General features: G+C 49.2%; 2 protein-coding genes across 2 annotated transcripts; both read right to left on the minus strand.

Moving 5' to 3' along the window:
* Positions 1-1,787: 1,787 nt before the first annotated feature.
* Positions 1,788-17,194, minus strand: RGS19 (regulator of G protein signaling 19). Its single transcript, XM_065414486.1, has 5 exons — positions 17,086-17,194; positions 16,474-16,610; positions 9,321-9,395; positions 5,983-6,217; positions 1,788-2,048 (listed from the first exon to the last, which is right to left on the minus strand). The coding sequence occupies exons 1-5, from the start codon at positions 17,113-17,115 to the stop codon at positions 1,860-1,862; spliced, it is 666 nt and encodes a 221-aa protein (XP_065270558.1). The 5' UTR covers positions 17,116-17,194; the 3' UTR covers positions 1,788-1,859.
* A 43,719-nt stretch (positions 17,195-60,913) lies between these two features.
* Positions 60,914-68,461, minus strand: LKAAEAR1 (LKAAEAR motif containing 1). Its single transcript, XM_065413911.1, has 4 exons — positions 68,414-68,461; positions 66,612-66,944; positions 63,371-63,493; positions 60,914-60,976 (listed from the first exon to the last, which is right to left on the minus strand). Exons 2-4 carry the CDS (start codon positions 66,924-66,926, stop codon positions 60,914-60,916), a joined length of 501 nt encoding a protein of 166 aa, XP_065269983.1. The 5' UTR covers positions 66,927-66,944; positions 68,414-68,461.
* Positions 68,462-71,097: the final 2,636 nt, after the last annotated feature.

Below are 71,097 nucleotides of genomic sequence, written 5' to 3' on the forward strand. Positions count from 1 at the left end.
CCGCCTCAGGCCCCAAGCAGAGGGGCCACGCAGAGCCAGGATGGGGGAAGGAGAAGGGAGGGAGAAGAGATCCAAGCCCAAAGGAGAAGCCAGTTGAATCTAGTTCCATTAGGCCGTGCTGGCTTCTTGGGGGCTAGGACATCTCAGCTCCCTCCTGTCCATTTCTCATCTCCTTTTCACTAGGGGTGAAAGTAACTTAAAGGACTTACTGGTACCCTGGAGTCCTGAGTGGGGCGTGGCCTCAACCGGAAGAGGCGGGGCCTTTAAATCACCCCCAGAGCTACTAGCTGCAGAGGCGGCTGGGAGCCCCGGGGTGATTTAAAGGGCCCGGGGCTCTGGCTGCCGCTACCGCAGTGGAGCTCCGGGCCCTTTAAATCGCTGATGGAGTCCTACCCCGGGCTCCGGCAGCAGGGCTCGGGTGGCGCTTTAAGGGGGCGGGGTTCCCCACAGCGGCAGGAGCCTCGGGCCCTTGAAATCACCACCCGAGCCCGGCTCTTGCCAGTACGCCGTACCGGCCCACTTTCACCTCTGCTTTTTCCCCACTCTCCCTCCGCAGTGCACCATTCTTCTCCTGTAGCTTGAGCCCAGGCCCCCGGGGGATTAGAGGAAAAGGGGTGGGGCTTCCCCACATCATTTTCTGTATCCCCAATAGAGCCGCTCGGCCCCTGGAATTCCCGTGCCCTGGGAAAATACAAAATTAAAAAAAAAAATTTGTTCTGAATGGGAACAAAAATTCAACCATTTAAAATTTCCGGAAAACTTTGAACCTTGGACATTTTGTTCTGCAAAGACTGAGCCGACATTCCGCCGGGCCGTTTCCCCAGGCTCCCGAGCGGCCCTGAGGGCTGGCGAGCACTGGTTTCCATTGGGGGCTGAAAACCAGGCGCCCCCACTGGTTGGGAAACCAGCGTGTTGGGTAGCGACCCCAGGAGGCGGCTTGGCGGGCCAGGTGGCCTGCTCTGCTCCCAGGGTCTGGAGGCAGCCCCAGGAACAAGTCATAAACACTACTAGGTCGGTGGGGAGGACAGGGGCGAGGGAGACAGGGACGGACACAGAGCTCCTGCTGCCTCTCAGGACATTACAGCTCAATCCTCGCAGTTCCCTGCCCAGCTCAGGTTCCTGCAGGCTGATTCAGGTGCTAATATCGAATGGTTGTAAACAGAGGGCAGGGTACTTTGCCTGGCCCCAGTCACGGGTCGAACCCTCGGGCCAATTAACAGGCAGAGCAATGTAAACCTGACCCTTGGCCGTGTTTACACAGACACGCGAGCTTTGTGAAATCCACACACCCCGTCAAGCCAACAAAAAGCATTTAAAATAAAAACGTCAAAAAGACGGCCGGGAGATTCCGAGAGACAGGACCCGGCCGTGACCCTGGGCGCGGCCGGGAGGGGATAAAGTGACCTCTTCAAAAGGGGAGAGGGAGCAGAGTTCAGCCACTTGGGGCTCCCCTTCCCCCCAACAATCCCCCACTCCCCCCCGCTTGCTCCCGACGGGAATTCAGTAGTAAGAGTGAGGCCTGAGTTTGACGATCGAACGGCAGCGCCAGCCCGGTCCGATTCAGCAGCGCCCACAGGTGGCACCGGCGGCGGTGGGGGAGCAGCAGGGGGGATGTGGTGCGGGGTTCAGGGGTGACAGTGTTTTCCAGTGGCCGGGGAACCTGGCTGATGTTCATTGCTAAAGCTAAAAAGTGGAGGTGGATGGTGAGGGGGCATGTGAGGGGAGCGGGAGCTCCGGCCCCCTGGTCCCAGAGACCTCCCCACCTGCTCCAGACAGAGCCAGAGCTCGGGGACCCCCCCGACACCGGTGTACAAAAAGAACTGTTTGTGGCGTTGCCACGGGCCGAGGGTGGCAGGCGCTTAGGACTCCGAGGACGACCGCGAGACGCTCTGCTGCAGCGCTTTGTATATGGCAGAGTTCAGGAAGCGGGGATAGGAGTCTCTGTGCATGAGGGTGTAGATCTGTAGCTGCGCGTCGTCGAAGGTGTGCGTCGAGGGCTCCTGCATCTTCTTGTTGATGACTTCGCGCACCCGGGAATCCAGGCTCACCTGAGGAGGAGGAGGGGAGGAGACAAGGCTGTTAGGGGAGGGGAGGGGCAGCGCTGGGGTCCTGCACCCAGAGCGGCAAAGCCCAGCCTCACTCCCCCCCTTCTGCCAGACTCCCCTGCACCTTGCAGGCCCAGGCTTGCAATGGGCACATGAGGCCATGCGGTTTTCAGAACAGCCCCCCTTCCCCCCGGCCCGCACAGGCCAGCCTTGGCTGAGAAGGAGAAGGTGCTTTCCCCAGATGAGGCCATGGGCTGCACTACTGGAGCCAATGGGGCCTCATCCTGGGCTGCACCCGCGCCACGGCCCTCCTGGGCTCCGGGGACAAGGCTGTGCCGGCCGAAGAGGAGGGTAAGATGGCCGGATGATGGGCAGACTCGAGCCCTGGGATCACCCCGCTGATGGGATCGGCCCCTGCCGAGGTCAGGGCTGAACTGGACCTGACCCTTCGGCCTCAGCCCAAATCTGTGATCACAGAGTCGGGTGGATGAAGTGCAGCAGGGGTGGCCAAGAGGATGGGACAAAGGGAGCAGGAAAGAACTGGGCCCGCGGCTGCATTTGCCAGGCCTGGCTCCTCTGCCTGCTGGGAGAGCGTGCTGGGAAAAGCCCTGCTCTCCCCAGAGGCGGAGCCTTCCCCTTGGCCAGCAGAGTTAGCAGCTCCGAGCCCCTCAGCCAGCCCGGGCCAGCCACAGGCTCTGAAATGCAGTGTAGATGTACCGCAAGTGACTAGCGCCCGATGTGGGCAGTGAGCGCGATGGGGCCGGTAACAAGTGGATTCCTGCCCCGTGGCTCTGGGAGCAGCTGTGTGATGATCCAAGGGGCCCACAGGCCTCTGGAAAACCAGCTGGGGGGGAAGCAGAGCAGAGATGCCACAAAACCCTCCGGTCACCCTCACATCCCTCCTGCAACTCCTGAGGGGAGTAGGTGGCTTTTGTAGTTTTCTGGTGCCCACTTGAGGTTTAAGCCAGTAATGCACCCCATCTCCCATCCATTCACTCAGCATGTTTCTCTCCACCTCAAGAAGGTCACAAGCTAATGCCTGACACAGCCACGCTGTATTCAGTATTGTCTCTGGGCAAGTTCCACATGCCCCTAGATACAGGGCTTCTGCTTTATTGGGCAACGGCCCCAGTATCTGAGTACCCCAAGTCAGGCATACCCGAGATCTGTCCTTTACCTTTACTCTCCGGCTTTATAATACATAGAAGATCAGGGTTGGAAGGGACCTCAGGAGGTCATCTAGTCCAACCCCCTGCTCAAAGCAGGACCAATCCCCAGACAGATTTTTGCCTCAGATCCCTAAGTGGCCTCCTCAAGGATTGAACTCACAACCCTGGGTTTAGCAGGCCAATGCTCAAACCACTCAGCTAGCCCTCCCCCCAGCTGTCTCCCTGACCCAAGGAACAAAGGCTTGAATTACACCTACATTCCACGGTACCCGCTATGCACATGAGATGGCTGCAGGGTTTTGAGTGACAAATGTCTCATGTGCCCTGACCTTTAAAAACCAACACCAAGAGCAAACACGGGGCGGGCTGAAGAGTGAAGACGATGATCTGGGCCAAGCCCAGCTCCAGCAGGGAGTGTTTTAGAGGTAGGAGGTGTCTAATGGCCAGAAACACAAGGTGTGGACCTAGTGATAACAGCATGATCGCCAACTGGGGCTGGGACTAAGGGCGGGGTGGGGGAAGGCGGAGTAACTCTGCTACATGATAGTTTTACCCTAAACGAGTGAGGAGATCTACTGATAACTGATTTAAAATTGATACTTCACATTCGACCAGCGCTTTGAAAACAGGCACCCGTTAGTGCTCAGCCCGCCTCTGCCTTAGGGTGGTGCTCTTGGCATCCCCATTTTATCGCCAGCCACATTTTACCGGTGGGGAAGATGGAGACCAATGTCCTCCAATCTGGCCACCCAGTGGGAGGCCTCAGAGGGCCTGATCCTGCAGTCTCTTAAGCACAAGTGCTAGCAGGATGGGGGGCTAAGTCCACATTTAGGCCGCTAATTAAGAGGCCCAGTTTTCAGGGGTGCAAGCCTGCAACTCCCCCTGACATCAAAGCTCACTGCAGCTATCCATAGATTCCAAGGCCAGAGGGGACCATTGTGATCATCCGGGTTTGACCTCCTGTATCATACAGGCCAGAGAACTGCCCCAAAACAATTCCTGGAGCAGAGCTTTTAGAAACCCAGCCAATCTTGATTAAACAGTTGCCAGTGATGGAGAATCCACCACCACTCTTGGTAAATTGTTCCAGTGGTTAATTACTCTCACTGTTAAAAAGTTAAGTCTTATTTCCACTCTGAATGTGTCTTGTTTCAACGTCCAGCCATTGGATCGTATTGTACCTTTCTGGAGCTGAAGGTGCTTAGCACCTCTGAATTATCAGGCGTCCGCATTAGATGCCCAGACGTGGACTTAGTCTTTACTTTAAGCATCAAGTTTAAAAAAATAATGGCTTAAGTGACCTACCTAAAATCCCAGAGGAAATCAGTGTCAAAGGCAGGCTGATAAAATGGAGATTCCTGGCTCCCAGTCCAATCCCCAGAACATTTTAACAGATTCATGGATTGCAAGGCCAGAAGCAACTCTCCAGTCATCTAGAGCAGTGGTTCTCAAACTTGGGCCACCGCTTGTTCAGGGAAAGCCCCTGGCGGGCCGAGCCGGTTTGTTTACCTGCCGCGTCCTCAGGTTCGGCCGATCGCAGCTCCCAGTGGCCGCGGTTCACTGCTCCAGGCCAATGGGGGCTGCAGGAAGCAGCGCGGGAGGAGGGATGTGCTGGCCACCGCTTCCCGCAGCCCCCATTGGCCTGAGGCGGCGAACCGCGGCCAGTGGGAGCCGCGATCGGCTGAACCTGCGGATGCGGCAGGTAAACAAACCTGCCTGGCCCGCCAGGGGCTTTCCCTGAACAAGCAGCGACCCCAGTTTGAGAACCACTGATCTAGGGTATGTCTACACTGCAATTAAAAACCCGGGGCTGGCCCATGCCTGCTGATTCAGGCTCGCAGGGCTTGGACTATGGGGCTGTTTTATTGGTGTAGATGTTTCGGGCTGGAGCCAGAGCTCTAGGACCCTCCCACCTCGCAGGGTCCCAGAGCCTAGTTCCCACCTCAGCCCAAACATCTACACCACTATGAGTCCGAGTCCCACAAGCCTGAGTCAGCTAGCATGGGCCAGCCACAGGTGTCCAACTGCAGTGTAGACACACCCCTAGTCTGACCGCCTGTATAACACCGGCCATAGAACTTCCCTGGAACAATTCCTGTGTGAACTAGCACAGAGCTTTCAGAAAAAGATCCAATCTTGATTTAAAAATGGCCAGTGATGGGAAATCCACAAGGATTAATTCCCCCCCTTTTAAAAATCTACACTTTATTTCCAGTCTGAATCTGTCTGGCTGCAACTTCCAGCCATTGGCTCTTGCTATACCGTTGTTTGCCAGAGTGGAGAGCCCACTCTCAAGTATTTGTTCCCCATGTAGGTGCTTCTAGCCTGACAGTGATCAGCCCTTAACCTTCTCTTTGTAATGCCATCATGAGCCTAGTCAGGGAGGAAGGATTTCAAACAACTTCCATCCTTTTGGGTGCATTCACTCCCCATCAGGTGAGTCCCCGTTCCAGCTCCTGCCGGAGGCCAACGGGTCCTGAACGGATTTCAGCAGGGGCACTGCTCCAGCAATGGCCGAGGTTGTTCTGTTCTGAGCTGTGAATGGAGAACCAGCCCTTTTTTTTTTGGCCTGTCAGCACCTTTGCCCCGCAGTGGGGCCAGCCAAGGCTGAATGACGTGAGCGTGTGGACTCGCTTTCCCTCACTGCCTCGACAGGGAAGCCCGCCCCAGTTGGAGCATGGCTACCAAGCAGCCTGGAGTTCCCAAGAGCACAGGGGTTCGGGAATCGCCTGTCTGGCCTGCCAGCATGCGGGGAGGGGGCCCAGTACCTCTTTGGGCGAGAGGATGGAGATGTAGTCCTCGTAGATCATCCTGGCCTTCTCGTCGATGGTGTGCTTGTTGCACTCGTTTTTGAGTTCCTCACATGCTAACCAAAAGAGCATGTTTTCCTCGCTGTACTCAGTCCGTAAGAATTCCCGGAACACGTTCCTGCCCGCTGGGTTCTTCATCAGCTTGTCGAACGACTGGGCCCAGCCCTGCACTTCGTCGGGAGTTGGCTTGAGACTGGTTGGGCCCCGGCGTCACCAAAACCAAAGGGGAGTCACGAGAAAGAAAGAAAGGGACAGGAGGGAACAAAACAGGATTATTGTGAGCCTGAGCCACCTGCCTGCTCCGAGCCAACACCCTCTGGTACGCAGCCATGGCAGGCCGGGAGAGGCTCGACAGAGTTTAGAAACTCTCACCCTGTGACCCATCTACCAGCTGCTCCTCTGCACCTGTTAGAAAACCTGCCCACAGCTCTCCCTCAACCTCTCTCTCTTCCAAATGCATCTGGACTATAGAATTTAGGAACCATACTGCAATTGTCGCATTGAATTCTCCAGCTTGATCAGCTCTTCAATCTGCCTAGCATTCTGGGCTTGACTGACACGAGAAGCACTGTGGAAAAGAAAGGGTATTATAGAGTAAGGCACTCTGGCCAGGTCCTCACACGTATTTAGGCTCCCAACTTCCACTGATTTCAATGATTTTCCTAAATACTTTGTAGGAGCTGGACCTTGATGAGTCTAACACTTTCCTGCAATAGTGCTATAACGTACTATTAACACTAGTTGCACCTTTGGTAGCTTTCCTGAAATGGTCACACCGGGGTTTTTCTGTTTGTTTAATTGGCCATTTGACCGGTCGAGAGGCTGTTCTTGATCTCAACTGAATTTCACAGTTTGAGACGCACCATTTTGCTGCCGGGCAGCAACTTCACAGCATTCCAGCAAGCAGTCAAAAAGGGAACGAAGAACGATCACAACCCCCTCTCCCCTTATTTTATCGTTGCAACAAAAGGATTTTGAAGAGAGCACATCTCATCTCCTGGCCCTGCGCGCTACTCTGTTTGTAAGCTCTGGAGAGAAAAAAAAAATCAGCGCAGCTTCTGCAGAATGTCAGTTTAGCACCAAAACGGAAAGCTGCATTTCTTGTTGGTTTCCTTTTCGGACTGCAAGATGGACGTCTTTGGAGTGAATCCCCTATGTGTGTGTGACTGCCAGCCCAGCACATTTGAGCTGTAACCACAGCGCCCCTTCTGTTCTACTCCCTATCTCCCCGGACAGCCTTTACAGTGGTGGGCTTAGGAATTTGTTTTGGAGACATGGAAACAATCAAAACCTCAGAGCTCGAGAAAAGAAGCGGGTCTACGATATCACCACGTGTTCCTCGCCACCTTCTAAACGGCAGCGCAAGAAAGCCACTTGGCAGGAATGTATGTTATAGTTTATTATTACTGTTTCCATTGCATCAGCCCCTCGGGTTCCCCAGTCACGGGCCAGGACCCCACTGTGCTCGGTGCTGTACAAACCCAGGACTGGAGCACACTGAGCGACTACCAGACGCACGTTTAGCAAATTCCTAATTTTAGCTCCCAGATTTCACTTATTAGTTCAAGTCATTGGACTATCTCCAGGAGCTCGGGCTGTTCTTCCAGCAGCAGCAAGGCAATGTACTGAGATGGCAGGATTTAGACTGAATAATGCCCGGCTCTCTCATGCTGCCTGGAGGAAGCTCTGGGGTTTTCATGTAAACTCCACAGCCAAGCATGCTGCAAAGGGATGCCTGCCCCTCTAGACAGGTCTGATTCCTGGCCTTGGGCGGGGGGAGATAGAGAGAAGCCGGCGCCGGCCGACAGCAGGTCCATGCCTCACCCACCCGCTGGGGTTCCCGAGGCAAACGGAGCCTCATTTTGCCAACAGAACGGAGCAGTCCCTTGACTAATTATAAAATCCTTATATGGCAAAGGCTCCCACAGCAGCCGGGCCTGCCACCCCCCTTCAGCCTTGGTATTCCGCGACCTTACGGCCCGAGGTATATTTAGATCACTGCTGGCTACGTTTAGCTGTCAGTTTCAGTGTGGGAAAAACAGGCCTGGAACAGCAGGAGGGTACCACTGCTGTGAGTGTGCCAATCTAGAGGGGAGGGGCACAGCCAGGGCCTACGTAAGCTGGTACCTTCGCCCTTATAACCTCTCCTCCCATGATAACAGGACTCCTGTAGCAGGGAAAGTATTAGCTAGTGCTTGAAATGCAGGCCTGGGAACCAGGAGGAATGGGGTCTGATTCCTGCCTCTGCCATCCACTTGGCTTGTGGCCATAGGCAACAATCCCTGACAGGCCACTTAGCCTCTCTCTGTGCCTCAGTTTCTCCTGTTAACGGGGGATGATCACCAGCAGCAGCACAGGTGTGTGTAAAGCACCAAGATTCTCGGGCAGTAGGTGCTAGAAAAGGATTCTTACTTCATCAGGAGGGGCTGGGCAAAGCCCAAGCAGCGAGTGGTGCTGGTGTCTGAGGCTGGGAGGTGGGGCCAGGGAGCAGAACCACGCTGGCCTCGCCAATCATTATTCCTTCCCCCACTTTTTCAATTTTTGTTCATAAACTGCCCCTCTGAGCCACCCCTCTCAAGCCCTGACACCTGAGCTGCACGCTGCCAGGGAATGGGGGTGCGCCTTGCCATGGGACGGTTCAGTCCATTGCAGCTGGCAGCCTCTTCAGACCGGACTGACTGCACAGTGGCAACAGGAAAGCTTAAAACAAAACAAAACAGAACAATGGGGGGGGGGCAAATAGCCCAGCCAGTGCAAGAGAGACGGCCCACGACACGCAGCAAACATGGGGCGAGGGGCGCACACCAACGGCTGGGGAGGAAATAATACTTTCCGCCTGCTGCCTGCGGCACATCCCCCAGCTCGGCATTTAAACACTCCTCGGCACCTTCAAACGGGAATGAATTCAGTCTCATGAGCACCTTCACAAGTTAAGGACATATTACAATGTCCCCCTTTGGGGGAAACCGAGGCACAGAAAGGAGAAGCTGTGTGTGACCCAGGAGAAAGTTGCAAGCCACTGGCAGGGCAGGGAACAGAACCCCGGAGTCCTGACTCCCTGTTCCCAGGTCTAGCCGCGATGCAGTGGTGCAGATCAGCATGATGTGTGTGCGTGCCAGTGCGAAGGCAGCGTGTGTGATGCATCAGGGGATGGGGCAGAGTCAGGATCCAACACACTCTGCCGGCTCCTCAGCAGACTGGCTAGACAGCAGAAGGGCCTATCTGGCAGCCCGACCTATAGCTGCAGGCAGCCGCCAGCCCACTAGCCATTCACAGAAAGGGTCGGAGTCACTCACCAAGCTTCACAGTTTGGAATGGTCTCCAGTTTGGTGTCTCGAGACGCCCGCCACGCTCGTTCCCGATCTTCGTTCCTAACAAGGAGACGGAAAGGTAGTAAACGGCGCTCAGAGGGAACAGCCGCCCGCTGAGGCCCCTGCGCTGCACCTTTCCACAACGGCACTACAGACCCAGGCTTGATGCGAGCAGTGCACCCAGACAGATCCACCCTGTGCATCTGGCGGCTCCTAGGGTCAGGCTGGCCTTTTAAAACGATCCTGAACGCTCACTCTCTGCTGGAGCCTGGTGCAACTGATCGGGTCTCTCGCTGTCTCTGGATCTTTTGCATAGGCCTGGTCTACACTACGACTTTAATTCGGATTTAGCTGCTTTAATTCGAATTAGCGCTTGACCCGTCCACACAACGAAGCCATTTAATTTGAATTAAAGAGCCCTTTAATTCGATTTCTGTACTCCTCCTCGACGAGAGGAGTAGCGTCAAAATCGGTATTGTTAATCCGAATTAAGGTTAGTGTGGCCGCAATTCGATGTTATTGGCAATTAGATGTTATTGGCTACCCACAATGCAATGCTCTGGAAATCGATGCTACTACGGTAGCTTGGACGCACACCACCGAATTAATGGTGCCTAGTGTGGCCGAATACATTCGAATTTATAAAATCGGTTTCCTAAATTCGAATTATATAAATTCGGATTAATCCTGTAGTGTAGACATACCCATAGATGCTGCAGCCCTTTGTCAGTTCACATCCTTGTCCGGTCACTACCTGGCTTTGAAGAATACTCAAATCCTCAGGAGCCCCCTTGATTAGCCTGTAAACAGTTTACCTTCCAACCACACTTATTTGCTTGTCAACAAAGCCCAGGGGGAAAAGGCCACTTCATACCAACAATGTGACTCAGCCTCAATTAGTTCAGGCTGCTGAATCGCCTCGTTTTGTTACACATGCGGAGCCCTCCAGAGGCAGCAGCTACCTGACCTGTCCCTGTCTGCTTCCTCCCCCAGCTCCCGCAATGCATCAGAGCCCTAAGCTGCCCCCACCTCAGCCTCTACCCTCGACGGGATTTCACGATGGGGTCCCGTGGAGAAAGGCGAGTGCACGTCCCCTGCTTCCACCACTTCCAGCCAGGCACAGGTGACTGCGGGCTGCAAGAAGTCTCTGTTTTGGGGGAGTTGCAGAGCCATATCGGTCTCTGCTCCCCTCCCCCAATACTGAAACATCAACCGCTGCTGCGTCATCTACTGGGCCAGGTTAATTCCGAATGCCGTTACCCACTGCTGTGTGAGACAGCTGCTACGGGGCAAAGTCAGCCCCTGCCCCTCTCTCCTGCCAGCTGCCCACGATCACTTTGCTCTCTGCCAGCCATGAGCATGGCAGCTCCACAAACCGAAACACTTCTGGTTGGTTTGGTTTTGTAAAAGGCTAAAAAACTTCAGCGCTCTTACTGGGCTCTTCCCTCCCTGCTTCAAAGTCATGCGCCAACAGCCCTGGGTGTCCTGGTGTGTTTTTAACTGAGAAGACCCTTTGAGATGCCTGGTTCCTATTGTTATCAGGTCCCCATTCCGCTAGGCGCTACAGACACACATAGTGAGAGATGGTCCCTGCCCCAGAGAACTTACAGCTTGACCAGATGAGACAGAGGCCCAGAGACCTGCCCTCGTTCACACAGCCCCCGAGCGATCAGACCCCACTGTCTCCCCAACTCTAAAATCCAAGCCTCGGAGATACAGGATAGCGCTGAATTACTGCTCTCACGGGCGAGAGCAGTATAAATGCTAAGACAGAGACATGCAGTATTGTTGTAGCCGTGTTGGTCCCAGGATATTAGAGAGACAAAGTGGGTGAGGGAATAGCTTTGACTGCACCGAACTCCTGTTGGTGAGACACAAACTTTTGGGCTACCCAGAGCTCTTCTTGACCTGAAGTTCCCTCGCCAACAGATGGAAAATTCGAAGTGGCAATTACTGAAACCAGCCAGTAGAGGGCACTGCTGCCCCAGGCCAAAAACAACAGAGGAAACACGAACCCAGCAGGAACCACTTACAATAATCACGAAAAAATGAATCCATGAGATTCTAGGCTGGCTCAGTTCTGAAGTCAGTGGCTCAGGCAAAGGGAACAGTGATGGGATTTCAGATTAATCTAGTTCCTGGAAGCCCCAAGCGCACCGAGAGCGGGGTAACCTCTGACGGCAGCCATTTAATACATGCACTGAGATACTCAGATCCCACGGTGATGGGAGAGGGTATATCACCCTAGACAGAGTCAGAGAGAGAAGCAAACGCCTGCATCAATGTCTGACAGCTGCAGCAGGGAAAGCCAAGCTTGGATTTTATGCTTTCTCAGAACCCCAAATTTTCACTGGAGCGAGCCAAATTGGTCTGAGTGAGAAAGGGGGTACAGTACCATGGGGGCTGTAGGTACTGAGATGCCTTTCAAAGGCCTACTCCCTAGATCTGGTGCTGAGAAGTCCTGGCTGCCCTCCATCAATGGGGGTGGGATAAGCACTCACACCTCGAGCACCCCCAGCTGGCGGAAGTCTGGAGCAGCAGCAGCAGCAGCTCAGGTTCTCCTAGCCCTTCGAGCTTGTAGGAAAGACAACAACTTCCATCAGGAAACGACAACAGGACGGACAAAAATCACCTCCTTAGCTGAGCTGGGCGAATGAAACTGGAGCAGAATTGAGTCTGTCTGCACGGGGATCCTTCAGAATGGCCTCGAAAACAGGAGGCTGGCTCATAAAAAGGAGCTTCTTGTGCAGGTTTCATGGTAATGCTTTGCACTTCCAGAGCTCTAAGGACAGCAGCTCACATTGATGAATTAACTCTTAAAACTCCCTGGGAGTTAGTTCAGGCGGATCATCTCCATTTTACAGATGGAGAAACTGAGGCACAAATGTTCTCTGGCTTGCCCTAGATGACATAGGAAGCTGAGCTAGGACTGAAACCTGGACTCCTGACTCCTAGTTCTGCACTTGAACCGCTGCACCCTTTTACTTCTCCATAGGACCATCAGCTTCCTCACAATAAAATGAACACGACCCAAATCTGGATACCTTGGAAGCCCCACCCTGGCAACAGCCATATGAAGAGAAGCTTAAAGCTACGGCCATGAGATGTACTGATGCAAAGCGCTATGCAACAGCTAGGAGAGTGTAGGTCCTACCGATACCAAGTTCCACTGGCTGGGAATTTGCAGGCCAGTCTTTGCCCCTGAGAGCTGCAAGGGACCTGCTCTATGGAAGCAACTGCCCGTGGAAAGCATGCCGCTGACATGGCCAGGAGCACGGCCTCGTTCCCCTGGGAGGTTTTGCTCCAAGGGGTTGGTTTGGGTTTTTCTGAAAGCCCCCAAGTGAAACCCTTGTCTCCCCTCTCTCGCCAGGAAGGGTGCTGTGCAATCGGAAAGCAGCACGCAGGCAGGCAACTTCCCTTGGGCCTCTTGAATTTCACATGCGTGGAAAACCACAACAGGAGCTGCACTTCCTGTTTGCGACATTGTCCCTTCTCTGCTCTTACCAGATTAAGACAGAAACTTCTTCCTTTGCAAGGCAAAGTCTGCACAGCAGGGTGGGGCTCAGAAAACAACCAGGGCAACCTCTCACTTCCTCCAGGGCCCCTTTCTAGAAGGGCACCGAGGCGGCGTGAGAGCCAGGCTGGGCTCTGGCAGCTCTGCTATGGGGGTGGCTGTCAGCTGGTTTACAGCCGCCTGCTCTCCTACGTACTGCTCAGGCCCGTACTGTCTGCAGCCCGGTGCTCCCGCCCCCCCCGGGACATTCACAGCTTAGCATGGCAGAGGTTCGCTCCCCACTCTGCTTTTAAGTTATTTTGTACTGGGTTGGTTTTTTTTGATACATCACAAATGGTTGGTGCTTCAAAGCGCTCGTCCCATCGGAGGAGTTGCCGAGGGCTTTACAGACCTTCATTAATTCTCACAACCCCTCAGCGAGGTAGTTCAGGGCCACGCTTCCTACTTCTGAAATGTAACCACTTCTGGGGTGGAGCTTAGCTGTTGCGTAGGTACCCTGCAGCTGTTTAGGACAGGTGGCGAAGGAAAACGTGCAGGGGAAATTCAAAGCAGCAAAATGTGATCAGCCCAAGTGGACTCTGACCATTAACCCCCTTCCTTTTAGAGACGGTGCCACAGGGTCTCATCCGGACGATAGCACCCCGCACCTCTACACTACGCAGGAGCGCTGCTTTGGTACTGACTCAGAGGGGAGAGTGCCACCTACTGAGTCACCGATACCATCTCCTGCACTGACTACATTTTCCTTAGAAGTCCCCCATGCGAGCATGGTCACAGCCCAGTCCTGCTTAGCTTGCAAAGTCTGAAAAGGCCACGGCAGATAGTTTCTGTGGCTGGAGGAAGCATACGCTGTGCTGTTGTTGTTTTCAACTGGGAAGTTTATTGCAAGAAAAAACTATTCGCTGTATGAATCAACAAGGCCAAAAGTGCCAGGGGCTAAAGCAAGGGTCTGTGTAGCGAGTTTGGGCTGTCTCAGCATGGTTACCCAGGTGTGTGCATACACACATGTACACTGGGGGCGGGGCTTGAGCAGGGATTTCCAGCAGAAGGTAACAACTGGACAGCAGTAGTCACATTGCCTCTGCAACCCTGGGGGTGAGGTGTGGGGACAGCTACTCCGCAAAGACCCCTTTGCGGGTCCACCCACTGTCAGTCTGCCTGGATCAACAGGTCTGGTTTCCGCCTGCAGGAAGCCGCACAGACGGGAGAGAGCCGCTGCGATGGATCTGGGGACTCTCCCTTGTGTGGAAGGTGGCTTTGTTGGAGAACTGTAGTTCACTCTCCACCCCTAGCTGGGCCGAGGGGGACCGGGCACAGTACAGGAACAGCAAGGCCCAGAAGGGAGACAGTACGTGAGATAGCACCTCATGTCTGCCTGTATGGGAAGGAGCTGATACAACCCATCGTAGGTTTTTTTTTTTTTTAATTAATGGAGATATCCTATCTCCTAGGACTGGAAGGGACCTTGAAAGGTCATCGAGTCCAGCCCCCTGCCTTCACTAGCAGGACCAAGTACTGATTTTGCCCCAGATGCCTAAGTGGCCCCCTCAAGGATTGAACTCACAACGCTGGGTTTAGCAGGCCAATGCTCAAACCACTGAGCTATCCCTCCCCCCTTACTCAGTATCTTGCATAGCCAAGACATCCCTAGGCCAAAGCAGGCCAGACTCATCCCTGGAATTAGCCGCCAGCTCCGCTGATCTCGCAGCAGCGGCGATTTTGCTCTGATGAGCTGGGGAGTAACAGTGCAGAGTCTGGGTAGCCATCCAAGGTCAGAAGCCGTCGGAAGAGAGAACGTTGGCCAAATCACATGAGACAGAGCCTCAAACAGCGCAATGGGATCTAGGAATCCCGGCGGACATGGACAGGAGACATGGTGAGGGGCAAGCTTTCGAAGGAGGCACAGGGGGTAACCGTACAGCCAAGTGCCCATTTGCACACACAAGTTCCCAGGCAACCATTGTGCAGTGGGTATTTGTGGGATCCTCCTTCGTGAGAGAGGCTGGGCTTCCAAAGGTCACAGATGCCCCCCCCATTAATCTCCCTCCCCCCGGTCATACAGTGCACAGAACAAATGTGTCCAGCCCACCGGAATGGTTTCCTGCACCCCACCAGCCTCCTCGGGAGAGGGACCGATTCTGGGCCTGCCGTTCAGCGGGCAAATGCTGTTTGACACTGAAAACTAGGGGCATCTTGCTTGGGCAGGGACACTGTACCACTGAACCGTGCAGCAGCTGCTGCCAGCTGCTCTTACAGATGTGTTTACATGGTTTTAAGCAGCTCCCTGCACGACAATGACAGAGATTCTAACCAGGAAGAATCATTATTTCCCCCCTGACCTGGCTAAATAAAATCAAATCACCTGCGTTGGGCATCCTAATCCTGAGCAGGTTGTGTGCAGACATGGGAATAACCAGACCACAAGACTGCCCACCTGCTGGGCTCAGAAATCCAGGCCTGGGTATTTAGTGCGACTGGCACCAGAGAAGCAAATACACCACCTCATGAATCTGTGCTGGTACGAGCCAGGCAGGGGCTCCCTCCCTCCGAATCAGGAGAAGATTGGGGACTATTTTAGGTCCATTTGAAATAGATTATCGGCCCTAGATCTGGGGGACCGAGAGTCTTATCACCTGCATGGGATTTCTGTGCCCCCCTGAAACAGGCACCAGGTTTTGGCCCCAAAGTGTTACTCACACTTCTCCGTGCTGTGCAGTCTGGTAGGGGCAGCACAGTCCGTTGTGGATTTAACAAGTTGCCAAAGAGCGATTAATAGGCCAGGCCTCAAGGATTCCCCGGAGCGCAAGTCGCGTTACACTCCGTTCATTTCAGAAAACTCGCCCCTTTCCTCCATTTACTACGTTCAGAATCTCAGGACAAAAATCGACAAATGCCTTGCGTGAAGGAGAGTGAAAACACACGCACGCACAGTGTGCTCCATGGGGCTCAGATCAACCCGCAGCACAAACACTGGGGCCATCTGCTCAAAATGGTGTTTACAGTCAGTTTTTAAACACTGCACCAATTAGCCTTCAACTATAAACCAAGCGCAAATACACAAATGTCCTGGATGCTTCAGCCCGGCGGGTGGGGGAGGCCGTTCCCACACATGCCCCACAAGCTTCTAGTGGCAGATTAAGAAAAGGCAGCTCTGCATTTTCGGAGGCCTCGACCAACATCACACCCAGCCGGAAGAGCCTGCAGACATCTCCCCCAAAGGGGTGCTCTGGGCTCAGCGCGGTGGGGCATTGGCAGAGCTGTGCAGAGGAAGCTAGCGCTGCTATGCTAGCTTGGCTGTATTGTCATGGGCCAGGAGCGCACTGCACAGACACAGACCACAAGATGGTCCCTGTCTCAGAGATCTTACAATCTAAGCAAAGGACAAAATCACAGACGAAGGGGCCCCCCCATGAACAATACACCTGGCATTTGAGCAACATGGAGCTGATGGGGGAGATTTTGGAACACGACCCACATGGGGATCCAACAATGGTGCCAGAATGGTGGCACAGGTGCCACTCTCCCCACAGGGCCTCGTCCCCGAGACACAGGCAGCAGCGGGTGAGAGGGATGGGGAGGGGGCTTCTTTAGCTCCTCTGGTACTGAGCAGGGCGCAGGACGTACCACGAGCAGCTGCAGCAGCAGCACCAGCAGAAGCAGCAGGCATTGGGGCGGTGGTTGCCAGCTGGTTGCACCGTCGTCGGAGAGGTCTCATGCCGGGACATCGAAAGGGGTCTCTCTGTGGACTCAGGTCCCGTGTACTGAAAGGGAAGAGCACGGAGAGGATAAACGAGCCGTAGGGCCTTACGAACCCCTCCCAGCTCAACTCCCCCACACTTCCTGGAACCCAGATCCCCCCTCTGCTTTGCGCTGGTCGCCAGCAGCACCGCGGAGCTCAGACACCCTCTGGACAGAATGACGAACCTTCAGGTAACAACCAGGCACCTGTACAACCTGGGCAGTTAGCAGCTGGGCTAGAGAGGAAAACGCCTCTTACTCCAGAGGGGTGGGGCGAGGGCGTGGGCTCTTTCTGCCTCCAGAATGCAAAGCACAGACAGGAATCTGGCTGCACAGAACGCCACGCCTTGGGCGGTAGTTCCTGCATTTGCCCTGCTACCTGCTCAATGGCTCACTGGGATTTCTTTAAGGCTCTCCCCTGGCCAGCCAGTCCAAGGATTTTCCTTTACGATGGTTATTTCATCTCCGGTCCCCCAACAGGTCAGATCTCCAGCTCACCTGCTTCCCAGCTTCATACACAGTCGGCATGGGCAGCTTGTATGTTCCCTGCTGGCCCACCTCTGCTCGCCTGTCCTCCCAGGTGACGGTGACTGTCGACACGCCCCCCTAGGGCCTTTGCAGCCTACTGGATGGAGCCTATGAGAACAGAGAAGCATTCCTTAAGCTAAATCCACCTGCAGGCCAAAACAGGGACCCCCCTCTCCTGCAGGCTGGGGACATTTAGGCAGGAAAGAGCCACTGAGAAGGGAGGTGCTCAAAGTTAGCAAGGGCTCGTCTCCAGCACTGGAGCCAACGGAGCACTCCTGACAGCGGTAGAGGGGCAAGAAAATAAAGGATGCAAGGAAGGAAACAAAATGTGAGAGGGAAAGTGCTGCTCCTTTAGGAGTGTCTGTCCAAGCAGCCCCTTCTGCAGTGCTCATTGCTAATGCTTCACTACGCCCTGTGCTGTGCTCCCCAGCTCCGAGCGCCATTGCAGCATTAGAGGAGCCTGCCCACACTAGGTTCTGCCAGTGATTCATGTGCTCCGGTGGGAGCCATACAGTAGATGAGGCCCTGGGGTCGTCCAGCCCTGCCCTGCCTACTCGACAGCTCCCACTGGCCGTAATTTTTTGTTAGATTCCTCTAGCGTAGATACAGCCTTAGAGAACTGGATAAGGCAAGAGCCGAGCTTCTGCCTGTATGAACTACTATGGCCCGGCCTGTTACAGGCCCCTTGGTAATGATCCAGGAGGAACATGGATTTGATTAACAGCGACACACCCTGTCCTAGGCTGCCCAAACCTGGGGAGGTTCTAACCCCTCCTCAGCCAGAGGGACAAGTGAGGGTAGGAATGGCCAATGCGGATGGATGGGTAGGAGCTACCCTGGAAAGTGTCTTGTCTTGCTATGGACAGGATGGAGAGAAACAGAGCTGAAGACACCTGTGCCCTACAGTTACCCAGAACCACGGGCAGGTGGAGAGTGCTATGGGAAGACCAGCTTTGCAGTTGAACCAGTTTGCACCTCTGCTCGCATGGGAAGAGACCGGGTACGGTTCAAGCTCCCCCAGCGCCATCTTCATAGTAGAGAGTTGAGTTTTACTAGGGGAGTGCGGGGCCCGGGACATAGGCGCTGGGTTTCTAATCTGCTGGGGGGTGCTCACCCCTGGCCCCGCCCTCGCTCCACCCCTTCCCCCAAGGCCCCACCTCCACCCCGCCTCTTCCCCACCCAGTTCCGCCCCCTCCCCGAGCACGCGGCGCGGTAGGCGCTGGGAGGGAGGGGGAGGCGCTGATTGGTGGGGTGCGCTGGCAGGCAGGAGGCGCTGGGGAGAAGGGGAGGTTCTGGTAGGGGGGCTCCTCCTCGCCCACCCTGTTTGCCAGTGGTTCACCTCCTCACCCCGCTCGCCCGCCCGCCTCACCTCTCAGCCCGCGAGGCCCGGGGTAGTCGCCCCGATTCGCTGTACCCAAGGGACAGCTCTGGCCTCTGGTACCCCAAATGTCTGCACAGCATTTCACCAAGCAGGGCGGCAGGCCCTGGTGCACAGTCACCTCACTAAGTGAAACACAGCCCCTAGGACATGCTCAGAAATACCTCCCACAAAGTGTTGGCCTTCCCGGCCCTGGCTTTGTTGAGAGAAGGATTTCTGGCTGGGAAATCTCTGACTTCCACCTGGAAGGCAGATCAAACAAATCCCCCAAACATCACATGAAACCCTTCCTTATCTATGAGGCCTCTTGTTCGGAGGCGAGAGCCTCACGCAGGGGAAACAGGCATGTTATACCAAATATTATGATCGAAGGCTCTGCTTGGAATTCTGTTGTGCAATTCCATGCTCTCCGCAGCCACGGAATTTACTGCCTCCCCGGGCGAGCTCCACCGTGACATTAAAACACAGCTGCATCTACCTCCCTCCTGGGAAGCCCTGTACGTGTAAGGGGAGTCGAGAGACTCAGGAGTCAGAGGCAAGTCCAGTGATGCAGGACAGGACTGCGCTGGAGAGGCCGAGGGAGAGTTAGATGGGGCCATCTGAGCACAGGGAGATGGGGAAAGGAAGTTTTCTTACAAAGCTGGGCTCAACAGTTTTCAGTTGCTAAGAGGCGCGAGTCGGCAGAACAGGTACAGAGAAGCGTTTCGAACTGCTGCTCTAAAGGCCGGAGGGGCTCGAAGACACAATGCACTCATGCGGTGAGGGAGGCAAACACACCTCCTCTTCCACCAGAGCCGCGGCAGAATCACAGCAGAAAGAATGGTGCCAGACAGCAAAGTGGTTCATTGATCTGGGCTGCGCAAACCAGAGGGCCCGCCCGAGCCCCCGGCATGGCAAAGAACTCTCAGACCGTCTGGAAGACATTTCACTGACAGGAGGAAAGGACGCCCCTGGCAGAACAGAAGACAATTACCAGGCCGTGACACACAGTTCTAGACGGATGGCGACGGAGGCATGTTTATACTACTCAGCCGCTCCTCGAGGTGCTGCCCACCCACTTACCAAACCTTGCGAGCGTCGGTACTTTTATACCCCCACTGATCCCCTCACAATCTCTGACATACGTATTTATCCTCAAAACATCCCTGGGAGGTAGACGGTGCTGTTATCCCCATTTTACTGCTGGAGTGGATGGAGCAGCTCACACCAGACCTAGGTAACGGTGCGATAAGCAGCTGCCCTGCATCCCCAAGAGGCCTGAGTTCTGCAGGTATCCATCCAATCCTCCCTCTTTAAAATCTACCAGAGACCCCATCGGAGAGGCGGGGAGAAGCCACAATGCACTGACAGCACCCAGCTCCATGAGCGCGCAATAACCGACTGGGATGGCAAACTGTTTGGGGCGGGGAGTGCCTCTTTACTGCGTGTTTGTACAATGCCCAGCACCATGGGGCCATGATGGGGGTCTCTAAGCGCTAATGCAATACAAATCATAAACAAGAACCATGCCTGCATAAGGTTAGCTCCTCGATGAAGAGAACAGCCGGGTCAAAGGGAGCTGAAGCAAGACTGAAGTGGGTCCAGCCATGACATCAACCTCTCCCCTCCATTTATCAAAGTAACTCCAAGTTGGCGCAGGAAGAACGGTGAGAAGCAGCTTCAGCGTGGCAGGGAACTATGCTCCGTCCTCTCAGATGGGAATCTAGCCCCAATGATTCACGCACTGAGCATCTCCTTACTGGAGTCAATGTATCTCAGGCTGATGATGGGGCAACGGAAACTTCAGTTTGCGAAGAATTTTGCAGCCCACTTCTTTCGCAGGAAAAGCCACAGAGAACACACTTTCCATAGGCTCCCAGGTCATTTCTGGGCTCAGTCCAATCCCCTGGGCCAGGGTGGATAAAAATTGAGGATTTTTTTTTGGAGGAGCAGCGGGGGAATCAGATTTTTTTTCTGTTATTTAAATTATAAGAAGTTTTTCTTTTTAAAAATAAACCTGCTTAAAATGCAATTTGAATTGAATACAAAATGTGTTAAGGCCTAAACTTATTATGATCTTTTAAAACAAATAAAAAATATGCTGAATCCGAGTCTCTAGCAAAAACTTTGAGTTAAAGGCTGCTTTTCTATATAAAGAAAGAATCTGGGGGAAACATCCAGCTTTTGAGGTCAAGCTTTATAAATATGGCACACTAGGTCATGGACTGTATTAAGGGCTTGTTTTGTTTAATAAAAATAAATTGTATATGCTGTTTTGTGTGTTTAATTAAATTTCAGTTACCATCCTAATGCAACTTGATACAAATCATGAACAAAAAATTAATTATCTAGTAAAAAAGCAATATATCCTTCACCCTGTTCTGACATACTAAAAAGGTACAGTTAATAAGAATCTGAAAATATTAAGCTAAGTAACTGCATAAATAAATGTATATAGCTATAATAGCAGATCCTCCTAGGGAGCAAAAAGATGTACCAAATCTAGTGTAAAGGCTCGCTATTTAGCAGTAAATCAACATGTTTTAATGGTTATATCAATGAATGAGAATGCATCTTTCTTTAGAAAATTACAGAAGTACAAATGGAAAAACGTGAAATCAAGGCTTTCAATTTGGGGATTTAAACCATGTTTAAATCAATCCAACCTACTCTGGGGCTGGAATCTTTCCAGGCAAAATTTACCCGACACCTTCTAGCCAGGTAGCCTTGCTGAACTGTCACGGCAGCCCTGCCTCAACTCAAAGACTATTATCTTACAATGCTACATTTATCCCTCCTTCCCCACAGCATCGTTCAAAGGCTGCATGGCAATCCCATCCCATCCTCTATAGTCAATCCTGAACGGTAACACTGGTTAAACCAGCTGTTCAATGCTTATTTCGGATGTTGTTGCTTTTACTTTAACTTTGCATCATGGTATACCTCTACCCTGATATAACACAACCCGATAGAACACGAATTCGGATATAACGCGGTAAAGCAGCGCTCTGGGGGGGCGGGGTTGCGCACTCCGGCAGATCAAAGCAAGTTCGATATAATGCGGTTTCACCTATAACGCGGTAAGATTTTTTGGCTCCCGAGGACAGCGTTATATCGGGGTAGAGGTGTACCTCATTTTAGGGCCATGTTCCATCCAGTCTCATGTCTTCCACAACTTTCCAACTGAAAAGTTTTCGGCACAACTAGGCTCCAAAATTTAAGCTTTAATTAAAATTAAACACCATGATTGCAAAAAGAATCTTCATAATGTAAACCAAATGGGACCCAATTCAGCCATGCCTGGCTGCCTGCATTTGCAAATAAGACAGCCTGAAACCATAGTTCCAAGAGCTGTAAACCATCCCTGTTCACTCTGGATCATAACGACAACAATTAATATGTCACAATAATGAATTTTTTCACTGCTGATCATTTTAGCAGAAACATCCCGCTAGCGTTCTTAGCCATCATTTTTGGATGCAGCAGTGGATACTGGGACAGTGAGGAGGGTGGTTGCTGTCAAGGATGAGGAACTAAGAGTTGATGCCCTTCACCAAAATTACACATCACTTCTGCCACTGCCCATTACATGAAGGTAAAAGCAAAAACCTCTCCCCAAAATTAAAACCCTCAACTGTGCTCCTTGGTGCTCAAACCAGCAGATTCGCTGGGCACCAATGCCCCATGTTTTCACCACCCGTGTGTCGAAGCCTCCAATTCCCCACCCCTCTGATAACTCCTACAACACAGTTCTGTGCTGCCCGTACAAAATCCGCAGCACAGTAAACTGAACGCTGGGAGGCAGCAGAAAATAGTTTGGTTTGGTTAGTCAATTTCCTACTCAATAACCACACTTTTTAAAACGTTTGGTGCTTGCCACAAACCTGTCAGGCTGCTGCATAATTCAGCACTAGGATGCCACCGAGATCAGGAACCATTGTGCTAGGAGCTGTACAAACATAGAGCAAGAGACAGTTCCTGCCCCAAAGACCTTACAGTCTGACAAGCTAGGACAAAGGGTGGGATGAGAAACAGGAGCAGAGAGCCAAAGTTACTTGCCCATATCACACGACAGAGTAGTGATAAAGCTGGGAATAGAATCCAGATCTCCTGACTCCCAGCCCAGTGCACGCTATGCACTAGTCTATGTTGTCTCTCTACATTCCCTTCCCTCTATTTCACACAGGGCTGCCTGCAGGATTTAGAAAGGATTGGACGAGAAATTGTCTCATTGCTGATGACTGTGGACCATGTGGAAAGGCAGGAAGACGACTGCAAGAATGGGAGGTGGAGAGTGAGCTCGGTGGCGTGTCCATTCTTTTGCACTTTGAGAGACACCCCGTTATAACGAGAATTGTTTGTGAATTGGGATGTTACATGAGGCCATTTTTTCAGACCTGTCACTGTTATGGTGCTTTACAGCACCCGTCTGTCTCTGTACAGCCGGCTGCACTGGGCTGTTACCCTGTGTACATTTTTTAGCAGGGCGTTAATATGGAGTGTAATTTGTGCGTTCGCGCACATCTAGACAAATTGCACGAGGCACTCGGTACGCCCCAGGAAACACAACGCAGCAATCCTCCTTTACAAGGGTCAGTCACAAATTTTGTTTTATTTGATTTTTAGCTGCAATATTTATACATTTCTCTCCCGGCCCTTTGAAGAAATTCCACTGTCCAATACATCTCACTGGAGCTGAAAGGGAGCGTCTCTATTTCTCTCCTCAAATGTACCTATTTTTAGATTTCAAATGCTGGCAGAGTGCCTGTGACCTTGTTAACCTGCTTTGCAGCAATCTCGGCTTCTCTTTAAGGGGGCTTTGCACTCAGGCAACCTTTGAAAGCCGCTCTCTTTTTGGTTTGCTGGTCGACTGAACCTTTCCCATTGCGATGGGGGCTGTTTCATTTTACAGTGAACTCGAGCGGCAAACACCTAAATCCAAGCAGCAACCCAGCCTCAGTCACTCGCTAAGCTTTACCAAAAACAGCTCCCGGACCCTACTCTTGAAACCTGATTGTTCCAAGGAAAAGGAAGCTGCTAACCACGAACAAATGGAAATAGGGTATGGCCTTATAGACAACCTTGCTCAGCTCTCCTGTCCTTGTACATGCAATAACTAAGCCAAAGCTTCAATACGATGTAGAAAAGTAATTATCCACTAATACAAATCGTTGCTTCCCAACAGGGTAGCAGCTCCCAGCAGGAATGCAGCGCTCAGACCCTCTAATTACAGCCAAACGGGATGATGTGCAGGAACAGAGTAAACACAAGGAAACCCGGCTAGCCCAAGTACTTGGAAAGCTTCCCCTTTAATCCTAAAAAAGGCATAGTCCGCTACGCATCTGCCCAGCTCCACTCCTCAATGGGCCCAGAGTGCGTGGGTGCGTCAGAGAGCAGGGCATAGAGAGGAGAGCACCGTGGCTGGAGAGCATGTGAAGAGGAAAGCTGCTGGGAAAAAGAAGACAGAGGGGAAGATAGCATTCGATCCTTCTGGGCTGTGCTCTCCTCTCAACCTCCTGGGCTAACTCAAGCCAATGGCTTTTAGCGTAGGCCTCTGTTTACACTTGCAATAACCGAAGCTACCAATGAATTGAACGCTGGGCAATCACATACCATCTCTTCATCAGCTCCCCCTTCTCAGATTTGGGGCTCTCCAGAGATCCCTCTTCTCGGGCTCGTGAATGAGACGAACCACGTAGAACCAGAGAGGCCGAGAGGGAAGCAGAGTGTGTGTGTGGGTGGGTGGGGGTGGGGCTGTAGAAACCCTGCATTGGTTAACCAGAACCTGAGCCCAAGGGCGGTGAACATAAATGATGATCAGACCTGGCTGGGGAGGAGCACCGGGCAGTGGGCAGGAAAGCTGAGGCGAGCCAGGGGAGAAGCAGCTGGGAGTTTCCTCTCTTGGGGGAAAGGCAGAGAGAAGCCTGCGCCTAAGGGGCGTTTGAACTGAAGCCTGAGGGAAGCTGTGCTGGCAGTTCCTCAAGGGACTAGAGAGAGCAGGTCAGGCTCCTGCACGAGGCCCGGAGGGAGGGTCTGGGAGAAGCAGGGAGAGACTCAGCCCAGGCACAAGGGGAGACCCTGCGGGGAGCCGAGCAGGGGTAGCACTCCCCGGTGGAAGGGCCAGGGGTGGAATGCTGCCGGGGACTGGCTCACAGGAGCCCTCAGGTGGGGGATGGATATGGCTGGTAGGAAGAGGGGGTCAAGGGAGGCAGCAGCAAGGAATCTGGCGGTGCAGACCATAGCTGGTCAGTAAAGGGTCTTTGGCCTCCCAGCGTAGTGGGAGGGCCGGGTTCCCTGGCCCGCCATGGGGGAATGTGGCATGAACTCTTCTGATATAAGGGACAAGGACTTTTGAAGGCCCTGGGATGAGAGGCTGTAAGGACCACAGGGCCCAGAGTCAGGAACAAAACCCTGATGGAAGGACTCTGGACTTTGTTACCCTGGAAGCAGTCGGATTAGAACGTGTGTTGGCTAAAAAGGTCGAGTCGCAACAAGAGACAGACTAATGCTGGACCGCCATGAGCATTGGCAGGGGGCGCTAGAGACGGAAGAGCTGCCACGCTCCACCCAGCCATGAGGGAGCACGCCTACGGTGAGTGCAACTCTTCCACTAGGAGGTCCATACTTTTAGAACTCACATACATTTAGTATGATTAGTACTGCAGTGGCCACACAGGAACCCTATTACGGCCCATTGTGCTAGGCGCTGTACAAACCCAGAACAAAAAGGTGGCCCCTGCCCCAAGGAGTTTACAACCCAGGTAGAAGCGAAGAGACGATAGATGGATACAGACAGAGGGAGGGAGTACAAAGAAACATAGAGACAACACTGGTCAGCACGATTGGGTCTGGGCATATCAGTGGTCTAATGGCAAGCGAGCGTTTTCCGGAGGATAAGCTTTGTCTTTGCTGATATCCGAACAGGTACATGGGCTAGTGCAGTAAAACGAGGATCAGCTCAGGCCAGTTCTAAACCCGTCGGATTGTAGGACTCAAAACTGAGCTTTCCTGACTAGACGACATGGGGTGGAGAAGGGCCTGGGGATACTGAGAAACAATGATGCTGAGGAGAGCCAAGAGGAAAGTGTCTTAGAGACACTGAAAAGCATTAGGGACTTTTTTAGCAGGAGAGTCATGGTATATTTAACCCCTTCTGTGCTGCACGAAGTACAACTACAGCCTACAAACATGTGATTCTATTGCCTGCTGGATGGCTCCGTCTAGCAGGGCTGGTCAAAAGATTTCAACGTTTTTTCACCAACAAAGGCGTAGGGTTTGGTGGGGAGTTTTGGACTAGCTTTACTCTCGCGTGCCGACAGGGTGGGCTGTTGGCAAAACATTCACATGCAAGACCCCCACGTTCCTAGAAAGTCAAAGCAGGTGCAGGAGCAAACGGGTCAGTTTGTAACAGAGTAATCCGCAAGGGAGCACAAATCTTTGGGAACCCCTCCGTGGGCATCGGGGAGCCCATACGCTCGTACAACGAGGCAGGTGTACAGAGCTCGCTTGGAGGCCCTGTGCAATGCTCACACCCATGCAAGACTCTTTCCAGACCTGTGTCACACTGTGCTGCACATGGAGGGCAGAAGATGACTATTTGCTTTCGTTAGGCGGCTCAGAAGAAACCCCTCAAGCCACCTGCGGAGGCAGCACTGACTTGCTCTCAGCGGAGCCCTGCTACAGTCCCACCTGGGGCAGAAGAATAATGGCCGCTGGGAATGGCATGGGACATAAAGATAGGGGGAAATTTGGGGATGAAGAAGGCTTGGAGGAGGAAAAAAGTGCACTACCCATGTCAGGTCACATAGTAACAAACCAGATTCCCTCCTGTCCCCATCACATGGAATTTGGAAGGGTAGGAGTGTGGCATCTGGAATCCCATGGAGCAGGCTGCAATGTCGATCGGTGTACCCTAGTGTATAGCCCCTGACTGGTGGGGGGTCGGAGGGGAAGGGAGGGATCTTGCTTTGCAATGCAGCTGGAGCGTTAACTCCTCTCACAGCAATTGCCGGCACATATTTTACAGGGTGTTTATGGACGTATTACACAGAGCTGGCAAAAGGCACAATATTAAGCAGTGCATAGAGACACTAGTGCAATTCATAGAGAGAGGCCACACTACAGCACACAGAAGGAAGTTCAGCTAGGATAGCTGATGCCAGCAGTTGGAGTTGAAATACTTTGTCTCAAGAGCCTAGGAGAGGGAAGAGACTGTGGGCAAGAGACAGAGAGAGATAATTCTGAAAAGAGGAAGACTTGAACAAGGGAGATTTCCCAAGCAGACAGAATAAAACCTCCCTTAAAGGGGCCCGTGCTCATTTCTGACAAAGCTTCCCAAAGCCCAACATAACTAGCCTTTTCCCAGCAGTGCTAGCTACCCAGCTGTGTGTCTGTAAAGCACCACTTCTGCCTCTCATACCCTTGCTTTGCCATGGTCCCCCGGTCTCAGGGATGTCAGAATCTAGTGACTGTGAGCATCAGAATTAACTGCTGAGGGCCCAGTTCTGATGCCAGAAATTCTGAAGTGTGAAGAGAAGGAGAGCGTGTGCATGTCTGCATGTTTCTGGAACAGATTTTCAGGAGTTTATGAGTTTCGGTTTTGGTCTTCAAAAGTCCACACCAAAGGGTGCCACCGCCCACAGCTCTGGGTGTACAAAGTACATTTAAAACATAACAGCGTGGGACTTGGGCATGTAACCGTCTTTGCAAGGCACGCATACAACTGCATGCTGAATTTGGGTGAGCTGTTACCACACATACATTTGCAAAGTGACATAAGTGTGCAGCCAAGTGGCTAGTTAGATACATTTTGTATGAACAACTGCACATTCTGCATTGGTAGTCACAGCAACTGTGCACCTGAACTGGGACATCTGGGTCTGCATCTCAAAATACACGTGTCTTGGTCATCAGGAATAAAAGGGAATAAAGGGGTCATAGGTGGAAAATGTTTTTAATAAAGTCTGGGTGCACACGGGACCTTGACACTGACCCCTCACCATTTTTAAAGCCTAGAGAGGTCAGGTCTTTACAATTTAAAAATTCAAAGTCGACCGCTACCACTGAGAAATACTATTCCTCCCCAAGAACCACAGTTTTCCCTGGGATACAAATACAATGTGTGAGCTTCCCAAACAATGAACACTGATGCCACATGTGTGCGCATTCCTACCTCTATCTAAGACAGAAGAGTCTGGGGCACAGACACAGACAGACAAAAGCCATGTTAATTTCAATTTCATCAGGAGAGAAAATTGTACTTTTGAACAATACAGAGAAAAAAAAACTGTATAGAAAAGCTGTGTTTTTTTTTTTTTTAACTAGAAGCAGATAAACGAGAACAGAGTTCTGCCTTTCCACAGAGCGTTTTCCTGTAAATTCACATAGCAGACTACCGCTAAGTCAGGTGTCCCAAAATTGGGAGTATGTCCGTTCGATGATCTGTTTGTCCTGTTTAACAGGATATAGCTACAAACACCATTGGCAGGATGCAAATTTGCCTCCAAAGTCACCATTATTTTACAACCCACTGATGTTCTGATCACCGAAACATCACTCGGCAAGGCGTCAGTGCAGTCATTACATCAGTTTGTCCCAGAGAAAATGACAAAGGTGATAACTGTAGACTGAAATAAACTTAATATGGCACCCACACACCCTCCATCTATATTTTATGGCTTGGGGTGGGCTCCTAGATCGGTACCAAAGAGCACACAGTTGCTATCTACAACGTTCACAATCCTGGATCGATAGAGACTAACAATCAGTCCACCAAGTTAAGTAGGAAGGGAGGAACTACACTTAGAATAGAAGCAGACCGAAGTATCACCTTCGGGTGTCACATGAAGAGAGAGAGTATGAGAACTTAGGGGGTTACCAAGAGGGAACCGAGAGGTGGCCGAGTTGAAAAGTTTTGGGCTGACTTTATCTGCCAGGCAGGGATTTCACATGAGCACAGGCCATATGGGGAGTTATCACATGGGAAATCTCTAATAAAGTGATCTTTTAAGAGCGAGTCCTGCACATCCCGGGCTCCTGCAGTACTGCACGAGACGAGAGAGAGTGCACTTAATTCTAAACGATCTAGAGGAGGGACTGGGTGCTTCCAAAGAGCAGTCATGAGATCAAACAGCCCTTCCCCCCTCCCCAGGTTGTTGGTTCAAACCTCAGCCCCAGTTGAGTTCTGAGTGCAAGTCATTACAAGATGCTAGCTGCTCCATGCTCTATCTGAAATCAGCTTGACAGCTTTGGAGGCACCAAGATTTGGATGGGCACAGAGAGTGATTTGCACCCTCCTTGTTGCTAGAGGTGGTTAGGTCTGATTCTCAGTCTCTTTGTGCAAAGCAGCTGGGAAGTTGGCTTCTTGAGGGCTGCCCCTTTAAATCTCAGTCATCCAGAGCCACCTCCCAACATAGTCATGACATAAGAACAGCCATATTGGGTCAGACCAAAGGTCCATCTAGCCTGTCTTCCAACAGTGGCCAATGCCAGGTGCCCCAGAGGGAATGAACAGAACAGGTAATCATCAAGTAATCCATCCCCTGTCGCCCATTCCCAGCTTCTGACAAACAGAGGGACACCATCCCTGCCCATCCTGGCTAATAGCCAATTGATAGACCTATCCTCCATGACAGTGGTTCTCAACATATTACACATTGCAGGCCACATATGCGGCCTGCAATGTGTAACCTGGGCTGCAGGGGCCGGGTGGCAGGGCAGTCGCAGCCCAGACCCCTCCCCTGGACCCCCGCCGCGCGGGCTGCCGCCCCTGGACCTCGGAGGCCAGCCGGCCGCCCCAACACCAGCTGGGAACCTACGACACCGGGCATACCCGCGGCCTTTAGCACACATGCTAAAGCAGCACCCCTGCTCCATGAATTTATCTGATTCTTTTTCAACCCGTTATAATCTTGGCCTTCACAACAGTCTCTCACAAAGAGTTCCACAGCTTGACAGTGCGTTGTGTGAAGAAATACTTCCTTTGGTTTGTTTTAAACCTGCTGCCTATTAATTTCATTGGGTGACTCCTGGTTCTTGTGTTATGAAAAGGAGTAAATAACACTTCCTTATTTACTTTCTCCACACCAGTCATGATTTTATAGACCTCTATCATATCCCCCCTTAGCCGTCTCTTTCCCAAGCTGAAAAGTCCCAGTCTTATTAAACAACACACACACACACACGTCACATTCAGCTAAGAACAAGAGAGCAGGCCTGTCACTGCTCTAAATTATGTTAGCCGGGGTGGGGAGCTGCAAAGAGGACGTAAAGCTACCTTCCCCCGCTCCTCTCTGATCCCGTGCTGAGCACAGCTCGCCCAGACCAGAGAATCTGGCGGGTGTTTTGAATCAATTCAGCAAAGCAGCAAAGGAGACGCCTGTATCACTGCTGTACCTGTTCTGTGGATGGAAACCTTCAATCTAGCCATTCTGCGTGCCCCTCCAGCAGCAGCCCAGCTATAGTTCCTGATACAGCATCTCAGTTTACGTGAAGCATTTAAACAGACTTGCAGATCTGAAGAAAGGAATAAAAAACTGAGTACCTCCTCTAACAGGAAAGGGAGTGGCAAGGGAAGTGGCAGAATCAAATGAAGAGTTCAGACCTTTTTTGGGAAAGCACCATCAATGAGTTCTCCTCTCCGGTGAGCCTTCCTGTTCAGAGTGAAAGCTGACAGGCCCGTCCCCGGATTGCTCCCGTCTGTGTTGACGTGGTCCAGGAAACTCAGAGCTTGTGTTTCATACATTTACTAGACAAATGTTTTACTGGGGAGTGGAAAGATATATACCCCGATGGAATTACTGCCTGAGTTTTCACTTTTCCTAGGAAGGATTATGTTAAAAAAACAGTGCTGATCAAAATCAAGGACAGGAATGGTGCAAAACTTACTCCACTAGCATCTCACAATCATCTTTTCTTCCCACTTCAAGCGCCGCGGAAGGCTGAAGTTTGTGCTCCCATGTCTGACACAGACTGTCACTGCATAGCCAGCTATGGGCATAGCTATAAAGACAGATACTCTGAGATAACAACATCCTGTGATACACAAGCAACTTCCCAAGAGTTGCCGCCATTTAAGCTAAAAGCAAGGTGTTATGCCTGAGAGCTTAATACCCCCAACAACTGGAAACCAAGAACAATCGAGAAGTTGCCCCCACCTGATCTGACCCACAGACGCACAAGTTTAGTGCTTGCTGGAAATACCTGGAATGTCCTGGCATTCCTGCTGGTGAAATGGATTTACTACAGCAAAACAGCTGCTGAGGATGCACCAGTATTAATAGGGTTAATGATATGTTGATTTTCCTCTCCTGGAATGGGCATTATTGAATGATCAGCACAGGTCTCTGGTAGTCACATGGCCACTTTCCCGGTAACAAGCCAGGGTAACTTGTAAGAGCCAAATTTTCAGCCCGAACATACCTTATACATCACTTATACATTGCTTGTCCCTTCCACAAGCAGTACACCTAACAGCTAGGCGTGCGATACTGCTTCTAACCTTCTGTCACTCTAAGCTGCAGTCATGAATCAAGGGTCTCTCATGTAAAGCACCCGTTACCAACAAAAGTGAAAGAACTTTGTTCTCAGCCTACGCAAAGGGCCGTCACTTTCTGATTCATCCCAGACTGATCTGAGTGCTGAGTTACAAATTGTTACCTGTGTATAACCAAGGAGGAGCCATTCCCGCTTTACACACAAAGTAAGGTTGGTTCTTTAGGGTTTTCTGGCCAAGACTTACTCACAAAGTAAAACACAATCAGAAACGCAACCTCAGTTTCCTTTTTTCAATGAAATGCTCCACACTGTCACCGGCTGAGAGCCCTGCACCCAGAGTGTTAACCCAAGACTGAAGCAGAGTGAAAACTGATTTGAGATTGCCACGCTTGGGCTTCCCCTACTCTGCTGATGTCACCAATTCCAGCATTTTCCAGACGGGGGAGGCATACCCAGAGGGAGACCCTGAAATGCCAGCACCAACCAAACCCCATTTTTTCAGTTAATACTGGGAAGAAGCAATCCCACAGCACAACGGGCAAAAACGGGATTCAAATTAAAGTGAATGACACAGAGGTTTGTGAGCAGGAGAGCGCATGGGGCATGGTATTTCTAGTTTTTCTGGGGTAGGGGCCCCTGAGCGATGAGATCAACAGGGTGGGAGTGTGCTGGGGAGTGGGTGTCCTGATCTGAATAGCCAAATTAAAACTGGGCTGATTCTCCAGGTGCCTGTGGTTGGAGAGCACCTCCCGCAGCGCAAGCACCACTGGGTTATCAGTCAAGGGCAAGGCCTAACGCCAGCTGTTTTCTTCAGCCTCAAAAGGGGGCGAGGGAGCCCAAAGGCCAGTTATCTCCCCTCTACTCCATGACACACCCATGCACTTAAGACCCATACCAGCTTGACAGCAGCCATCCCACGGCTCAGCCCAGGCAAGCTATTCAGACAAAGGGTTCCTTTTGCAAAGTCATTCTCTTTCACTGCGCCGGAAAACCAGGGGTTCCCCTTTTCAGTGTGACAGCTTTCCGGTTAGGCCCACCCGCTTCTTGCATTTGCCAAGAAGGCACCTCCCTTCCCATGGCCATAAAGCGCCGCACCCATCCCCCAGGAGGGCACTGCCTGTCCTTGCCCCTTAAGGCAAGTATGCTCCTGCCTCTCTTCCCAAAGAGACGCCACTCAGAGTATGTCTACAGTACGGAGACTGTACCAGCACAGCTACATCGCCGTGGTTATGCTGCCTTAACTCCATCATGGAGACGTAACGTACACAGAGGGGTTTTCTGTCAGTGTAGTAACTTTACCTCCTTGAGCAACGGTAGCTAGGTTGACAGAAGCATTCGTCCATCAACCTGTGTCTACAAGGGGGGTTAGGTTGGAATAGCGACACTGATCGGGGGGTGGATTTTCTCCATCCCTGACCGATGTAGCTATGTCGACCTTAGGCCAGCCCTAAGAGAGAAGCAGGACACTCCTGAACTAGCTGGTATGGGGCAGAAGAGGAGGGAGCTGGGACTTTGGCCAGACAACTGAATTCCCCAGCCCCGTCACAATGGCCACATGGTGTAAAACACAGGAACAATGGATGAGACACAACCCAGGGGAGTGGAGCTCCAGAGAATGTGTCTGGGAAGTTGTAACTGTGGCTCCCCCAATTCAAGCCAGCAGAGACCGCTTCATACATCATCAACCACTGTTTACACAGGGGAGGGACCAGATGAACCACTGTCCCCCCCGCAGAGGAAAGCAACAGTGTTTAAAGAAGGACTTCTCCTAGAGGACACCTATTTTTTTGCCAGTGTATCATAAGCATGAATCTAATTGCCTTTCGTGTGGGTTTCCAGAACTTCCCTGGCTGTTTCTGCTAATCATCAGAGACATCCATTTAGAGCAGTGGTTTTCAAACTTTTTTTCTAGCGACCCGTTGAAGAAAATTGCTGATGCCCGTGACCCAATGGAGCTGGGGATGAGGGGTTCAGGGTGTGGGAGGGGGCTCTGGGCTGGGGCAAGGGGTTGGGGTGTGGGAAGGGGTCAGGGCTCTGGATTGGGGGTGTGGACTCTGGGGTGGGGCTGGGGGGTTGGGGTGCAGGAAGGGGCTCCGGGTTGGGGGGGGCAGGGTTGGGGCATGGGATTGGGGCGCAGACTTACCTCCGGCAGCTCCCGGTCAGCGGCGCAGCTGGGGTGCAGAGGCAGGCTTCCCGCCTCTCCTGGCACCGCGGACCGCGCTGCGCCTGGAAGTCACCAGCAGATCCGGCTCCTAGGCGGAGGCGCACAAGCACCGCCCCCAACTATCCCAGACTATTATCTCTGCCAACAGGATCCATGCCTCTCATTATCACCCATTACAGCCCAATCTGAAGTCTAGTGCTAACCCCATCTGAAGTCGGTTACTACATTCAAGCAATTGAAGTTGTATTGTTCTATAACCTCCTTCAGTCTGGGTCTGTCACGACCTTTTACAGAGCTAGAAAGGACTGAGGTCAACACCAGACTCACTGCAGGATGCAGGAGAAGTTGAAACTACATGTGTGGGTGGGAGACTGATTCAAAACGCTGACACCTTCAGTGCTTACCAAGGAAACACCATAAGCGGCAAACAGCTGGACAGTCAGACTTCACAAGTTCACACTGTGGCAATCCGCAAACCCTTGCATTCACATGAAAGAAACAGCAACTCACAACAGTTCCAAGGACTGATACATTGAAGATCCCGGACGACCACTCTGAAATGCTTTCACTTTTACATTGTGCACCTAGTGCTCTCGCTAAGTGCGTTTTGAACACATACTAACAGAGGAGGGAGAAAAAAACATCACGCTGACAAAATGCCAACACCACGAGCGGATTCGTCCTCCGCCCTCCCTGCAGCAAAAAACAAAACAAAACAAAAAAGAACCTTCCTCTTTTACCCTCTGGCCCGTAGGAAGAGCCTGAACGAATAGGCTTCTCAAGGTGCCTGGAACATCAGCAAATCCGCACTCTTTTAGATCAAGTCAGGGGAAATTCTAGACAGAGGGTCTTCCCCCACAGCGGGTGGGGCCGGAACATGAGGGGAAACCCAGTTTAGACCTTTATAAAGCAAAGTCAGCTTCTTGAATTTCACCCAGAACTGAGCGGGAAGCCCTTGCAGATTACAAAGCACAGGTGTATTATGTGCCACCATTAAACCGCTATGTAAACTGGGCAGCTGCACTCTATATATTTTTAGACACAACAAATCCTGCATCTTGGCAGGGGGTAAGACTAGCTAGATGACCCTTGCGGTCCCGTCTAACCCTGTGATACTGGCTGATGTTTTTGAATGGGACTGAAATGCGGTCCCCAAGCAGAGTGCATTCCTGCAATCCAGGGCTCTCAATCCAAGGATCTCAGTGCACTTTGCCAAAGGATCTGGTAATGTCCCCAGCACACAGATTGGGCAGCAAAGGCTCATAGACATTAAGTGACTTGCCCCAAGTCACACAAGTTAGCAGCAGGGTTTCCCCAAGACTTCTCTACTCTGACCACTGAACGGCCTCCCACGCAGCATTTCAACGACGTTCAGCTATGCTCTTCACACCAATTTGCACTGTACAATAAAGGTGTGTGTGTGTGTGTGGGGGGGGGGTGTGTTATGCCATACCCTAGGGAGAAGAGTTCTCGACACTCCAGTCAAAATGCCTGTTTGCTTACTTACTAACTCGTGACATCAGGTAACATAACCAGGCTCAGAGACATTTCTGCACCCTGTGTGCACTCAGGACAGCTTTATTAAGTTCCCCCACCCTGTCCCTAATAGGCAGGAAAACGCTGCATTTGCTCTTCAGATCAGTCCCGCGTGCTCTTGCCGTTTGCACAGGAACTGTACCTCTCCTCCGATCCCCTGCCCGTTCCCCTCGCAGCAGTCAGATTACTAGGAGCTCAGGGCCCATCTTCCAGGCACTCAGAGAGCGGTCCCACTGTGAAATGAATGGAGCAGGCAGAAGGTTGCCGGACTCAGCCCTAGGTTATTTTATAACACTACACTGGGACTGGACTTGATGCTTTAAAAGACAGAAAAGCCACAGCGCTTGGAAACTGAGTGAGTCAATTTAAGGGAGGGGAAAGAGAAAGAAATCCCATATGATGACAAAATTCATGCTGCGGAAGCCCGTTTGCTGCAGGACAGGGTGCAGCAGTTAGAACGCTCCAGGCTCTAGAGCAGTGGTTCTCAACATGCGGCCCATTCAGCACACGTGCGGCCCATGTGACGTCCTCAGAGACATACAGGTAGTATAGCTATTGTGTGGATGTGGCCCACATAACACACAGAGAGCTGCATATGCATCCCACAGTGGTAAATAGATGGAGCCCCACTGCTCCAGAGGGACTCCCAAAGCCGCTCTCTGAAACACCTGGCACGTCTCAGCACAGCCAACAGCGCTCTGCCTACTCAGACGACGGCGCCCCACACCGCGACGGCTGTCTCACAGCCTCGGCACCCTGCGCTTGCTACCTGGCAGCGGTACAGGAAGTTGTACGAGCTATTATTAGGATTGGTATTTTTCTTTAGCAATCTGGTTTAAAAAAAGAATAGAAGGTGGGGCTTCAAAACATACCAGACACTTACAGGCCAGCCTGCAGGAGAGAAACCCAGCGTGCTCCACCTTCTTGGCTGCTTGGGGCAACGGTGCTGCCATTGGGTTGCGCTGTTCTCCTCCAATCCTTAGCGGCCAGGAACTCCAACTAACGGCCCAGAATAGGAACCGATCATTGCCACGCTGCTGTCATTGCAAGGGATCCCCAACTAATACCCAAACCAGTCCAAGGGCCAGGCCCTGAGCTTCAAAGGCCACCATGAACAGGGACCAAGCTACTCAATGGGCTGCCTCTCCCTACACAGCCATGACAGCCGTGCACCTCAGGAATAGTAGCTTGTCAGTGATCCATGCAAGCCCCCAACCACCATTCTGCCCCCAGCCCCGTGAAGCCTCGCTCAAGTTTCTGACCCTTAGTGATCATGTAAACTCTCCGAGCCTCCATCTCCCCCCATTTCTTAGTGGGGAGTAATGCATCCCTGCCTCACAAGTTGAGCGGTGAAGCCTAATTCCTTTTGAGGTGCTTTGAGATCCCCGTATGACCAACGCTATTGGAGTGCAAATTAAGTATTGTTAATTTCCCCTCTGCATTTCATCACTCTTATAAATTCAGCTTCCAGCAACAAATGCAGATGACTCTGTGCAGCTGGTGGGAGAGGAGAAACAGTTTTATGGGATCCTTTTACCATCCAACAATTGTGCTGGCATCCCAGAACACAAACTAAAAGGCAGACACTTATTTTAAACTCGGGGTTGGGAGGGAGGCGTAGGCCTTAACCGGACAAGAAGGAGAGGGCCAAGTTATTTCCAGTCATTGCTGGTGATAAAGAACGGGTGTTATTTCTCACTGTACCTCCAGCCTCTCTTGCTGCCCCCACTTTTCACCTAACGAACCAGGCACTGGGACAGAGCTTGCTTTAGGAGAAGGGGGAGCCAAGGAGGCCAAACCTGCCCAAAATGGGCACGTGGCATCAGAGCTGAGCCAACAGTGGAACACGTTTCCCCATGAATATTCACTGACATCTGAGAGTAAATTTTGATTGGGCCACGACTCTAAAACCCTTTCACTTTCTCATCAGCAGTAGAGCTTTCTCAGTGGTGAACACTTGTGTTAAACGCAACTTAAGCAAGAAGACTGGTCAAAACTACGTAACTAATCAACACAACAGGGACTGCGAACATCCAGAGAGCAACACAAATAGTACAAGGTTTAGAGAACCTGACCTATGAGAAAAAGGCATGTTCAGTCTTGAGAAAAGAAGACTGAGCAGGGACCTGTTAATAGTCTTCAAATCTGTTAAGGGCTGTTATACAGAGGACGGTGATCAATTGTTCTCCATGTCCACTAAAGGTAGGACAAGAAGTAATGGGCTTAATCAACAGCAAAGGAGATTTAGGTTAGATATTAGGAAAAACTTTCTAACTACAAGGGTAGTTACACTCTGAAATTGGCTTCCAAGGGAGGTTGTGGAATCCCCATCATTGGAGGTTTTTAAGAACAGGTTGGACAGACACCTGTCAGGGATGGTCTAGGTTTACTTGATCCTGCCTCGGTGCAGGGAGCTGGACATGATGCCCTCACAAGGTCCCTTCCAGCCCTACATTTCTGTGTTTCACAACAGACTGTCCATAAGTGACCTTATGTGAATCTGAATAACATAAAGCCCCAAAATGTTCAAGAATTCGGACACCCCTTTGTGAACAGAAATAAACAGGCGGAGGTCTCAATTTTCCACCACACCAAGCATTGTCATATACGCCTGTGCAAAGGGACATAAAACACTACCAGATCAGGATTCTACACCACAGGCCATGTTCAACGCCTGCTTTGCACAGGATTAAGCGAATAACCAAATTGCAAGGCAGTGGAGATTGATGCTCAACAGTCTGTCCAAGAGGTTACATGTTGCAAGTTATTTGTTCCCCTCCCTTCCACCTGTCAAAACACCCTCCTGGCTTGTTAGTTCACCTAGAAAGCCAAGACATTTCCTACTTGTTCAGTGATTCTAGCCAGGTGACTGAGTTTGCAGTATTCTGCCCTGGCTGAAGCAGATAGCGACCTTTTGCACCTTCAGCGACCATCCCCTCACTAGCCCTAGTCATTCCCCGGACCTGGCAGCATGACTCTCAGCTCCACTTCTTCAGTGGCTGCCATCTCTACATCAGATTTTCAATTTGCAGCACAGATTTCCCCCCGGGTTTCATTCTTACTGACGTGTGTTCCTGTTCATTGTTGGATCAAGGCTTCAGCACAATGGAAGACGAGAAATCGAGAGATGGCAGCAGGGAGCGCCATGGGCTGGGGCAACCTGCAGGACTCAACTGCAGACTCATCCCGTGAGTAGGCAGCCGTAAGAATTGCTGCAGGCCTCTTCCTCAGCACAAAAACCACAGGGATGGCTGGATCCGGGAGGAATATGAACCCAGAGGCTCGGCAACCAGATCTGTGTTAAAACCAACAAAACCTATGGAGGGGAGAGAGAGACACACACAGGCCCCCTGGGGTTGGGTGTACAACTGCTGCTAGTCTACCTGCCTGCTGGAAAACCAGCCCTCTCCTTTGCGCTGGTAGCAGACTGATCCCAGCAGAGCTGTTAAAAGCTCTTCTCTTCCTACTCAGGTGTCTCCTTATCAATGATGTAGCTCAACAGCCAATGGCCAGATTTTAAACAGGAGAGATAAATGCTTCTTCCTTCCAGCCCTTCACCATTCGGAACCCTCATCCGGCGGGGGGCAGGGAGGGGAGAGCGCTCTGTCATCGGATCCATCTTTCCCAACCCAAATGTCTACGTTGGGCTGCTGATAACGATCAGATTGCTACAGGGCTCCCAGCCATTTTCACCGGCTGGATTTGTAGAGGGCATATGGCTGTGGGAACAGTCCAACACACTAACCCTAACCTGGCCTCTGTTAACCCTTCGCTAGCACAGTCTCTGTGTGAGGATAGCACAGCATGACAACTCTCTTCCACGTGCTCACAGCTCCACCACGCAGAGTGCTGCAAAGCAGATATACCTACCTGGGGGGCTTTACCCCACATCCCACACTAGGCAGCACTTAAATGGCTAAAAGCCTGGGATCGATTTGCACAGCTTGTGTTCTGATGTGAAGGCAAAACCCATCGCTCACCCTCATCTGTAGAAACTTTCCCAGAGATTCCACCTATGCTGATTGAAAGCACAGGATAACGAAGTATATTTCAAACCACATAAGGGGGCAGATTCTCAGCTAGTGTAAATTGTCACAACTCCATTGACTTTAACAGAGCCGGGACAATCTACCCCAGCTGAGGAGGTGCCCCAAATATCTTTTGTATCCATTGGCGTGGTGGGAATTTAGTAGCATGTTTTACTCATCCCACTTTGAACTCCTTCAGAATAAAAAGGAACAGAATTAGCTGCAGTCTGCTCATCAGCAACTTGTAAAAACAGCTTGTGAAGTATCAGCATGCAACTGTACTGCTGTATGAACAACACACCAGAGGGGGCGGGGGGACAAGTTGTAATCGACTGCCTTGTCCTAAATCTGTCCACAGCCATACAGGGTTATATAAAATGCCAAGTATCTGAGCCCTTTTTAGCTACAGTAGCAAGAGAACAGAAGCACCAAACTTCTAAGGGTAGCAGGCAGGGAAAGGGAATGGCTATCTTTAAAATCTAGCAGAATCTTGTAAGGGGTGAAAAGCTACAAGTGTGCCTAATGTCTTGCAAAACTGTTTCAGCTGGGGTGCCAAATTTCAGAGCGATCCTGTCCCCTGAACCAGCGAAGACTGATCAAACAAGAGGAGGTGTACAGAACTTCCAAATCAAAAGATCTGTCTTAGCTGAAAGGTCTCAGCCATAAACATGTCTCAGCACTGCGGAATTTGTTTTCCTCTAGGGACTTGTTGGGTTTCCTCAGCAGCTGTGAAATTCTACGAGATACCCACATATTAGGTTATATAGTTATTAACTGCACAGGGTCCACAAATGTATTTTGATCCCTCTGCTTAACGCTATCCAGAAAGCTGTGACATCCCTACAGTTTGATGAGCTCCAGCCAACTCAGGGCACAGATGTGAAGTTAAAACAGTGGCCCAAAGAAGTAGGTTATGTTATAAATTCACTTCCCTACACACATCGAATGGGAATCTCATAAGGGAGTTACAGTTTGTTAAGCGTTCATTAGAAAAACCATGTACTGCAGTCTAACGATGCAATCCATACATGGCTGTTACAGCGCCTTGCCATAGCCTTACACTTCCATAAAAACATAAGTCATTATTAAGTAGAATAAAAGCAGCACACACAATAACCAACCCTAACTGAAAATTTTAAAAGACTAGTAGTGGAGGTTAAAGAGCATATGTATAGGAGGAGTAATACCACCATGATACACAGGCAGCTATTAAACAATCGTTGATGCTCCATAAAAGATGCCTAACAATCCATAATTATTTGTTTAGCATCTGCTTACACCTGAGTCGAAGGCAGACTTGAACTCTCTTTCAAAGGCTTGGCACCATCTACCCACGCGGTGGTCCACAGAAAGAGAGAAAGGAGAAAAAATGAAAAACAGGATGCCCAAGATAAATGTGGATCCAGTTAGGAGACAATGATGAAAGCTAAAGCAACATGCAAGCTAGCCACAAATAACCCTGCTCCTTCAAATCAATCCATCCCCCAAGAGAGGCTGAACTTGTCTTTTAGCTCAAACAGTACAGATGCAGGCTTTGAGACCCAGAGAAGTTGTATACTACCATTGAACTGCACATCCTATTTCACCTCAGGGTTTTACTTCAATCCAGGAATGATCAATTTGAAGAATTTAATACCTATATAATGTTACTGCATGTACTGTGCACAGACTGGAAATGTGGGATGTCATTTGCTGTAGGATTTAGACCAGTGGCTCTCAAACTAGGGCCACTGCTTGTTCAGGGAAAGCCCCTGGCGGGCCGGGCCGGTTTGTTTACCTGCCGCGTCCGCAGGTTCGGCCGATCGTGGCTCCCACTGGCTGCGGTTCGCCGCTCCAGGACGATGGGGGCTGCAAGAAGTGGCGTGGGCCGAGGGACGTGCTGGCCGCCCTTCCAGCCACCATTGGCCTGAAGCGGTGAACCGCGGCCAGTGGGAGCCGCAATCAGCCGAACCTGCGGACGCGACAGGTAAACAAACCGGTCCGGCCCTAGTTTGAGAACCACTGGTCTAGACCTTAAGAAATCAATCAGAGTTATCCAGTAGTTAAATCCTGGGCATCTCGTTGAAAAATGAAGGAGACCCAGGTTTTTATTCAATTCTTCCAGTCCTGGAATTAATATTTTGGGGGTGAACCCAGACACGCATTGCCAATTATAACATTCTCAACGTTGGTTACAATTGTAATTATTTGGGGCAAGAAATAGATCTGACATTGCCACTTTAAATACACCCCCTGCCCCCAACAACCAGGAGGGGGAACAAATCATTAAGACCGATTTTTGTCATTTGAACTCAAAGACAAGAAGGTGACTAAGCGCACCTTCCAAGGAAATGAGCCACCAGTGAGAGGGAGACTCAACCCATATGAACGTTTAGGAAAGCAAACCCCACATGCAATTGAGAAATGCTGACATCAGGCAAGAATGCCAGAAACCACTGACATTTTGGCTAAGCTGCTGTTATCCAAGTAAGCGAGTTTGATCAAGGGTTTTTTTTTGCTGGAATAACAGCGGGCTTGCACTCTCTCTGAGATAAGCAACATTCGTTTTCTTTCTTTAAACATTTATGTGGGGCTGCATCCCTTTTAGGTGATTATTTCCTTGGAAAATGTGCTGGTTGTCTCAGCCAAGATAGTCAAAGGAACCTAAGGGGTTGAGGCACCTGATTCTCATTGAATTGCCAAGGGGTGTTTGAGGGCCCAACTCCTTTACATGCTTTTGCCAGTTGAAGAAGTTTCCCATCCAGTTTAACCCAGGATTTGAAGCACCCGAGAGAGCATACTTGAAGTCTTCATATCAACACTGGATGCCTTTCCCAAAGATACGCTTTAGTCAAACACTCGTTACTGGGCTCAAGACAGGAATAACTGGAAGAAATTCTATGGCCTGTGTTCTGCAGGAAGTCAGACGAGATGACCTAATGGTCCTTTCCGGTCTAACTATAGGTTGGGGAGGGGCAAGGGGCTTTGAACAGGGGCCTGCTCTTATTAATTCTAAGAGGTTCTTTTATTTTTTAAACATGCACAAAACAGCGCCCGTCTGGCCCTTTAGAAGGAAGTCACACAACGATGAAAAACACTTAATGAAGAGCCTCCGGGAACTCTAATCCCTCCTCCAAGGAGGACAGCGCAAATTCAAAACCGTACGCAGTGAGCACCTGCTCCAGAGGGAGCGCCTTATACAACACTTCCAGTACCTAGCGAGGACAACACTCTGCTCTCAGAGCCACGCCACCCCTCTCCACTCTGCCCCCTTTCCAAGGGGCAGAATTCCCAGCCATCACCGCTGGGTGCTCTGCATGGAATACACCCAATATGTCAGCCCATGGGCCAGACAGCAGAATTCAGCCCTGCATGCTGCTTGGAACGCCTGCTCCAAGCAGCTTGCAAAGCAGGTTAGCAAATGGTGCTGTGTGTTATTTAAACAGGACGGCAATTCCCCTTCTCCGGACATGTTAGGGGATGCGATCGTTTCTTCAGGGACTCTTTGGTTTAAACACATTCAGTTGTATTAAAGTCTGCCCATGCCCCCAGAGGCTTCCGTAATGGGATGCCCCCCACCCCCCGCATCCCTGGCATAACCCTGACCAGTCCTTCATTTCCCTCTTCTCCCCATGTGGCTTGGCAGGATGCTGGCCTCGTAGTGGGTGGAAGCCTGTCTTCCCTACCTTGATGAGCCAGAGGGGTCGCTGTTGAGCGAAGAGGCGCTCCCTCCCCTCACAAGGGGAGTGTTAGGCGGCCCAGCCCCTGGCACCACTTGCTTCACGCAGAAGGCAGCAATATATAAAACATAACTTGTATGCCCCACCCCTGGGCAGTGCAAGGAACGGGATTAGCCTGAGGTGACAAAGCTCCCTTGCTCAGTGTGTCTCTGATGACTACACTCCTCGGCCTGCTATTGCCCAAGCATGGCCAGTGTGTGACACACCCACCCTGGGGGCCATGCAATACATGAATCCTGCAGGGAGCTGGAAAAGCTGCGGGATTTGCGTAGGTGACTCTTTCCTGCAGCGGTAAGGAATTCTCAGCGATGAAAGCAAGGGGACACGAAATGCATGCAGAACATAGGGGACTGAAAGGAGGGTGTGGCGGGTTGTCACACCCTGGGGTGCAGTGTGGGAGCTGTGGGAACTGCTGTGTCTCTCTAAGACACACAACTGGGTGAGGCTGGCTGCGTCCCCAACCCAGTTGTGTGTCTTAGAGGGGCGCAGCGGTTTCTCACGGCTCCCAGACTGCACCCCAGGTGGGACAACCCATCACAAAGGGGCACTGCACAGGCATGCAATCAGTGACTGTGTCCAAGCATGGGAAAATTTCATTTAATAGGCTGAAATGAAAAAAAAAACCCACCACAAAAACAAACATATCCCAACAGCAGACAAACGGGAACTCTTAAAACTTAGCTGAAGAACACTGCCCCAAATCTCTAATTAAACAAGAGCATCCCATTATTCTCTCAAGAACAACGAGAACCAGAATTTCGATTGTCAGCTCTTTGGGGCGCAGACTGTCGTTTGGTTCTGTGTTTGTACAGCACCTCGCACAATGGGGTTCTGGTCCACAAATGGGGCTCCTAGGTGCTATGGTAATACACATAATAACCAAATAAAATCTCCCCCATCAGCTCCTAACACATATGGTTAAAGCTATCTGCTTAGCTTCAAGCTACCGCAGCCTGGCACAGGAGCTCTTTTGCCCTAACATCTCAAGTCTCCTCTTTTGTCACTGATGTTTTCACCTGCCAGCACCCATCGTTATTCCCTGAGCCCGTGTTTCCTAATCACAGCAGTTTTCAGCGGGGGAAGTCAGAGGGAGAACTGACAGACCGGTTTTTCCCAGGTGCCCTCTTACTCCACAAGGTGTATTGTTGCTGCAGGCATCAGAGCTCTCCCCTATGTCCTCCGACAGCGGAAGTCTCTCTAGGAGAGGGTTTCCCGGACTGTTAAAAGAAAGACCCAGAGGCCAGCCGAGGTTGGGGAGGAGAGGTCAAGCCAAACTCTCTCCAGAAGCAAGAGACGCTTGGAAACTTCCAAGAAAGATCAGGCTAAATGGGTTATTTACCGTTATCTTACGCTCATAGCTCACAGGTGCACAAACAGTTCAGGAATATAGATGGCGAATCTCATCCTGGGGTGTGTTAACAAGAGTGTCGCATGTCAGACACGGGAGGTAAATGTCCTGCTCTACTGGTGAGACCTCAACCGGAGTCCGGTGTCCAATTCTGGACAAACTGGGGAGAATCCAGAGGAGAGCTACAAAAAAGGTTTGGAAAGCCTGACCTAGGAGGAAAGGTTTCAAAACCTGGGCATGTTCAGGCTTGAGAAAAGACGACTGAGGAGGGACCCAACAACAGTATTAAAATATGTCAAGAACTGTTATAAAGAGAACCGATTGTTCTCCATGTCTACGGAAGGTCGGACAAGCAGCAATGGGCTTAATCTGCGGCATGGGAGATTTAGGTTAGATATTGCGAAAATCTTTCTATCTATAAGGACAGTTCAGCTCTGGAATTGGCTTCCAAGGGAAGCTGTGGAATCCCCATTATTGGTTTTTAAGAACAGGTTGGACAAACACCTGTCAGGGATGGTCTAGATTTACTTGGTCCTGCCTCAGTGCTAGAGGCTGAAATAGATGGCCTCTCAAGGTCCCTTCCAGCCCTGCATGTCTATGGTTCCATGTAGGTGGGGTAGAAAGAAAAACGGAGGAGATTTTATTCCCGCGGGAAGATGCAGATTATTTTTGTTTTTTCTCTTCTCTTCTATCAGCATGTGCTGCTCAGGGGAGATGCATACAAATAGGAATGGTGAAGAGAAGAAGTTCATCTGTTCATTCCCCACCTGCTTTTGCCATCACTGTGACCTCCACAGAAAGCAGCAGCAATGTTGGAAAAAAGGGGATTATAACTTTGAGCAGCGGAAACCGATTAACTAATTCTTCATAACTAGGAACAAGCGAAGCAAAGCACAGAAGATACACAAGGCCCCGCACGTGCATAATGGCTCTGGACTCCACAGCGCTCTTTCCCAGGAGACATCAGCTACTCTGTTAAAGGGCTGTGGTTAGCACCAGATTCGAAAGAGCCTAATACTATACCCATGTTCCGGAGAACCTTGCTGACTCTGAATCAATAGGTCCAATCTCCAGCATTTGGTTTTATTCTCTATTGCTGCCTCCACTCAGAGGCTGCCTTTCAATTCACTGGTGGTGTTAAGCGAATCCAACCCTCTGACTTATGGAAATAAACTACACAAAATACTCCAAGTCGACTCCCTTGCAACACCACCATTCCAAGACTAAGTGAGAGTTTCCATAGCAGTTAGCATCGGCCCTGCCTCCGGGAATGTGCTAGGTTGGTTCAATGACAAAAGCACTCCCTTCTGTGTCTCTTCCCCATCTGGGTCCTGGCAGCATTAGCAACAGTCAATACCCCAGGTGGAATTCTGGCCTCCGTTTACACCTGGCCATGTCTGCAGCCTCCGAGGATCTGCCCTCCAGTCTTCAAAGTGTTTCCCTTTCATCAGGACAAGGATGAAGGGAAATTAGAATGGCCAGCCACAGGCTTAAGGACCACCCCTTCAAAAGGCACCCCAAGCCATCCAAATGGCCTTTCCTTCTCTCACACACAGTCGGAAACGCGCGGTGTATGCTAGTACCTCTCTTGATTAACCCAAAGGCCTGGATGCGAGTCACTTCTACACTCACCAATCACAGCACCAGCACCTCTTCACTATCACCAGCACGTGCAGGTACCAGTCCAACTCCCAAGGGCAAGGATGAAATAAGAGCCCTTCTAACACCACGCAACACCCCCGTGTGCAGAACTGAAGGTGGGGAAAGCAATCTTATGCCACTTCTCCTCTTGTAAGAAGTTAGAGCCATGGGTGGGAGGGAAGAAGGACTGCTGGGCAGCCACTCTTTGTACACTGCCGTGCGATGTGTTATTAAATGCTGCCTCCTCTGCTGACATGCTGCTTTCCATGGAAAATTCTAGTTACATTCACTTTGACTTACACATGGGAGCTGTTCTGGAAACTTGTTGTAAACATCCAGGAAAGCATCCTCCATGTTTAATCATACGGAGGAGTATCTAGTTAAAAACACTTGGGTCTGTTTAGCATTTAAAAGGCTTTCTGATAACAAAAAAAAAAAACTAAGCAAACCACTCAGCCGGTTTGAAAAAAAACAAAACAAAACAAAATAATGGACCAGGTGGCAACCCCAAACTCCTTGCAAAGGAGAAGGAATCAGATCTCATAAAAAGTTTTGAGCACTGGCTGGAGAAAAAGCTCTCTCTACAAGGGAGGTCAAGTTTTAAATAGAGCAACTGTTTGGCCATCCTCCATCCCAAATCTTGTTCTCAATTAATGCCCAGCTCACTAGTCCCCCGCACACCACACCTTTTCCTCTTGTGATTGCTGTCTGTGCATTTTCTAGCAAACGAACCGTTAGGAACATTCACAGACAGAACATGTTTTAAGTGAATACAAGCAAAAGTGAATTGAACTTGTAAGTGTCAGAATGCACACCGGAAAAAAAACAAAAACCTAGTTCTCAATTATAATCAGTCCAATCACAATGTAACGAATGGTTTAGAGAAGGTAGATTGTTCATTAAAAGGTGGCAAGTGCATAACTGATAAAAGGAGACAGTTTCCCAAACAACACAAAATTAGCCTGTGGAACTCACTGCCACAAGTTGTCTGAGGCCAAGAGCTCAGCAGATTTCAGGAAAAGACTAGACATTTCTATGCATAGCAAGAGTATCCAGAGTTCATAGCAAATATTAATGAAACAAACAAGAGTTTTGGAAGTTCTATAAAACCCCACATTCAGGGCATAAATCAACTTCTAGCTCCTGAGAGTTCAGAGGAAGATTATCTCCTAGGTTCATCGCATCTGCAAGGCTTCTTCCTCTGAAGCAGCTGGTGCTAGCCACTGTCAGAGACAGGACACGGAGCAAGACGGAACTTGGGTCTGATCCAGCCCAGGAATTGCTACGTTCCTAGAAAGAAAAGCTCAACTGGCTTAATGAGTTATTTGCTATGGGGGAGTCTCTTGGTTCTCTGAAGGCTGCACACAGGAGTTTAACACACAGGTGTCATGAGGATGTGAGAGTTAACCTCCTGCGAACCACAACCCCTAGAGAGCAATAAGACAGCAAGCAAATTAACCCAACACCCAGGTCCCTTCTCTATCTCTATCCTCGTTCATTTTCTACCTAGACATGTACGGGGGGCGCCCATCGCCAGAGCACGTGAGCAAGGGAAGCATTATCCACATTTTACAGGTGAGGAAACCAAGGTACAGAGACCAGGTGACTTGCCCATACTCCCACAGGGGCTGTGGCAGAGCCAGGAGACAACAAGACCATTCTTCCTCATGTTTTATGGTGCCAGGCTCTCCACCCAAGACCATCTATCCAGACTGATCACATGCCCCCCATATCACCATAGTTTCTGAGCCCCTCCCAAGGACTGAGAGCGAGCGGGAACATCTCTGCCTCCTCCTGCTTAGCCTGCAAACACATACCCACGGGTAACTGAGGACCCTGCCCTCCGCTTGCACCTCTGAGCTAGGCAGGTCGTCAGACACGACACTGTTATAAAATGCTAGTATTGAAAAGGGAAGAGGCACCGTAGTTTAACTGCTGCCCAGGTAACAGGAGTTGGGAGTACAACAAAGGCATCAGTCTCCAGAAGAGGAATGCCGCGTCGGTCACGTCGCTCAAAAGTCTACCCGAAGGCGATGAAAAAGCAGTGCAGGTGGGTGAGAAATGGCCTCTGGCCACTCCCGCCCCGATCTTGAATCTTTTTGCAAATGTGCAAGTGGATGGTCCTGCCATGCGGGCAGGGGACTGGACTCGATGACCTCTCGAGGTCCCTTCCAGTCCTAGAATCTATGAATCTATGAATCTATGGCTCGGGGGATGGGTGATTAATGGCACAGAGAGCTTTCGACCCTGAGCATCATCTGTCTCGCTCCACCTCACGTCGCTAACGTTTGGAAGTCGCTACTTGCTACAGGCCTGAGCGAGACGATGGGGGAAAATGGCATCAGTATCACCAACGGTCAACACAAAGAGCTGTGCTCTGTGCTGCACGGGTCTCAGCCCATGTTCCCAGGGGACGGGGGTTCACACTACAGTTGCAGCCCTTGCCGGTAGTCTCAGTGGAGGCCCAGGATTTGATAGGCCGCGAAGGGCCCTTCACAAAGAACTGAGAGGGGCTAGGTCAGGCTGGAGGCCGGCTGGCAGAGTGGTCTTGAGGAGCTGACACTGCCCGGGCTGCACCAGTTCTGAGTTCAGTTTCCAGGACTGTCACTAAAATACCTCTTGCTAGCACTGAAGTCACTCTCACAGCAAGCAAAAGAAAGTTCTCTGCCTTGGAAGCTGCGTCCGTATCACCGAGTTCTTTTTCGGACAACTAGCTTCAAGCTTCCCTTGCTGGTGAACGCTATAAGTTGGGGGCCTACGTACCCATCGGCTCGTCTCTGCACTTTAATCCAAAATAGTGCTTGGACATTTGCTTTCTGCTGGAGGAAACTGTTCAAGAACTAGTCAGTCTTGTGTCTGTGCATGAGACAGAGAAGGGGAAAAGAAACCCTTCTTGTTGGCTGTCTGACTTCCCTTCTGATACACCGCGTTAACAGCCAGGCTCAGCTCCCACGGAGCAGGCTGTCTACACCAGCCTTGCTAACACAAACCTGCCAGCTGCTTTTCTTTCGTCGGGGCTATCATCATTAACATGGATTTTGCAGCCCCACACAGCAAGAAGGGGGTGACTTCCCACTCACAATATAGTACCAGCGTGGCAAACTTTCAGCATTGTTGGAAAGGAGAAAACTTTGTATTTAAAGTTTTGCATGACATAGTCTATGCAAAAAACTTTAAAAAACACACAAAAGCCCGTGGTATGTTAACGAAGCACCTTCCAAGGGTCAAACCACACCTCTCAAATTCTTGTCTGAGGATGGAGGATGGCTGGAGAATTGGACGGGCGAGTTGTTATATAACCCAAACCCCTAATACGCAGTTTCCCAAGGTCAGGAAACCCCTTTTTAATTTCTATGGGTCCTAATAACATTTTTTGTTCAAGCTAAATCCTTTGATTTCACAAAATGTCCAAAGGCACAGGCTTGGCAGGGCCAGGTGAGGACTCAAACAGTTCCCTGCAATTTAGGGCTAAACCCATTACTGTCGGTAACCATGACAGGACTCGTTTTCTATGAGCCAATCACACTGAGTGAGAAGGTTTCACTCTCCGGAATGCCCATAACCCTTAGACAGTGGCAGAGTCAGTGTTCCACTGAAATAACAGTCCAGCTGTGAAGCATCCGTACCAGAGCTTGGGGGAGGAAGAAAGCACCTAAGAAATGGAAAACAAGCTTCAGAAAGGCTTAACATTCCCAGTTCACAGTACCAGTCGGATCACAGTTCACCAGACACACCTGTGGAGGAAGATGCCTCTTCCTGAGCCAGATTTGTGTTTTGCAGCCACAGAAACAAACAATCTATCGAACAATAAGGCCTTCTTTTCCATATACAGCCGGGAGGACGCGAAATCCCCCTACCACATTTGATGTGTTTCTACCTCTCTTTCCTGAAGCAGGAGGAAGAGGGGAAACAATGGATTTCTAGCTGAACACAAGTGGAGAAAAGATCTATTCCCCATCACTCCGTGGTGACTGAGCCCAAATTCAGAGACGACTTTTTATTAACTGCAAGCTGCGGAGTGTTTTAATTACCAAATGTTTTTCATAAGTACAGTTTTATCCCCAGTCCCATTTGACTACATACTACTGACTCTGACATAGTATTGCTAGATACATTTGATAACACAAGCTAACTCGCTAACAACTTTAGGAGTGGCATGAGCATGTTTGGCTTCCACATTAATGCCCTAACCTTGCAAAATTTAAGTGCATGCATAATTGATTTCAACTGGATTACTCACTTGCAAAAAGGTTACGTGTATGTATAAGTCTTTGCAGGGTCAGGGCATTTTCCATTTAGTCTGGAAAAGAGAAGACTGAGAGGGGACATGAGAACAGTTTTCAAGTACATAAAAGGTTGTTACAAGGAAGAGGGAGAAAAATTGTTCTTAACCTCTGAGGATAGGACAAGAAGCAATGGGCTTAAATTGCAGCAAGGGAGGTTTAGGTTGGACAGTAGGAAAAACTTCCTTCCTGTCAGAGTAGTGAAGCACTGGAATAAATTGCCTAGGGAGGGTGTGGAATCTCCATCATTGGAGATTTTTAAGAGCAGGTTAGACAAACTTGTCAAGGATGGTCTAGATAATACTTAGTCCTGCCATGACTAAGGGGGGGGAGGGATAGGTCAGTGGTTTGCACATTGGCCTGCTAAACCCAAGGTTGTGAGCTCAATCATTGAGGGGGCTTAGGGATCAGGGGCAAAAAAAAAAAAAAAAAAAAAAAGTTGGGGAGTAGTCCTGCTTTGAGCAGGGGGTTGGACTACCTGAGGTCCTTTCCAACCCTGATAGTCTATGAGTGCAGGGCTCTAGACTAGATGACCCCTCAAGGTCCCATCCAGTCCTATGATTCAATAAGATGGTGTAGTAGCAATGCATGTTATTCACAGTGAATTTGAAACATTCAGAATTGTTGCTTTTCATTCTTAATTGGCAATTGGTCCCACTTTCATGTCATTTTCATAGTATGTCAGTAGAAGTTTCAAGGAGAAATGGGCCCTGGATGTTAAAATTGCTTTGTCCACAAAAACTAGTGATGTATCATAATTTCCCTATGTTTTTACAGCCAAAAGTTACCTTCCCAAAAGTGTGAAAATTTCAGGCTGGGGGAAAAAAAATAGTCATCCGGCATGCAGTATGTTGAATAGAACTGGAGAAAGGTCAGGTTTCTGGAGGAACCTACTTCGGTGTCCTCCAGGAGCTCAGTAACACATACTGAGCCCAGACTGCTAGCTCCCAAACTCCAGAGCCTCAGCGTATAACAGTGTCCTCTCTGCATGCTCAGTAAAGATCTCTTTCCTACAACTCTGCCTCATTACTTATTGCTAGTGAAGCATTGTGCCGGCGATCTGTGTACGAGACTCTTCAGAATGCAGCGGCTACCCTACCAGCCTGAACCATGGCCCATGGCATGACGCCTCTAGGAACTCTGGATTTAATTAAACACTCTGCAGCCCTGGTTTCTAGTGACACCCAATGCGGGTACTGAGCCCTAGCAAAAGCACAAGAACTCCCCAGGGCCCGCCTGGCTTGGATTTAAAGAATTAAGAAAGAACTGACAAAAATGAGCAGAAATAAAACACTTCTGTTGCCAATCAGAAGAGAAAAGGCAGAAGCAGAATGGACTGGAATGAAATACAAAGCAGTGACAAAACCGTGATGGAGAGCACTAAGCAATCAGGAAAATAATTTGATTGGCTGCGACGAATAATTTAAGCACGTATCTAGAGCTAGGAGGGGCCCTGGTATCGTTCATAACGGTTACAATTCTGAATGCAGTTTGATCTTAAAGAGGATACTCTGCAGATCAGAATTTTTAAGAAGTCTTTGGCAATGGTGGGGTGATGACAGTTATAATTATCCTGGGCAGGTAGGTGGTTAAGATATTTCACACTTCAAGTTTCCTGGTAACTGGCAACCAATAACTCCTGAAAGCTTGCTAGAATTCCTATAAAGTTACTTGGTGCACAATCCGGCTTCCAATTTTACACCACCATGAAATGTTTGGGGGATTCCCACCCTGGTTTATCCTCTTCCTCACCCTGTTTCTTAGTAATTACTGGTACCATCCAACATTTAAAAAAAAAATTTATTTACTGAAGTATCTAAATCACTCGCTTTAAAATACTTCCTGTGAACAGCTCTAAGAATGCAAGTGCCTATGCAAAGCCAAGTAAGGAACCGAACAAGTGAAAGGAAGCCTCGTGGACGAGGAGTAAACTCTGGAGCATACAGGGTTACAGCAGGGTGGAAAGATGCCCTGAACCCCAGGAGAAACTGAGTGCAAAGGGAACAATAAAACTGCATTGCCTCCCACTTTCCTCTTCATAGGCCTTGTGACAGATCTGGAGCTGCTCTGTAATAATTTATGAATAGTGTATGTTGACCTGGTTATTGGCATGTGGACACTCACACATTGGTTTAGTTTAATAGGAAAAACAAGCAGGAAGGAAGAGAATGACTCAAGATCAGCGCTCCTCAGCAAACATCTGAAAGTGAAGGAACAAGGCCCAGACTGTCAGCTTTGAAGATTTTAACCCCTTCCCAGCCAACCTGCAAAACTAGTTTTGTCCCGAAGGGCCCAAGCCGGGAAATGCAGACGAACCGAACAATTCTGGCAGTTTAAAATGGGTTTCTCTCAAGAGAAGGGGGAGTTGTTCAGGGAGCAGTCACTGGCACGGGGGGTGGGGGTGCGGGTGGGGGGAGTCTGAAGAAATTAGGCCTGTCTAGGCTGCCATCAGGGACAGTACACCTCTCGGTACAACAGACGTGTGTAGACCACACGTTGTATCAAAATCCTGTTTCTCTAAATGCTTTGTTCCTGTTGTCAAAACAAACACCACTCCGGTTTTAAGAAGGCTGTTCTGGCCACTGAATACCACTGGTCACAGACTCCCACAGGAAAGAACCCCTGGGACCCAAACTCAGGTGGATCTGCTGGGTAAGCACCATTGATACGCAGAGGACCCTGGCCCAGGCTTGGTCTCAGCATGGGAGAATGGTGTAGTTGCATCCCAGGATAGGCAAAGACACGAGGCCTGATACCCACGGGGGTGCCCTCAGAGGCCAGGAGGGGAGAGAGGCACAGCTAGCCCTGTACCTGTGATAGGCCTTATTGTAAGTGACTACTCAATTATATTTTTCACTCCCACCCTCTCCAGGCCTGCTTTGGTGCCCTAATATGGAAACAGCCAGGCCTTTCCTGAACTATATTACAGTGACCACCCAGGTCAGTTACTGCAGAGCAATGCACTCTTTTATTAGCATGCAGCTCCGGTCATTTGTGGGGAGGGCTGGTGGGCAAAAGGCCGTGCAGGGAAAACTGAAGCTGCGTCCGCCCCCAGGAAAACAGCCTGGAAATACCTGCTATTTGGTGCACCACACTCCCAAGGCAGAAAGCAGCAGCACCCGGCTCTTCACACATTCGATGGTGATTAAGAATCATTCCGAGAGGGCTGGCTGCCTTGTATTCGGAGAGGGAAATGAACTCCCCTACAAGCCGGGAAATCCCTCCCACTCACTCTGAACACTTTTTGTTTAGTTTCTTTAAAAAGGCCCTGGCTCTGTGCCAAACCAACAGCCCGAGGAAGCTTCCTGAGACATCAGAGCTTCCCGGAGGAACCTGCCCATTCCCAAGGCACCTCCGCAGGTGATGCTCGTAGGGATGAAGCGACAACAACAGCGTGCGCTTCTCTAACCCATCTGAGATCCACACAGCTCCTTGAAATATTATTTACACTCCTGTAGTGCCCAGAGCCCCAATCAAAGATCAGGGCCCCACTGTATCATTCCCCCCCAACACACACACTCCCCAGGTATCCTTGCTTGAGACATAGGGAAACTGAGTCACGGAGCATGTATGTGATTTACACAAAGGTCACACAGTGCATCAGCAGGAAGGGAACCCAGGAGTCCTGACTGCCACCTGGGGGAGGGGGGGGGAAGGGAAGAGGTTGGTCACTGGGAGCCACCCCTCCCCCCAGCACTGCCTGAGGCTATCACAGGCTGTTCCAGGGGGAAGCCTCCTAACAGCAAGGCGGGGAGGGGATCCTCCCCCTCCCCCCCTTGGCTTTGCATGGCTGACGGGCAGCAGAGCCTCCTCCCGAGGCCACCGCTGCAAGCCCCCAGCAGAGCCTGCTGCAGCTGCCAGGGGCCCGGCCTCTCCCCGCCTCGTGCGAGCTGACAGCGCTGCCACGCGACATGCAAGGCAAATCCCTGGGTCAGACAGACAGCAAATGCCTGGGGGAGGAGGGGCCGCGCCTCCCCCGAGCTCTTCCTCCTCCCTGGGGCTTCCCCCACCCCATTAGTCGGCATGCAATTCAGTGACACCCCCCCGATCTTCCTCCCCCCCCGTCCAGCTCCCTCTAAGCAGCTGCAATCCATTGCACATGGGGTTCATTAGAAAGGATGCACATGCAAAAGGGCTCAGCTGGAATGCATGCTGCCCAGGAAGCCGAGCGGCTCTCGGGGGCTTCTGCCTCTCCTCCCCTTTAGACATACACACTCCCTCCCTGAGCAGCAGTTTACAAGGCTACCAGCGGCACTTGATGCATTTATTGGAGGGAGGGAGGGAGGGGGGGGGAATAAAAAGGGGCGGCGGCGGCAGCCCAGTGAATACAAGGCTGGGGAAGGGGCTGGGTTCCAACGAAAGGGGGGGGGATTTAGCGTCTCTTTCCCAGGAGATACAATCCCGAGCAATGCACTGGGAATGGAAGATTTGCAATACAGTGCAGGGGGGGGGGGTTGCAAGGTTGGGGTCTTCCCCCCCCCCCGCATCTGTGCTGTGGTCTCTCCTTAGAGGAAACCCCTCTCTTCCCCAGCTCCTGCACAGACGCTGCCGGCCCGCTCTCTCCCCACTCACACAAAAGGGAAGCAAGAAGATTTTTGCATCAATGCTCGCACATTTCTAGCAGCAGCCGGGGGGGGGGGGAGAGCCTGGCTGCAGAGCCAGGGTGCAAAGGGGAGGGGGGGGTACTCACAATCTGTGCATCCGAGTCCCCCGCAGCAGCGCAGCCCTCCTTCCCTTTGCTGAGGCACATCCGTTCCCCCCCACCCCCCCTTTTTTGTTAAGCTCCAGAATCGACACCCTTAGAGAGACGAGCTTGGAGAGGCTGGCAGGGGCTGCACTGCGCACGCGTCCCCCGGCCCCTGCGATTGACTTCCTAAAGCAACTGCATGCCGTTTCTGCACTTCCTCACAGCAAAAAGCAGCCGGCCGCCCCGGGCACTGCCCGGGGCAGGGGCAAGCCCCGCTCCTGCGCCTTCTGCAGCCGGCCCCTGAGCCGCCGCCGCCAGTGCCTCTTCCTTTGCAAAATCAACGCACGGGCCGGGGCCAAACCGGGCATCCTCTGCTCTGCCCGAAGTTGGCGCCTCCATCCCTCGCTGCTCCAGGGTTGCAAGCCACTAACCTCCGGCTGGACCACGCTGCCTCCGTCCCTCGGCGAGAGATGCATTCATTTTCTGCTTGCATTGGCCGCCCGCGGGGGGGGGGGGGGGGGAGAGCGCATCCTTCCTTCCTTGCACGCTTTGCAAGTGCAAAGGTTGTGATCAGCGGGCATGACTCTGGGGCAGCATTGGCTGGAAATACGGGGGGGGGGGGGCGGTGAGGAAGAGTGGTTTCCCCGTATCAGGAGGGTGGTTTGTTTAATGGGGAGTGTTTGTCACTATAAATCGGATCATTAAACTCCTGGAGAAGAGGGGGAAAAACGTGCATCAAAACTGCATCCTCCTCCGGCGGTAGAAATGGGCCCCTTTGATTGTTTTAAACCCATTTCCCTGGGAGAAGCTACGGACAGAGCGGGGAGTGTTTTAGATGCACTCAGAATGTGCTAAGAGAATGTTTCAACTAGGCCTCGATGGGCCTGGTTCAGTGAAAACCCAACGCGACCCCCCCTCGATTGAGTAACAGGACTCCCAGCTCCCACGCAGGCACTAGCCACTCAGACCTGCTACATGGACAAGGCTTCTGGATATTTTCGACGGAGTGTTCCTAGCAGAATCTACCTGTTCCCCCTTTCGCCCATCCGCTCGCACGCCTCCTCATTACACTTGGGGAATCTTTGGTCCCTTAGGGCCCAATTCTGCTATCAGTTGCAAAGCCCCCCTTGACCTCAATGGGGGCAGGATTGGGCCCTTCCAACATAAACTTTCCCAAATCATCAAAGCACCCCTGTTTCAATGATGCAGCTGGCAGCCTCTCTGTTCCCTGCCACTCCCCATCCCCCCGCCATTCAATTCCCAGTCGCTGGATTTGCTTTAGGATTTAATTTCAGCTGGAAGCGCTGACAAGTCTGGTCCAAAGCTCTGTTAGCAGCTTCAGGACTTGGTGGCTTTTCATTTCCCCAACAAGTCCTGTTTGTGTTTCTTTGCTGGGGGCAGCTCGTCCATAGGCCCCCCTCCCCCAGTTGAAATATTAGTAAAAGGAACAATAACATTTGGTTTAAAAATGTCTTTTTTTTAAAAAAAAAAAAAAAAAAGGAAAGCACTCGCTGTAGACAGACTGTCGGACGGGGTCCCAAATTCCATACAATGGAGCATTGTGTTTGAATAGCTAACCTAAACTGCAGCCTGTCGGTTTTATGCTACAGGCAGCTTGTCCTTATTATCTACTTCAGAACATAAAGTCTGGGGAAGGAAAGTATCTTTGTTAAGTTACAATTGCCACGTTGAATAACCAGGAGTCCTAAGCTGCTTCGGCTTAGATGTTTTGCTAACCATTTCTCACTCCCCGCCCCTAACTATAACGGAGTAAAGTACATTTTCCTACCCTTAGAAGGGTACAGCACCAATTCGAACATTTGGTAGTAAATTCTGGGACAGCCCAACTTAAGCTGACCAGGGTTTTGAAAGGGAATCAAGGAAGGAACGGGACATCTCACCTGAGCAGGTTTGGTGACAGGTTATAATAGTTTACTGTAGTTTAGACACATGTAATGACTCAAGTAGTGATCAACTGCACTGCTCAGCTTTTCATGGGTCTTAAAAACAAATCTTCTCCAGTGTATCTAAAACCAAATCTTCTCCAGTGGCTAATTTTACACAAATCAAGTGTAAAGACCTAAAAAAAAGTACTCTCTTTTGTTACCTGTATTTTTAGACATGAGTCTTGTCATCATCCTGCAATGAAGTTTCTCAATGCATTTGGCTGACCTGGGGGTTGAGGTGAGGAATTGCACAGTAACTGAATTAAATACCCACCACTATCCACACCCCACACCATGTATGGAGGGGGACGCATTCATCCCAGGATTGGTTTGCTGTGGGCTGTAATACGGAGTACATCCAGTAGGTGTCGTCCAACTCCACCACTAGACGAGTCTCCCATTGTATCAGCCAAGAGAGTGATCCCTGTGAGGGATTTCCTGATGCCACTGGAGATTACAGCTTTATCATCTGCTTTGCACTGCATCTCCAGGTCATGCTGGCTAGCTGGCCGTTTCTAATATATAAGGATTGGTAAGACTTCAATGTTCATTAAAACAACATTCACAATTACATAGTCTTAGCCTGAGTTGCAGGTGGCACTGTTTAGATTCTACCGTCTTGCAGGCAGATGTGCTGGGGCCATAGACACCCGTGACCTTGCCTAGGAAAAGGCAAACGGAACCAAAGGCTTTAAAGGAATATCTGAGGAAAGCGTACGTGATGTGTAGTGTTGCTGTTCCTGTTAACAGCTATAGATACCCGCCCCAGAGCCAGCTGCATTTCCATGGTGGGGGAAGTGAGCCTGTTATTATTTGTGTTGCAGCCATAATGTTCTAGGCGCTCTGTAGACATTAAAGAAGGGACAGTCTGTGCCCCATGAGGGACTTGCCATCCAAAGAAATCTCTTATCTCCCCCACGGGAGTGTTGTGAAGCCTCTGGCAGGGTCTAATTTTGGCCTCCGTCACTCTTATTTAGTGGAGTGTTCCTGGAGCTACTCCAGAATCACACTGGGTTTTTTTAACTGAGGGTGGAACCTGACCTTTGAGATGCTTTGAGATCCTGAGAGACAGGCGTGCTAGAGAAGCACACCATGTTATCATAACAATAACAGCTCACAGAAAGAGCATCTGAACCTTTGACTTCTCCATATATAGAAAGAATTCCAGTAACTCCAGGCAGAATGTCTACGGACAGGGAAGCCTTTTTCAATGAATACCTGAGAACAGACTCAGCCAGTCTCAAGGCTGAATTGCATGGCGCCACTCCCTACTGAATCCTTTCCCCCGTCATCTGCAAACCAGCGTGTGATGGAGAAAGAAGCCGTAGAATGGTTGCTCCAGATACATCTCCAGGAGAAGCACTGCGATATCACCATCACCAGAGATGCCGAAGGAGCAAACGTCTCCAAGTTGCTATCCATTTGTTTCTAGGTTGTGCACCCACAAGGATTAAACAGTTAATTACACAGAATGCTTTTGCTCTGCTCTGGAAGGTATTTATTGAAAAACCCTCCCTCCACTTACATTTACACATCCTACCTGGATGATCCAGTAAGATTTTTCCTGCTGAGTGCATGCCTGCGGGGGATGGATGCTCTTATCACCTTGAGAGGAAAGATCCCTCATTTAGACAATGTCTGCTTACTCCTTACTCATACGGAAGCCAATGGAAGTTTGGCCTGAGAAAAAAATTGAATAAGGGCTTCAGGATTTGTCTCTTTGATGGTAGCACCTCATTTGAGTTAATGCAACGATAGTGGAAGTTATAGAAAGGACTGAAGAAGTGTGCACAGGTTAAAATAATTAAATGGTAGATTAGCTCTCAGAGACAGACATTGAGGGTCAGATTCTCCCGTGTCTCTGTGTCTGAGATCCACTCAGTGCAGGGGAAGCATCTTTGCAGACTAGCCGTTTGTTGGGAGGATACTATCTGTACGTCTCCGTGTAACCCATTCCTTGTTTATGGATCAAGTGTCCGCTAGGGAGTATCAGAAAGCTTCGTAGTGCTATGTTGGGCATTTGGGGTTCTGATTTAGCAGTCAGATAGATAAAAATGTATGTAGCCAGGCAAATCCCTGGCGACTACTTGTGTGGATGCTGAGGAGCAGAGTTATTCCAGCAAAGGTTGACCCTTACACTCAAATGATTCCTTCTGTCTGCCTTCTCCTGATGGTCTGATGTGACTTAGTGTTGGATGTTTGCACCCAGGCTTGGCCAGGCCTCATCCCCCCTTTTTGTCTCCTTTCAACACAGTCACAGATAACATATAGCTCAGGACAATCCATCCTTTTCCCAGGATAGCATCATAGGAGCAGAGCTAAAATTTGGTGCAGAGATTGTCCTCAGGCCCTCAAACACATAGATAATGCCACAGTTTGGAGCTCTGGAGTGCAGATCTCATATAGGCCATAGAAGAAAGAGGATTAAATGAGGGCCTTTGCGTAGCCAAAGGCTTTGTCTCTGGGGGCCTCTAATAAGACCAGTGGAGACTTACAAACACTGACAAGATTTGTTTTTTCTCCAATGTTTTCTGAGTCTTGCAAAAAATAGGTATAGCAAAAGTTGCAGAGAGAAGGAAGGGCTGGTCATTGTGTGCCAGGAATGGGATTAAGAACAGACTGTAGGGCTGTGGCCCCAAAGTACTGTGTTTGGCATGGCAGAAACAAGATTATCAGCTCTGCTGAGCAGTAGCACAATCAAGCCCATGCTATGTTCTCAAGAGAATTATTTATATATTGTGACTTGCCTAAGAATTGCTTTCTGTGTTGGGGAGCTTCCAAACTGTATTCTGTTTGCAAAACAAAATCAAACAGAAGTAACACTGGTCAGTGCAAGTCAGAAATAGAAGTAGGGCAAAAGCCTTCTTCCAGTATTACTTTTCAGAATTTAATTGATTTTATTGCTAGCAGGGGCAGTAGTGAATAATGCTCTGCATGTCCACAGTATCTTTCACCTGAGGCTCTCAAAGGGATTTACAAAGGTAGGTGTTCTTAGCACTGTTTTACAGCGGAGGCGATCAAAGCACAGAGTTTAAGTGATTGACCCAAGACGACACAGGGAATGGGGAATAAATGAAGTTGGAAATCGCAGAGATGGGGATAGAATGCAGGGGCCAGATCTTTGTGTGTGGCGAAGCTGCTCTTTGAGCAGGACCCCAACCGGGGGAGGTGGCTTAAAGACAACTTTGTGCTTCTCCAGTCTTTGAAGCAGATAGGGACCAGTTCAACCCCTGGCAAAATATGGAGAGACTTCACAGCTGCTCTAACCTTTGTCAGCTGCAACAGCTCCCTGCTGGCCCAGAATCACCTTGCTGATCCGCACAACCAGATGAAGAGAGGAAAGCTGCTCTGGGAGTCGTATCACTCATACAGACGAGGGGATTTTTGGTTTGGTTTCTGAAGTAAGGTATGGTATCTTCAGCTAGTGTCTCCCTACAGGTGAAATGGCCCCAGTGGGTATGTAGGGGGGAAAGGGGAGTATCAAAGGTCTCAGTGGGAGGAAGGAATGACATGAAATATTGGTGTGTGGGGGATCTATCTGGGGTGAAGGTCTTCTGAGGGATCAGAGAGAGGAGCCCATCAAAAATTTCAAGAGAAGGAATTCTCCGGCACAAGCAGGGAGGGAGCAGAAAGGCCTGGTTGTATAAACCAGCTAACACATAACTTATTGCAATATGCTTTGATTTTTATTCTACTTCAATTAAAAGAAAATCTCTCTGCATCACTTCCTCATCTTCAGTCACTTTGTTCAATCTGATGACTTTTATTTCTCTAAAAAAAAATCCATCCCTGTTTGATGGTAAATGTTACTAACTGCAGTCTTTTCATTCCTTCACTTCTATTGAAATGAGGACTTTTCTAAGCTAGCATTACTTTTCACAGATGGATCTCAGTCTATAGCAGTAATAATGAAATCACATCTCCTTTGTTGCATCCATTGTTACCTTTATTGCAGGGTTTTTACAGGGTGATATTTGACACACCTCAAAACATGCAGGGGTGTCCTACTGTCTATCAGTTGTGGAGGCTAAAGGACATTACAGGCATGCATGACTATATAAGCAAGCAGTATTTCAATACTTCACAGTTTTAAAATTACAAGGCCAAGGACTCACCACAAGAAAAGGCTGGTAATGGCACTGAGGTTTCTCACTCATGTATAGTAAAGGCTGAAAGTCATTGTTATACATACAATTTGGCTTAACCCTAAAGGGTCCCTATTTCCAACTAATCAAGTAAGTACCTTACTGAGGAAGGCCGCCGGGTCAAATTTTGACCCCAGAAATGCTGGGGTAAATCCAGAGTAAGAGGTGTGAAGTCAGTCGAGTAATTCTGGATTTATAACTGTGTAAGAGAAGTTAGAATTTGGCCCACCATGCTGAATCTTCCATTCCTTTAGCAGTTTCTTGGTAAGGTCTGTGGATCTGCCCATCATAGTTTAAATTGTTGCACGTCTTTGGATGCCCATGAGAAGAAACTGGTGTGGTTTATTGAACAGTAATTATCAGTAGCTGAGACAACTTGTAGCTCGCCTAGGGGCTCACTCCCAGTTCAGGCACTATGGTACTTTATTCTAACTACCTCCTCCAAGGTTTCAGGTTCTTCTAATGAATATTTCGCCATTTTCATCTTCTAGTATCGCTTCAACTCTACTCCTCTGTAAAACGAAGACAAAAAGAAGCTGAAAGACTGAACAATAGCATAAAGCTGTCCACTGCAGCAATGTGTGATCAAATGCTATTTCAAAAGTTACACCTGCAAGCGAGAGAAATGCCAGATTTGGGGGGGGGGAGGGGAAGCTAATAGAAATGAAGTGTCTGTATTTTTCTATCTATTTGTAATGGATGTAATGCTTAGAAGGGGTTATTCTGACAGTAGACATCCTCTCTATATCCACAGAAAAAGTCAAATTGAGACAATAACAATCAATGCTCCCTTCACTATCCCACCAAAGTGCCTCAACCCTTTTCTGGAGGAACCATTTCTAGCCAAAAGTTGTTCAACCTCAACACAGATTTAATCATAGGCTTCCCTGCTGACACTGCCAATGAAGGAGTGAATGTGGAGGAGAGGTGTGTGGGAACTCATTTCCTATAGATCACTAAACAGCTGTCAGATGGCAACTAATGTCAGTTGCTACGAGCCTGAGCTGAATTCAAACTACTGACCTAGCATGAAAGTGCCTGTATTCCATAGAATCATAGGGTGAAATCGTGGCCCCCTTTGAAGTCGATGGCAAAATTCCCATTGACTTCAATGGGGTCAGGACTTCACACTCAGAAATTAAGAGATGGAAAAAATGTTTTAGGTCATGTGGTCCATCCCTCTGCCAGTGCAGGAATCTTTTAGCAATCTGTTTTTTGAGAGCTTTGTCCAGGCTAGTTTTAAATGTTCCCAGAGATGGTGCTCTTGTAAAAACTGTGAGAGCCATACTATCGCTTCTTCAGCTGCATGTTTCAGGTGAAGGTGAAATGACTAATTTGCTCTTACCCCTGCCCTGTTGCTTGGAACCATCACCCAGTTTCACTGACACAATTCTGACACAGATGTGGGCATGCAGCCTCTTCCTCTATTCTGACGAAGGGAGGGGCAGCTTCCTGTTTTTGTGCAGCAGTTACATTGATCCAGAATGCTCTCAGGCTGTGGTTCCCTGGTACACATACAAATTCTAGCACTGTACAGTACTTCATGCTTTTGTGTCTGTTACTCCACGTTTCCCCTCCCAGCATTAATGATGAGCTTTGGTACTTGGCCCCAGCGCATCAATGCTACCAATCTCCCATTCAGTTGTGTACTCCAGCCTGCAAGGAAGCCTGGGTTTTTCAAAACACTCAGTCTTATGACTGCAGGTTGCTGCTCCCAATTGAATGAGAGGTGGTAGGTACTATCTGGGATGGCTAAGGCCAGCCTTATAAATTGGTACAATTGCCTGGAAAGGTTGGGGTGGGCTTTTCTAGCAGACTATTCCATTATGTTCACATGCTCTCTGTGCTGCAATCCAGTTCCATCTTGCTACAGCTGTGGGACTGCCTGCCCTTCTCAGCACTCCAAGGCCTCTGCTGTATCTGGCATTAACATCCCAGGAATCTGCTCAAGGCAGTCAGGAGTAAAGCAGAAAGACATGTTTACAAATGCTGGCGGAGGGGGGAGGGGAGTGCAGGCAGGAAAGTCAGAGGCAAATCCAGTGTAAGAGCCTGTATTTTAGCTGTCACTCTAAAGGAAATGGTCTTTAATAAACAGCCACAGACAGCAAGCAGCAAATCCACTTTGCTCAGTTTTCCAATGCTTTTGCCACAATTATTAGTCAGGAACTGGGCAAAGATCATTTATCATTAATGTGTCTGATAGCAATTTTATGCAGAACTGTAATGTATTATATATATTGCCGTGAGTAACATTAATATAGCACCTTGCTTCCCAAGGGATCCCAAAGTGTTTCACAAACTATATATACCCACCTAAGCTGCACCCATCCCAAGGGTGGAGTGTGCAGCCAAGCAAACAAGTGGTGCTTAGTGCACTGAAAAACAGTTGTGTGGGAGATCAGGGAGAGCTTCTGGCCAAGGACAGTGGCCTGCTGAGTCTTATGAAAAGTGCACAGAGATCATTGGTGTTAAAGAGAGCAGACAGGACCTAAGCTTTACATTTTCATCCAAGAGACTTTGAGATGGAGAGTTCCATGGAACTCAGTTCATCTGCCTGGGACAGCTGTGAATTTTGCATGGGGGGAAACCGAGACAAAGAGCAGTTAAGTGACTTAGCTTAGGTCACATATTAAGACATTTGCAAAGCTAAGAACAGAACCCAGATACCCTGACTCCAAGTTCCCTGCTCTAACCAATATAACTTATTTGGTGCTAAACTTAGTTAAATAATATGTATGTACCTCTGGCTATTTCTGTTTATGATCTACAGTTCAACTGGCCATGGGTTACTGAGTACATTCCAAGAGTAACTTGCCTGCTAAGCCCTCCTCTCCTTTAAAACTAGAAATGGACAGATAAGATAGTGAAAGAAATCAGTTTAACTGCTGGTATGTGCTCAGACATACCTGAACTCTGTCCAAGTTATCTGCTAGTTTCTGAATGTTCTTTCGGGGTGGGAGAAACACCTCCAGTCTCACAGCGCCTCTGGCAGTTTTCTGGCAGGATATCAGATGGTTTATTTCCTGAGCCTGTGGTGAAAAACAAACAAACCCCAAAAGACCAAAGGATAAAGAAAGCAATCACATTAGACCAAAATGGGCCAAATAAATCTGTAGGGTAATTGCTGTGAAGTCAATGGGATGAATCTGGCCCGGTGGGTTAAGGAAACTGATCTTCAGACTGTAAAACAAACCTAAATTAAACAAACAAACAAATAAACCTCACAATACCTGCCATATCCCCCCTCAAAAAATCTTTTTATGGTTCTGTTTTTTTAGAAAGCCTGATCTAACTCCCACTGAAGTCTCAGAGAGTCTTTCTATTAACTTCAAGTGGAAGTAGGTCTGGGCCCAAAGCCAGCATAGTTGAAAAGCCCCAAAATATGGGTAGGGATTTACTTTGGCTATCAGAATCCTACTGCTCTATAGACAGGCTTTTAGAAATTACAATGAAAGGCATTAAAAGGTTTATCATGCTATGGAACTGCAATGAAATGAGAGTGCTACCCCGAATGAAAGTGTGTACATGGAGTGGGTATTGAAAAATGATCAGCTATGTCCAATCAGATCAGGATCCAAAAACTGTCCTTGAGAACAGAGGGTGTCTTGCCTACTTTGTTACAGGTAACCCCTAAGACTGCTCAAACTGCCCCATAAGGAGAGGACAGAGGAACTGGGCAGCCCTTGTGCCCCACACAATGTACCCCAGCAAAGTGTTCCAGCCTGGCTTCTTTGTGCTGCCCAATTTCTCTGCCCTTTCCTTCTCTCTCTCTCTTTTGTTTTCCCCTCTGATCTTGTTTTGCTTCTCTCCTTTTCCTTGACTTTCCCTTCTATTGTTGTTGCTGTTGCCCTTTCTCTTGTTTGATATTCCTCCTCATGTGGTGACTCCCCATCCTCATTCTCTCCCTCAGGAGAAGACTGCACACCCTATGAGCTACTACTGCTGAGCTGAGAGCCATAGGAGCAGAGTGAAGTGGCTTGGGCCAATGGGCTGTGCCTGAATCTGCAGATCTGAGCATGAGCTGTTCTCCTGGCTGTCTGCTGTACGGGTCACAGTGGAAGCAGGGAGCTGCCTGACCTCCATCAGTAGCATATGTCCAGAACGGGATTTAGGATCGTGCAGCTTTCTCTGCTCCTCTCCACTTTGCTGGGTTCTATTTGGACTTGTCTGGTGCCTCTGCAGAGGAATCAATTTGGGAGATATTGGTCCAGTTCTCAGATGACCTCACTCCCAATGGATCCCTTGTAGGCAGCTTTAGCGTGTGTCCCAGACAGAAGATTGAAATCCATTTTCCGCCCTGCAGGAGGTCCCCCCAGGTCAGGGTAGAGGAGCAGTGTGTAGGAAAGCTTGCCCAGCTGCTGCCAGTCCTTGTTCTGTGTCCCATCATTCCGGGGTCATTCATGGACACTAAAATTAATTTAAAAAAAATCTAAACTAAAGCAAACAAATCTCCCAGCAAAATGAAGATCAATAAAAACACGGCCAAGCACTGTCTTATGTTTAGAAGATGCATCTTTGCACATCTTCAGTTGTGTGTTTCCAAGTTTTGGAAATCAGCAAAAACGTACTTCAGTTACTGCAAACTAAAGACCCTCTGGAGACAGTCTGTCTTGCTTTCCAGAGTAGCCTGGGGTTGGGGAGAGAGGCAGTTGGACAGTAGTATAGGAGAAACCCTGTTCCACTGTTACTAACTATAGCATATATTAATTTCAGAGTCATAAATAACTTCAGTACCATGGTTACAGTGCTAGCCAAGTATGATATCATTTAGTTTGGGATTAGGGGAAAATATCTTCCTTGAGGCTGTAGGGTCTAAAATAAGCAACTTTTCCAGAATTGGTTTTCTCATAGGGAATAAACAGAGAAACTCCAGTCTGCAGTTGTAAACGGGAAGAGTTACTTTAGTGCACTTGATGAGATGAGATGTATTGTATAAGATGTATGGTGAGCTTTTAGGACAGGATTTTCAAAAGCACCCAAGTGAGTTAGGAGCACAAAGCCATATTGACTTTATTGGTGCATGTGCTCCTAAATCACTTGAGCACTTAAAAAATGCCATCCTTACTGAATGACAGTGTGCTGACGTGATCTTTTCCAACACCAGTTTGATATATGAAGCAACACATAAACCCTCCTCCTTCTAGGAGTTAGAATCTTCTAATGACAATTAGAAAGACAACTGTGCGGACAATTTTCATGGTTGCATGCACAAGTGGAAACTACACAAGCAAATAATCAGCTAGAGGAATAGCTGGTTATTTGCATTCACAGTTGTCATGGCTTCACACACAACTGTGGTAGGTTTATTTTAAATCTGGGCATGCAACCACATGCACGCACAATTCTGCAGGTCCTGGCCAAAATTCAGCAAAAGGATTGTTTTCATTTTGCAAATGGATCCTAAATGCATGTTCTCCTGCACTTGAATGTAATGGAGCATCACAGGGACCACAGAAGAGAAAATGGGCTCGTTTTAGTGGTCAAAGCTGTATATGGGTTATGTCTACACTGGAACTGGAGGTGTAATTTCTAATTGAGCTAGCACGCTAAAATCAGCAGTGTAGCCATAACGCCACAAGCAGTGGCATAGGCCAGCTGATTGTGTATTTAGCATCTCGGGTGGTACTGTACTCAGCATGGCTAGCCCATGCCACTGCTTCTGCTGATCAATCTAGCAGAAGTATGTCTACCTGAGCTGGAAATTACATCTCCAGCCCCAGTGTAGACAAACCCTCTAAGAGAAGGCACTATGGAGAAATAGCCATATCTCCATTGTTAAGATTGCAACTGAGGTTCCATTATAATCTTCATTTTCCCCCGTTCTCTATATTAGGATGAGGAAAAGTTTGTCAGCTGAAAAAATGGATGATGACTGTTAGAATTTTCCCCACACATTTCAGGATGTTTCATGGAACAGGTTTGAAGGTGCAACTGGATAAAAATTTCCTCTCTTTTGAACATGAAGGAGAAAAACTAATATTTTGTTTTTTCCCTTGCTCAATTCAAAATATAATAATTTGTATGCATTAGAAAAGTGACATTTCAGGGTATGATAAAGAAATTATCTTTGCTGCCTACAATTCCTCAGTCCCATCTCGCACACTATCAGCCTGGCCTGTTGATGAAAGGTCTTTGAGGTTAACTTACTCTCAAGTTCTGAAATCGGAGTCTCACGTTTCGAAGGCGGTTCCGGGCTTCTGCAGCCTTGAGCAGCCCAATGACCCTGGCCTGCTTCTTTTGCTCTGCGTCTCTTTCACGCATGGAGTGCTCGTGTGAAATTTTATCCATCATAAGAATGTCTGAAGCCAGCATGGATTTCACTGGTTCCTCAGTGGGCTCAGCAAATGCCAGATACCTCTCTCTTTGCTGTGGAGACACTGCATTTACATCAAGTGAAAGTAAACTCTTCCGGGATTTAGGAATAATTGTCCCTTTGCGCGTAGCTGTTTCTCTTGCAGTCATCTTTATTCTAGGTTAAGACTGAAAAAGAAGAAAACAATCCAGAGTTGTAACAATGCGAGGTCAGGAGTACTTGGTGCTTTGGGAAATCCTACACTCTTCAAGTGCTGAAAGCCCCATCTGGCTTAGGAAGTGTCAGGCTGAGGGCAGGATTCACACTCAGGTTTCTTAGTTGGTGCTGTATAATGGTACCAGTAGGTTACTTAGTGTGGTCCAGTAAATAGTGCACTGGACTATGACTCAGGAGATCTAGGTGCTATTCCTGGTTCTGTGGCTCACCTACTCTTTGACCCTGGGTAAGTTAACTTTGCTTCTCTTTCACCTTATGTCTGTCTTCTCTACTAGGATTGCAAGGTCCTTGGGAGCAGGGACTGTCTCTTATTGTGTGTCTGTGTAGTACCTAGCACCATCGGGCGCTGATCTCAGTTGGGACCTGTAGGCACTCTTGCAAAATACATCTTCATCATAATGGTCTAGCCCTACTTTTTACACATTTTTCTTTAATCAGTATTATTTCAATTCTTCAAACCCTTTGCTCCTCAATGAGAAGATTCACACACTGTGTTGGCCACTACAACATATTTATGGCTACTCATGCATTAAATGTCCAACTGCCTGATCTGTCTTTTTGGTGGGTACTTTTCTCTCTCCTATAAAAGAAAACCATCTGTCTAAGCTACACGTGCATCTCCAATTTCCTTGGCAGCTCTTAAATACTGTACTTGAGTGTTGTTTAGAAATGCTCAGCGAGTTGCACATCACTGCTGTTATACTGAGAGAGCCAATTGTGGGGTCAGGACAGTCCCTTTTGTTTTCCAGTATTTACTATTCTTAGTTCAGTTTTTAATGCAATCTTAGAAACATTTTAGACCAGTGGTCCTCAACGCGGTGCCCGCAGGCACCATGGCGCCCGCCGGGGCATCTATGTGCGCCCGCATACTGGCCGGCGGACGAGCATCCGCCGAAATGCCACAGACAAGCAGCGTCATCCAGAGGCGTCGCCGCCGATTTTCGGCAGCATTTTGGCGGCGACGCCTCTGGATGACGCTACTTGTCGGCGGCATTGCGGCAGTGACGCCTATTGACATTGCTGCTTCTCGGTGGCATTTCGGCGGATGCTCGTCCACCGGCCATGGTCCGCGGTGGCTTGTCTGGCGCCCCCCAGACGAAAAAGGTTGGGGACCACTGTTTTAGACCGGCCCAATGGCTGTACTCTTCTGCACTGCTATGTAGGAGACACGTTGAGCTTGACAGCACTACAGAGCCATGTACTGGACCTCTGCAACTCGTCACTCAGTGATCCCCTTGGTTGACTAAGGACTGAAGTTTTCAAGCTATGAAGTGAGTCCTTCTTAGGCTGGAAGAATGGGGTCTTATCTGAATTTGGGTGTGTAAACTGGGCAGTAAAATGGGATGTTGGTCAAAGATCTAAGGATCCCTGGGAGAAAATGTTTTAAATATGTGTTTTAATAGTTCATGTCATAGCTTACATTAGCTCGTCACGTACATCCTGATGGACTTCCCCCCTGCTTCATCAGCACTCTGCAATCTGTACAAGCTTGTATTGATGGATGGATACAGGGCATCAGATCCTCAACTGATGTGAATCATTGTAGCTTCACTGAAGTAATGGAGCTACCCCAATTTACATCAGCAGAGAATCTGGCCCAAGAAGGATTTCTGGAACTTCAGTTCAGTTTCAGTCCAAGCACTGAAGTAAACAACAGCCATCTAGATTGCAGTGTGAACCAAACACGAGTCAAAGCCTCAAAAGGCTGTAATTACATGTAAAACATACAAATCAGGATTTAGATAATCCTGTAGATTAAAAGCAATGAATAAAGTACAAGACATTAGACATCAAATCCAGTTGTGAAAAGAAATTTACAATATATCTACCTGTAATAATAATAATTAATATCACTCATCAAACACCATACATATTCAAACCGTTCCACAAACATTAACTGATTGATGATCATTCAAACAACCCTGTGAGGTAGGCAAGCATCATTATCCCTATTTTACAGAGGGCTTAGAGGTTAATTGACTTGCTCAAGATTATACAAATCAAAAGTGGAGTTGGGATTACAACTCAGAAGTCTTTACTCTAATTACTAGCTAGCACTGATATGTATCTATGGTATTAATAGGAGCAGGTAGAGATGCTGTGCTAGAATACTTGACTTAGAGACCCCTCACTTCTCAAAGAATCTACCATGAATGAGAAGCTCTCATGTTTAATGCGTTGAAAAAGAAGTTCAGAGAAACTAGGACATTTCAACAACTTCTGAATACAATTTGAATCAAACAGAAGCTCTGATATGTTCAAGTTAATCCATAACTACCAAACCCAATTCACTAGATTTATGCAAATGTTTTATAATGAAACTCTTCCAGTTTCAATTTTTATATAAAACCTAGTTGAATTTGGAGCTAATCTGGGCCAGTTTATGATTCCAGGTGAGAATCATACCAAATGCAGTGATTTTCTATGGTTTTGACCTGTAACCAGACAGAATGGGGCAGTTTCGGGTGAAACATACAGTGAAACTGAGGTAGGCATAAAAAAAAAAAGGGGAGGTGTACCCATGAACCCACATGTCAACCAGAAGTGCAAAATGTTTTACACCAACCCATGTGAACCAAAACTAGCACACAGCTCTATAATGAACAAACAAAGGGCAGTGTTGATTAGTGCTCATTTATGTCTCAGAATGTGGAATTTTTCCAGCAATTTGTGCCAGTCTGCAGTAACCAGAAGCTATTCTTGTCACAGGAAATAATGTCGGTAAGGAGCAAGTCTGCTTCTGGTGCAGACAGCCGTGTGACTAGAATGTAACAAGCCTCCACTTACCGTATGCAGATCCAGAAGTTTATTTCAGAAGATGCATTTTCATTAAACTTTGTTTTGACTAAAACAAACAAGCAAACTAGACAACCCCCACTATATTGAGAACAAGAGGCATATCCAGAGGTATAAGGTGGTGTATAATAGATTCTGTTGCACTCCTTTAAATTTACCTATATGCAGATGCTAATGTGCAAGTGAGTGTAAGGAAGGTAAAATGTTTTAACTTCCATGCTAACATGGTGGAAGAATGTTTAAAGAGGTGTAAGTTACTGTGGAGTGGGGACTACTTTTCTTACTTATTTTACACCTATTGTTTGTAGTAGTAACAGGAGCAGTTGGAGGTGCTGTGCCAGGATTCTTGAGTTCCCACTCTTTTCAAATGAAGAAGGCTCAATATACTCAAATTAAGTGGGCTAAATTCAGATATGATTTGGGGATATAACACAGATGGGAATTTAAGTCATTAAGTAAGTCCAAGGGAATCTAATTAAGGCAGTCTAAGTGTGAGTAACATGTATGTTTAGGGAACCAAAAGAAGGGGTCAAGTTACAACAATTTAGATGAGTAAACTCACCTCAGAATTTGGCCCTAGGTCTTGAAGGAGCAGCCTACTGTGTCTGTATACAGGAGTTGTGTCCTAGCAGTAGCAGAAGTGTTACATGGTAGTTTCAAATTACTTTATAGTAATTGGCAAAATTGGGGGTGGAGGGAATTTTGTAGTAGCAAAAGGTGAGAATTCCTTGGTGAGATAAAGGCCAATACTTTTGCAGTCAGTAAAACCACTGAATTTTTTAACTCTGAAAATTAGTTCCTATTCATGTAGTAACAACATAGCTATGCTGTATCGCATATATACATATACATATGTATATATACGCTATATATTCTCTAACAGGAACAATGTATTTTTGCTATACCTCTTGTATCCTGTGTACTATCCTGTGTACGCTGAACCTGGTCATATAATAATAGAATAGAATAGAAAGTTAGGGGGAAATATTTTGACTGTAGAAAGAAACCAGTCTGACTCCACAGGAGACTGCTCAGAAAGTCTTTTTTTTTTTTTAAAGATAATAAAATAAGAAGTTAGAGAAAAGAAAGAAAAGAAAATGGACTTCTTGAAAGAAAGATTCCTTTCATTTGTACTGCTCTTACAAAACCATGGCAGGAAATCACACAGGATGCTACTGACAAGAAAGAGGAACTGGTTTTAAGGATGGTACTGGATGCTGCAAATGGGATTTTAAACACATACAAGTCTTTTTCTTGTTAATATATCATTACTTCCAATGCTTTCTTGATCTTCTGATGCCAGAAGAG

Source organism: Emys orbicularis, chromosome 12 (assembly GCF_028017835.1).
Source record: "Emys orbicularis isolate rEmyOrb1 chromosome 12, rEmyOrb1.hap1, whole genome shotgun sequence".
NCBI classification, from domain to species: domain Eukaryota; kingdom Metazoa; phylum Chordata; order Testudines; family Emydidae; genus Emys; species Emys orbicularis.

Excerpts from the sequence above, each read along its gene's own strand:
- RGS19 (XM_065414486.1), bottom strand. The coding sequence starts at position 17,115 with ATGCCGACTGTGTATGAAGCTGGGAAGCAG. Across the intron at positions 9,396-16,473 it reads TGCTGCTGCAGCTGCTCGTG|GAACGAAGATCGGGAACGAG; the intron begins GTACGTCCTGCG and ends TCTCCTTGTTAG. Across the intron at positions 6,218-9,320 it reads ATTCCAAACTGTGAAGCTTG|TCTCAAGCCAACTCCCGACG; the intron begins GTGAGTGACTCC and ends GGGCCCAACCAG.
- LKAAEAR1 (XM_065413911.1), bottom strand. The coding sequence starts at position 66,926 with ATGACTGCAAGAGAAACAGCTACGCGCAAAGGGACAATTATTCCTAAA. Across the intron at positions 63,494-66,611 it reads TCCGATTTCAGAACTTGAGA|GCTCAGGAAATAAACCATCT; the intron begins GTAAGTTAACCT and ends TTTTCACCACAG. Across the intron at positions 60,977-63,370 it reads ATAACTTGGACAGAGTTCAG|AGGAGTAGAGTTGAAGCGAT; the intron begins GTATGTCTGAGC and ends TTCGTTTTACAG.